Source organism: Hypanus sabinus, chromosome 7 (genome assembly GCF_030144855.1).
Source record: "Hypanus sabinus isolate sHypSab1 chromosome 7, sHypSab1.hap1, whole genome shotgun sequence".
Classification (NCBI taxonomy): Eukaryota; Metazoa; Chordata; class Chondrichthyes; order Myliobatiformes; family Dasyatidae; genus Hypanus; species Hypanus sabinus.
The window spans coordinates 181,783,088-181,855,176 of record NC_082712.1 but is presented as its reverse complement, the minus strand read 5'-3'; the positions used below and the strand labels follow the sequence as shown (position 1 = coordinate 181,855,176).

Genomic DNA, 72,089 nt, shown 5'->3' with positions numbered 1-72,089 from the left:
CAGTGAGACAGGGAAGTTATGGTAGGGTATGGGAACCATGGTGTAGAAAGGCTGTAATAAATCTAGTCAAGAAGAAAAGAAAAGCTTACAAAAGGTTCAGAGAGCTAGGTAATATTAGAGATCTAGAAGATTATAAGGCTACCAGGAAGAAGCTTAAGAAGGAAATTAGGAGAGCCAGAAGGGGCCATGAGAAGGCCTTGGTGGGCAGAATTGAGGAAAACCCCAAGGCATTCTACAAGTATGTGAAGAGCAAGAGGATAAGACGTGAAAGAATAGGACCTATCAAATGTAACAGTGGGAAAGTGTGTATGAAACCAGAGTAAATAGCAGAGGTATTTAATGAACATTTTACTTAAGTATTCACTATGGAAAAGGATCTTAGTGATTGTAGGGATGACTTGCAGCAGACTGAAAAGCTTGAGAATGTAGATATTAAGAAGAAAGATATGCTGGAAAGCATCAAGTTGGATAAGTCGCTGGGACCAGACGAAATTTACCCCATGCTACTGTGAGAGGTGAGGGAGGAAACTGCTGAGCCTCTGGCGATGATCTTTGCAACATAAATGGGGGCGGGAGAGGTTCCCAAGGATTGGAGGGTTGCAGATGTTGTTTCTTTATTCAAGAAAGGGAGCAGAGATAGCCCAGGAAATTATAGACCAGTGAGTCTTACCTCCTTGGTTGGTAAGTTGATGGGGAAGATCCTGAGAGGCAGGATTTATGAACATTTGGAGAAGTATAATATGATTAGGAGTACCCAGCATGGCTTTGTAAAGGGCAGGCCGTGCCTTAGGAAAAATCCTATCCACGTCAACTCTATCTATCCCCCTCATAATTGTAAATACCTCTATCAAGTCCCCCCTCAATCTTCTACACTCCAAAGAATAAAGACCTAACTTGTTCAACCTTTCCTTGTAACTTAGGTGCTGAAACCCAGGTAACATTCTAGTATATCTTCTCTGTACTCTCTCTATTTTGTTGACATCTTTCCTATAATTCGGTGACCAGAACTGTACACAATACTCCAAATTCAGCCTTACCAATGCCTTGTACAATTTTAACATTACATCTCAACTCCTATACTCAATGCTCTGATTTATAAAGGTCAGCATATCAAAAGCTTTCTTCACTACCCTATCCACGTGAGATTCCACCTTCAGGGAACTATGCATCATTATTCCTAGATCACTCTGTTCTACCACATTCTTCAATGCCCTACCATTTACCATGGTTGTCCTATTTGGATTAATCCTACCAAAATGTAGCACCTCACACTCATCAGCATTAAACTCCATCTGCCATTATTCAGCCCACTCTTCTAACTGGCTTAAATCTCTCTGCAAGCTTTGAAAACCTACTTCATTATCCACAACGCCACTTACCATAGTATCGTCTTCATACTTACTAATCCAATTTACCACCCCATCATCCAGATCATTAATGTATATGACAAACAACATTGGACCCAGTACAGATCCCAGAGGCACACCACTAGTCACCGGCCTCCAAACTGACAAACTGTTATCCACCACTACTCTCTGGCATCTCCCATCCAGCCACTATTGAATCCATTTCACTACTTTGATATTAATACCTAACAATTGAAACTTCCTCACTAACCTTCCACATGGAAACTTGTCAAAGGCCTTACTGAAGTGCATACAGACAACATTCACTGCTTTACCCTTGCCAACTTTCCTCGTAGCCTCTTCAAAAAATTCAATAAGGTATATCAAACATGACCTTCCAAGCACAAATCCATGCTGACTGTTCCTAATCAGACCCTGTCTATCCAGATAATTATATAGACCATCTCTAAGAATACTTTCCATTAACTTACCCACCACTGACTTCAAACTGCTATAATTGCTATAATTGCAAGGTTTACTCTTAGAACCCTTTTTAAACAATGGAACCACATGAGCAATACGCCAATCCTTGGGCACCATCCCTGTTTCTAATGACGTTTGAAATATTTCTGTCAGAGCTCCTGCTATTTCTACACTAACTTCCCTCAAGGTTCTAGGGAATATCCTGTCAGGACCTGGAGATTTATCCACTTTTATATTCCTTAAAAGCGCCAGTACTTCCTCCTCTTTAATCGTCCTAGTTTCCATAACTTTCCTACTTGTTTCCCTTACCTTACACAATTCAATATCCTTCTCCTTAGTGAATACCGAAGAAAAGAAATTGATGAAAACCTCCCCCATCTCTTTCAGCTCCATACATAGCTGTCCACTCTGATTCTCTAAGGGACCAATTTCATCCCTAGCTATCCTTTTGCTATTAATATAACTGTAGAAACCCTTCGGATTTATTTTCACCTCACTTGCCAAAGCAACCTTGTATCTTCTTTTAGCTTTTCTAATTTCTTCCTTAAGATTCTTCTCACATTCTTTATATTCCTCAAGCACCCCATTTACTCCATGCTGCCTATATTTATTGTTGATATCTCTCTTTTTCATAACCAAGTTTCCAATATCCCTTGAAAACCATGGCTCCCTCAAACTTTAAACCTTTCCTTTCAAGCTAATAGGAACATAAAGATTCTGTACCCTCAAAATTTCACCTTTAAATGACTTCCATTTCTCTATTACATAATTCCCATAAAATAAATTGTCTCAATCCACTCCTTCTAAATTCTTTTACGTCTCCTCAAAGTTAGCCTTTCTCCAATCAAAAGTCTCTACCGTGGGTCCAGTCCTATCCTTCTCCATAATTTTATTAAAACTAATGGCATTGTGATTACTGGACCCAAATTGCTCCCCAACACATACCTCCATCACCTGACCTATTTCATTCCCTAACAGAAGATCCAACACTGCCCCTTCTCTAGTTGGTGCCTCTATGTATTGCTGCAAAAAGCTATCCTGCACACATTTTACAAACTCCAAACCATCCATCCCTTTTACAGTATAGGCTTCCCAGTCTGTGTGGAAAATTAAAATCTCCCACAATCACAACCCTGTGCTTACTACAAATATTGGCTATCTCCTTGCAAATTTGCTCCTCCAATTCTCACTCCCCATTATGTGGTCTATAATACACCCCTATATGTGTTACTACACCTTTCCCATTCCTCAATTCCACCCAAATAGTCTCCCTAGACAAGCCCTCTTATCTATCCTGCCAGAGCACTGCTGTAATATTTTTTCTGACAAGCAACACAACACCTCCCCCTCTTGTCCCTCCGATTCTATCACACCTGAAGCAATGAAATCCAGGAATATTTAGTTGCCAATCACATCCCTCCTGCAACCATGTTTCACTAATAGCTACAACATTATATTTCCAGGTATCAATCCATGCTCTAAGCTCCTCCACCTTTCTTACAATGCTCCTAGCATTAAAATAAATGCATTTAAAGAAATTCTCCGTCTCTTCCTTTCTGTTTATCTCTAACAGTACAAAGAACTTTACTGTCTTCTTTTTCTTCCTTCTCCCATACATCTGTTACTACACTCTGGTTCCCCTCCCCTCTCATATCTAGTTTAAATCCACTGGAGCCTCTCTAGCAAATCTACTTGCAAGAATATTTGTCCCCCTCCAGTTCAGATGCAAACCGTCCCACCGGAATAGGTCCCACCTTCCCTGGAAAACTGCCCAATTATCTATGAAGCCCCCTCTCCTGCACCATGACTTCAGCCACGTGTTGATCTGCACTATCTTACTATGTCTAAACCCACCTGCACGTGGCACTGGTAGCAATCCTGGGTTTGCTATCCTGGAGGTCCTGTCCTTCAACTTGGCACCTAGCTCCCTCAACTCACCTTTCAGGACCTCCTCACTCTTCCTACCCATGTCATTGGTCCCTACATTGGACCACGACATCCGGCTGCTCACCCTCCCTCTTGAGAATACTGAAAACTCGATCCGAGATATCATGGACCCTGGCACCAGGGAGGCAACAGACCATCCAGGATTCTTGATCTCTTCCACAGAACCTCCTATCTGTCCCCCTAACTATCGAATCCCCTATCACTACTGCTCTCCTCTTTTCCCTCCTTCTCTTCTGAGCTGAGGGTCCAGTCTTGGTGCCAGAAATGCAACCACTGCAACTTGTCCCTGGTAGGTCGTCCCCACTAACAGTATCCAAAATGGTATACTTATCATTGATGGGAACGGTCACAGGGGTGCTCTGCTCTTCCTGTCTATTCCCCTTCCCTCTCCTGACAGTCACCAAGCTACTTGTCTCCTGACTCGTAGGGGTGACTATCTCCCTGAAACTCCTGTCTATTTCTGTCTCTGCCTCCCGAATGATCTGAAATTCATCCAGCTCCACTTCCCTAACATGGTTTGTCAGGAGCTGCAACTGGATGCACCTTTTGCAGGTGTAGTCATCAGGGACAGCTGTGCTCGCCCTGAGTTTCCACATACTGCAAACAGAGCACTCAACTGCCCTTTCTGCTGCCTCCATTACCTACTCCTAAGCTAATTAGATTAATTAAAGGAGCTTACCTGGCCTTACCTCACCTGGAGTGAAGCTCGTCCTCAGCCTCTGCTCACTTTTAAAATTCCCCCGCTTATCTCAGAGGCCGATTTTCACGTGCTTGCGCAGTCGTGCCCCGTTCAACCTCACCTCTGCCTGTTCTCGCCGAAGCCTGATTGAGCCAAAGCTGTCCCACTCTGTCTCAGTCGACTCCTACGATGGCCAGTGTATATGGCAGTCTTTCTTTTAAACCTTTGGCATGCTATGTCACGCACCTGCGCAGTCTAGCCTATTTGCCCCAATCAGTTAAAAAAAAACAGCTTCTCTCCGAGCTTCTTTTACCTCTTCCCTCTCCAGCTTTTGCTTCGATTTAAGCAAGATTGCTTCTAGGACCCTTACCCTTCATGATTTTTATAAATGACCTGGATGAGGAAGTGGAGGGATGGGTTAGTAAGTTTGCTGATGACACAAAGGTTGGAGGTGTTGTGGATAGTGTGGAGGGCTGTCTGAGGTTGCAGTGGGACATTGATAGGATGCAAAAGTGGGCTCTGAAGTGGCAGATGGAGTTCAAGCCAGACAAGTGTGAAGTGGTTCATTTTGGTAGGTCAAATGTGATGGCAAAATATAGTACTAATGGTAAGACTCTTGACAGTGTGGAGAATCAGAGGGATCTTGGGGTCAGAATCCATAGGACGCTCAAAGCAGCTGCGCAGGTTGACTCTATGGTTAAGAAGGCATATAGTGTATTGGCCTTCATCAATCGTGGAATTGAATTTAGGAGCTGAGAGGAAATGTTGCAGCTATATAGGACCCTGGTCAGTCCCTACTTAGGTGCTCAGTTCTGGTCACCTCACTACAGGAGAGATGTGGAAGCCATAGAAAGGATGCAGAGGAGATTTACAAGGATGTTGCCTAGATTGGGGAGCATGCCTTATGAGAATAGGTTGAGTGAACTCTGCCTTTTCTCCTTGGAACAAAAGAGGATGAGAGGTGACCTGATAGAGATGTATAAGATGAGAGGCATTGATTTTGTGGATTGTCAGAGGCTTTTTCCCAGGGCTGAAATGGTTGCCACAAGAGGACACAGGTTTAAGGTGCTGAGGAGTAGGTACAGAGGAGATGTCAGGGGTAAGTTTTTTACTCAGAGAGTGGTGAGTGCATGGAATGGGCTGCCAGCAATAGTGGTGGAGGCAGCTACGATAGGGTCTTTGAAGAGGCTTTTAGATAGGTACATGGAGTTTAGTAAAATAGAGGGCTATAGGTAAGCCTAGTAATATCTAAGGTAGAGACATGTTCAGCACAACTTTGTGGGCCGAAGGGCCTGAATTGTGCTGTAGGTTTTCTATGTTTCTATATTCATCCTGACTGCCCACCTTGTCCTACTTGACTGTCCAACTCATCCATCCCAATCACCTACCTCATCCAACCTGACTGCCCCACCTTATCTATCTCAACTGTCCATTTCATCTATTTTGACTGCCCACCTTATCACTCCTGTCTGTCCACATCATCTATCCTGAATGTCCACCTCATCCAACCTGACTGCCCACTTGTCCATCCCAACCATCCACCTCATCCATCCCGGCATCCCACTTCCTCCAATCTGACCATCCACCTTATCAATTCCAACTAGCCACATTGTCCAACTCAACTGTCCACCTCGTCAATCCCAACTGTCCACCTTGCCAATGCCAATTGCCCACTTCCTCCATACTAACCGTCCACCTCATCCATTCCAGCTGTCCAATGTGTCCACCCCAACTACCCACCTCATCCACCCTGACCAGCCACAACTTCCAACTCAATTGTCCACCTTATCCATCCCGACTGCCCACCTCATCCATCCCACTCAGCCGTTAACCAGTGCACCAATTGTGAGCTGAAGAGCTACATCAGAGGAGGCATTGCACAGATCTGGGAGTGAAGTTTAAAAGAGAGAGCTTTGCGGGAACTCTGTTATAACCGATCATGAATTGGAGAGCTACAACTGAGGAAGGGGGCATTGGATTGGAGAGCTACAACTGAGGAAGGGGGCATTGGTCCAGGAGCCCACTAGGTGATCGGCTGTGCTGGACTGGGCATTGTGCAATGATCTGGAGGTGGTAAGAGAGCTTCAGGTTAAGGAACCCTTAGGGAACAGTGATCACAATATTATCAAGTTCACTTTGAAATTTGAGGAGGAGTAACTAAAATCCAATATGTCGGTACTTCAGTGGAGTAAAGAAATTTACAATGGCATGAGAGGGAAGCTGGCCAAAGTTGACTGGGAAGGGACCCTGGCAGAAAGGACAGCAGAGCAACAATGGCTGGAATTTCTACAAAAAATGAGGGAAGTGCAAATCAGGTATATTCCAAATAAGAAGACATTTTCAAGTGGAAGAAAGACACTACCGTGGCTGACAAGTGAAGTCAGAGCAAAAGCAAAAGAGAGGGCATACAACGAAGCTAAAGCTAGTGGGAAGATAGAAGATTGGGAAGCTTTTAAAAACTTGTAGAAGGAAATAAGAAAGTCATTAGGAAGGAAAAGATGAATTATGAAATGAAACTGTTGACTGATATCAAAGAAGGTACTAAAAGCTTCTTTAAGTATATAAAGGGTAAAAGTGTTGAAGGTAGATATAGGACTAATAGAAAATGACACTGGAGATAATGAGAGACGCAGAGATGGCAGAGAAACTGAATGCGTATTTTGCATTAGTCTTCACAGTGGAAAATGTCTCCAATATACCGACATTCAAGAGAGTCAGGGAAGTGAGTATGTGCAGTGAAAATTATGACTGAGAAGGTGCTCAGGAAGCTTAATGGTCTGAGGGTGGATAAATCTCCTGGACCTGATGAAATGCACCCTCTGGTTCTGAAGGAAATAGCTTGAGAGATTGTGGAGGCATTAACGATGATCTTTCAAGAATTGATAGACACTGGAATTGGACCGGATGACTGGAAAATTACAAATGTTACACCACTATTTAAGACGGGTGGGAGGCAGCAGAAGGGAACTATAGACCTGTTAGCCTGATATCAGTGGTTGGGAAGTTGTTGGAATCGATTGTTAGGGATGAGATTATGGAGCGCCTGGAGGCATATGACAAGATAGGCTAAAGCCAGCATGGTTTCCTGAAAGAAAAATCCTATCTGACAAATCTACTGCAATTTTTTGAGAAAATTACAAGCAGGGCAGACCAAAGAGGTGCAGTAGATGTGGTGTACTTGAATTTTCAGAAGGCCTTTGACAAGGTGCTGCACATGAGGCCACTTACAAGATAAGAGCCCGTGGAATTACAGGGATGTTAGTAGCATGGATAGAACATTGGCTGATCAGCAGAAAACAGAGAGTGGGAATAAAGGGATCCTATTCCGGCTGGCTGCTCGTTACCAATGGAGTTCTACAGGGGTCAGTGTTGGGACCACTGCTTTTTATGATGCACGTCATTGAGTTAGACTATGGGATTAATGGATTTGTGGCTAAATTTGCCGATGATACAAAGAAAGGTGGAGGAGCGGGTAGTGATGAGGAAACAGAAAGCCTGCAGAGAGACTTAGATAGTTTAGGGAATGGGCAAAGAAGTGGCAAATGAAATACAACGTTGGAAAGTGTATGGTGGAAGAAATTAACTGGCAGACTATTATTTAGATGGGGAGAGAATTCAAAATGCAGAGATGCAAAGGGACTTGGGAGTCCTTGTGCAAGATATCCTAAAGGTTAACCTCTTTGTTGAGTCAGTGGTGAAGAAGGCGAATGCAAAGTTGGCATTCATTTCTAGAGGTACAGAATATAAGAACAGGAATGTGATGTTGAGGCTCTATAAGGCAGTCGTGAGACCACACTTGGGAGTATTGTGTGCAGATTTGGGCTCCTTGTTTTAGAAAGGATATACTGACATTGGAGGGGGTTCAGAGAAGATTCACGAGAATGATTGCAGGAATGAAAGGGTTACTGTATGAGGAACGTCTGGCAGCTCCTGGGCTGTATTTCCTGGAGTTCAGGAGTATGAGGGAGGATCTCATAGAAAAATTATGAATGTTAAAAGGACTGAACAGATTAGATATGGCAATGTTATTTCCCATGGTAGGGGAGTCTTGGACAAGAGGGCATGACTTCAGGTTTGAAGGATGTCCATTTAGAACTGAGATGTGGAGAAATTACTTTAGTCAGAGGGTGGTAAGTCTGTGGAATTTGTTGCCACAAGCAGCTGTGGTGGCCAACTCACTGGATGTATTTAAGGCACAGATGGATAGGTTCTTGATTAGCCAGGGCATCAAAAGGTATGGGGAGAAGGCAGGGGAGTTGGGATGACTGGAAGAATTGGATCAGCCCATGATTGAATGACAGATAAGACTCGATAGGCTGAATGGCCTACTTATGTGAATGACCATGTCTTATGGTCTTATGGCCTTAAGTCATCCAGCTCGAGTATCTACCTCATCCATCCCGACTGCCCACTTTCTCCATTCTGACTGTACAACTCATCCATTCCATCTGTCCAATTTGTCCACCCCTAATGCTCACCTCATCCATCACAACTGGCCACGTCGTCCAACTCTACTGTCCACTTCATCCACCCGACCGCCTACCTCATCCCTCTCAACCACCTACACTGTGGACCTTGTCTATCCTGACCAGCCACATCATCCAACTTGACAGCCCACCTCGTCCATCCTGACTGTCCAACACATCCATCCCAACTGCTTACCTCATCCCTCCCAACCATCTATGTCGTACATCCCTACTACCGTCATCCATCCAGACTGCCCACCTCATCCCTCACCACTGTACATCTTGTCAATCCCCACTGCCCATCTCTTCTTTCCTGACTGTCCTCCTCGTCCATCCAGACTCTCCACTTCATCCAACCCGACCACCTACCTTATCAATCTCAGCCATCTAAGCCATGCATCCCAATTGCTTATTTCGTCTATTTTGACTATCTACTTCATCCATCCCAAATGACCACCTTGTCTATCCCGAAAACCTTGTCCATCCTCACCACCCATCTTCTCCATCTAAACCACCTACCTCATCCATCGTAAATGTCTACTTTGTCTCTTCCAACTACCCACATCATCCATCCCAAACGTCTACGTTGTCTATCCTGATCACCCACTTCCTCCGTACTGATTGTCCACCTCAACCATTCCAGTTGTACAACTTATAACCATATATAACCATATAACAATCACAGCACGGAAACAGGCCATCTTGGCCCTCCTAGTCCGTGCCGAACCCTTAATCTTGCCTAGTCCCACCTACCCGCACTCAGCCCATAACCCTCCACTCCTTTCCTGTCCATATACCTATCCAATTTTACCTTAAATGACACAACTGAACTGAACTGGCCTCTACTACTTCTACAGGAAGCTCATTCCACACAGCTATCACTCTTTGAGTAAAGAAATACCCCCTCATGTTTCCCTTAAACTTCTGCCCCCTAACTCTCAAATCATGTCCTCTAGTTTGAATCTCCCCTACTCTCAATGGAAACAGCCTGTTCACGTCAACTCTATCTATCCCTCTCAAAATTTTAAATACCTCGATCAAATCCCCCCTCAACCTTCTACGCTCCAATGAATAGAGACCTAACTTGTTCAACGTTTCTCTGTAACTTAATTGCTGAAACCCAGGTAACATCCTAGTAAATCGTCTCTGCACTCTCTCTAATTTATTGATATCTTTCCTATAATTCGGTGACCAGAACTGCACACAATATTCCAAATTTGGCCTTACCAATGCCTTGTACAACTTTAGCATTACATCCCAACTTCTGTACTCAATGCTTTGATTTATAAAGGCCAGCGTTCCAAAAGCCCTCTTCACCACCCTATCTACATGAGACTCCACTTTCAGGGAACTATGCACAGTTATTCCTAGATCTCTCTGTTCCTCTGCATTCCTCAATGCCCTACCATTTACTCTGTATGTTCTATTTGGATTATTCCTGCCAAAATGTAGAACCTCACACTTCTCAGCATTAAACTCCATCTGCCAACGTTCAGCCCATTCTTCTAACCGGCATAAATCTCCCTGCAAGCTTTGAAAATCCACCTCATTATCCACAACACCTCCTACCTTAGTATCATCGGCATACTTACTAATCCAATTTACCACCCCATCATCCAGATCATTTATGTATATTACAAACAACATTGGGCCCAAAACAGATCCCTGAGGCACCCCGCTAGTCACCGGCCTCCATCCCGATAAACAATTATCCACCACTACTCTCTGGCATCTCCCATCTAGCCACTGTTGAATCCATTTTATTACTCCAGCATTAATACCTAACGACTGAACCTTCTTAACTAACCTTCCATGTGGAACTTTGTCAAAGGCTTTGCTGAAGTCCATATAGACTACATCCACTGCCTTACTCTCGTCAACATTCCTCGTAACTTCTTCAAAAAATTCAATAAGGTTTGTCAAACATGACCTTCCACGCACAAATCCGTGCTGGCTACTCCTAATCAGATCCTGTCTATCCAGATAATTATAAATACTATCTCTAAGAATACTTTCCATTAATTTACCCACCACTGATGTCAAACTGACAGGTCTATAATTGCTAGGCTTCCTTCTAGAACCCTTTTTAAACAATGGAACCACATGAGCAATACGCCAATCCTACGGCACAATCCCCGTTTCTAATGACATATTAAAGATCTCTGTCAGAGCTCCTGCTATTTCTACACAAACTTCCCTCAAGGTCCTGGGGAATATCCTGACCAACCCAACTGCCCAACTCATCCATCACAACCAACTACATCATCCAGCTTGAGTGTCCACCTCATCCATCTCAATTGCCTACCTATTCCCTCCCCACTGGCCTCCTCGTCCAACCCAACTGTCAACCTTGTCCATCCTGACTGGCCACCTCGTCCACTCCATCTGTCCAACTCAACTAACCAAATTGCCCACCTTGTCCATCCTGACTGGCCACATCATCCAGCTCCACTGTCCACCTATTTCATCCATAAGACCATAAGACAAAGGAGCAAAAGTTGGCCATTCGGCCTATCGAGTCTGCTCCACCATTTTATCATGAGCTGATCCATTCTCCCATTTAGTCCCACTCCCCCGCCTTCTCACCATAACCTTTGATGCCCTGGCCACTCAGATACCTATCAATCTCTGACTTAAATACACCCAATGACTTGGCCTCCACTGCTGCCCATAGCAACAAATTCCACAGATTCACCACCCTCTGGCTAAAAAAAATTCTTCACATCTCTGTTCTGAATGGGCGCTGTTCAATCCTTAAGTCATGCCCTCTCATACTAGACTCCCCCATCATGGCAAACGACTTTGCTACATCCACTCTGTCCATGCCTTTAAACATATGAAATGTTTCTTTGAGGACCCCCTCATTCTTCCAAACTCCAAGGAGTATAGTCCAAGAGTGGTCAAACGTTCCTCATATGTTAACCTTCTCATTCCCGGAATCATTCTACTGAACCTTCTCTGAATCTTCTCCAATGTCAGCACATCCTTTCTTAAATAAGGAGCCCAAAACTGCACACAGTATTCCAAGTGAGGTCTTACCAGTGCCTTATAGAGCCTCAACATCACATCCCTGCTCCTATACTCTATTCCTCTAGAAATGAATGCCAACATTGCATTCACCTTCTTCACCACCAACTCAACCTGGAGGTTAACCTTAAGGGTATCCTGCATGAGGACTCCCAAGTCCCGATGCATCTCAGAACTTTGAATTCTCTCCCCATTTAAGTAATAGTCTGCCCATTTATTTCTTCTACCAAAGTGCATGACCATACACTTTCCAACATTGTATTTCATTTGCCACTTCTTTGCCCATTCTCCCAATCTATCCAAGTCTCTCTGCAGACTCTGTTTCCTCAGCACTACCAGCCCCTTCACCTACCTTTGTATCATCAACAAACTTAGCCACAAAGCCATCTATTCCATAATCCAAATCGTGATTATACAATGTAAAAAGAAACAGCCCTAACACGGACCCCTATGGAACACCACTGGTAACCGGCAGCCAACCAGAATGGGATCCTTTATTCCCACTCTCTGTTTCCTGCCAATCAGCCAACGCTCTGTCCAGGTATGTAACTTTCCCGTAATTCCATGAGCTCTTATCTTGTTTAGCAGCCTCATGTGCAGCACCTTGTCAAAGGCCTTCTGAAAATCCAAATACACAACATCCACTGCATCTCCCCTGTCTAGCCTACTTGTAATTACCACAAAAAATTGCAATAGGTTTGTCAGGCAGGATTTTCCTTTAAGGAAACCATGCTAAGTTCTGCCTATCTTGTCATATGCCTCCAGGTACTCCGTAACTTCATCTTTGACAATCGATTCCAACAACTTCCCAGCCACCGATGTCAAGCTGACAGGTCTATAATTTCCTTTTTGCTTCCCTGCCCCCTTCTTAAATAGCAGAGTGACATTTGCAATCTTCCAGTCCTCTGGAACCATGCCAGAATCTATTGACTTTTGAAAGATCATTGCTAATGCCTCCACAATCTCTACAGCTACTTCCTTCAGAACACAAGGGTGCATTCCATCTGGTCCAGGAGATTTATCTACCCTTAGACTATTCAGTTTCCTGAGTACTTACTCTGTCATAATTGTGACTGTGCACACTTCTCTTCCTTGACACCCTTGAGGGTCTGGTATACTGCTGATGTCTTCCTCAGTGAAGACTGATGAAAAATACTCATTCAGTTCCTCTGCCAACTCCTTATCTCCCATTACAATTTCTTCTCATCGTACATCCCGACTGCACACATCAGCCATCATGAGTATCCAACTTGTCCCTCCTGAATGTCGACTTCATCCTGCTTGACTGTCCATCTTGTTGATCCCAACTGCCCACTTCGTCTATCCTGACAGTTCAGCTCCATCCTGACCATCTACCTTAGCCATCCCAACCATCCACATCATATATTTCAACTGCTGACCTCGTCCATCCCAACTGCCCACCTCATCCTTCCTGACTGCCCACCTCATCCAACCTAATTGCCCATCTTGTCTATCCCAACCATCTACCTCGTCCATTCCAACTGCCCATCTCATTCATCCCAACCACCCACCTCATCCATCCTGACTGCCCACCTTGTTGATCCCAACTGCCCAGCTGACCACCGCATCCATCCTGACTGCCCAAATCGTCTATCCCACCCACCCACTTCCTCCATTCCGAGTGTTCACCTCTTCCATTCTAGTTGTCCAATTTGTGCACCTCAACTGCCCACCTTATCCATCTAGCTGTCTAACTCAACCAACCCAACTTGTCCATCCTGACTGGCCACATCATCCAACTCAACTGTCCACCTCGTCAATCCCGCTTCTCCAACATATCCATCCTGAGTGTCCAACTTGTCCCTCTCAACTGCCCACCTCATTCCATACAACTGTCCACCTTGTTGATCTCAATTGCCCACTTCATCCATCCTAATCGTCCACCTCATCCACCCAGGTTGCTCACCTGGTCCATCCCGACCACCCATTTCGTCAAACCCGACTGCCTACCTCATCCTCCCAACCATCCACGTCGTACATCCCGCCTGCCCACATCATCCATCCTGACTGCCCAACTTGTCCATCCCACCTGTCCACCTCGTCGATCCTGACTGTCAACTTGTTGATCCTGACTATCCACCTCGTCTTTCCCGACAGCCCACCCTGTCCATCCTGACTGCCTAAATCATCTATCACTTCACCCATCCCAAAAGACCACTTCATCTATCCCAATTGTCTGCCTTGACCATTCCAGCTATCCAGCTCATACAACCCAACTGCCCACCTGTTCATCCTGACCTGCCACCTCGTACCTACCAACCACCCACCTCATCCCTGCCGACCGACCACTTCATCCCTGCTGACCGCCCACCTTGTCTCTGCTGACTGCCACCTTATCCATAGCAAGCAACCAACTTTCCAATCTGCATCCCTTAGACCAGGAGTGTCAAACTCAAATACGCAGTGGGCCAAAATTAAAAAATCGGTACAAGTCGAGGGCCGGACTGGTTCAGCGTTTATTGCAAAACTTATTGGAATGAATTTATTACACATATTAACCTGGAACTAACAAAGCTTAGGTTATTGCCTACAAAAACAACATTGAACATTAAATAAATAAAAAATCCAGTTGCATTTATTTCTTATGGCTTTATCTGCAGCTTTTCCGGAGTAATTTCTAATGAAAACATTTTTCCACAGGCCAACACTCTGTGATTCACACTAGTCTAAGCCAGATACTTGGATGCAAGTTCATCAATGTTTGGAGTCAGGCTCTGAGCTGAGGAAATCCTCAGATTTGAGTGAAGGTGTTCATCAGAAAGACGACTCCTGTGTGATGTTTTGTTTATCTTCATCAAAGAGAACAGTTGTTCACACAGATATGTGTTGCCCAACATAGAGAGCATTTGAGTAGCTTGGGTACGCAGCTGGGGCATTGTGTCGGGAATGAAACGTAGAAACTGTGCAGTGCCCACCGAGTCATACTTTGCCTTGAGTGTGTCACTACATTGGAGTTCAAACAGCTCCATTTGTATGTTGGTTGGTGCGCTTTCCACGTCAGCTGCAAATGGATTACTGAGCAGTTCAAACCTGCTTTTTTGGGCTTCAAAGTCGGCAAATCGCCGTGTGAAGTCGGCACCAAGTATGCTAAGTTTTTCAGCAAACTTTGCACGTGGGAACACTGCGGTAGAAACCTGCTCTTTCATAGTTTGGCAACACGGAAAATGGCTCAAGTTTTCTTGCTGCATCTGCGTCTCCCACAGGCGCAGCTTGGTTTTAAAAGCCCTCACTGCAGCGTACATGTCTGTGATCACAGAACCCCACCCCTGAAGCTGCAGGTTGAGCGCATTGAGATGGCTCGTGATGTCACACAGAAACGCCATTTCACAAAGCAACTTTTTATCCCGGAGCTCTGTTGTGTCTTTCCCTTTGCTTTCCATGAACTGACAGATCTCCTCACGCAACTCGAAACATCTTTTCAGCTCTTTTCCTTGGCTTAACCATCGCACCTCTGTGTGATAGGGCAAATCATTATATTCTGAACCCAACCCCTCCAGAAACGACTTGAACTCGCGGTGATTTAAACCTTTGGCTCTTATGAAGTTAACTGCTCGTGTTGTGGTGCTCATTATATGTTCCATTTTCAAGGCTTTGCCACACAACAATTCCTGGTGTATGATGCAGTGATAAGCTGTCAGCTCACCTGCGCCGTTTTCCTCCCGCATCTTCTCCCGGATCCTGCCCACCAATCCACTCTTTTGACCGCACATCGCGGGCTTCTGTTTCTTGTCCAAATGCTTGTATTTGTCGTGGTGTTTCGTTTCATAGTGTCGTCTTACATTATATTCTTTAATTACAGCCACACTGTCTCCGCACACAAGACAAACAGGTTTGCCCTTTATATCTGCGAACATATACTCTGCCTCCTACCTGCCTTGAAAACCCCTGTTTTCAAAGTCCACCTTTCGTTCAGCCATTTTTGGGGTGAGGGATAGCTGAAAGTTGACCACACGTGACTAGCGCCATAAGGATGCTGATGAGAGAGTAAGGCAAGCGCGAGCAATGCACTGGCAGTGCATTGTGGGATTTGTAGTATTAGTGGTGCATGCAATATACCGGCTGGCCAGCTCTAATAGAAAAAAAGTTTATTCATTAATGATATTCAGGAAATAAACCAGGGAAACCGAATAAACACTAAAAACCCTGAAAACCTGGTACCTGAATAAACTCAGCATTAGCCATATCATACGCCATAGGCGCTTCGATTACTGGGGCCAGCTTTAATAGTAATTAGATATTATCTCGCGGGCCAAAGATAATTCCACCGCGGGCCTTGAGTTTGACATATATGCCTTAGACTCTGTAACTGGACTTGCCTTGATCACTTCTTCGGGCAGTTCATTCAGGTAGCCACCACCCTCTGTGTGGAAAGCAGCAACTCTGATCTCCTATAAACTTCTACCTTCTCACCTAATTGTGACTTCTAGCCTTGGAAGAATTCTCTGAGTATTTACTCAGATGAATTTTGTCTGCACCCTCTACAGTGCATTCACATCCTTGCTATTGTCAAGACTTCATCAATGTGAGAATCACTGTCTCCACCACATTAGACACTGAGATTTAGAGTGTTATGCAGCAGTGATACAGGCACTTTTGTCCAACTCTTCAATGCCATCTCATACCATTTGCCTATATCTGCCAAAACCTTTCCTATCCATGTATTTGTCTAAGCGTCTTTACCTGTAATTGTACCTACCTCTTCCACTTCCTTTAGCAGCTTGTTCCATGAACACTCCACCTTCAGTGTGCCTCAGGTCCCTTTTAAATGTTTCCCCTCACCTTCAATTTACACCTTCTTGATTTAGACTCCCCTATCCTGTGCAAAGGATTATAACAATCTGCCTTACCTATACCACTTATGATTTTATAAAGTCACCTTTCAGACTCCTATGCTCCAAGGAAAACAATCCCAGTCTGTTCAGTTTCCACAAATACTCCAGCCCCCTAGTCCCGGTATAATCATTGTAAAAAGACCCTGATGGGAATAGGGTACAAGTCTCAGATTTGTTGTCAAAATGTGAGATAGAAAAGGCAATGTAACAGTGATCATAGGGAACTTCAATATTCAGGTAAACTGGGAAAACACAGGTTTGTGAGTGTCGGTGTCAGAGCCCTCTTGAAGTTGGGAGTGAGTACAAAAGGAACACATTGGGAGTGAGATAGGTCTTTTTCAGCTGCACAGGCACAGTAAGTGTCAGCATCAGATGCCTAAAATCAGCTGCAAATAAAAGGAGAGTAGGCTCAAGAGGGGCGGCCATTTTTTGAGAGTGTCATTGATAGAGTGGAAAGGCTTTGGCTTAACAGACTTTGGAGTGAACAGGCAGAGGCACTGTTTAGAAGAGGCAAGCCTTTATTTAAAGGATGGAATGTTCCTCCTATCAGATGTGGGAATTGAGGATACCTGATGGTTTCCCTGATGACTACATCTGTAGGAAGTGCACCAAACCTCAGCTCCTGGCTGACCAGGTCAAGGAGCTGGAGCTGGAGTTGAATGTACTGAGAATCATTCAGGAGGCTGAAAATGGGGCAGAATTTGGTATGTGTATCCAGGAAGGTTTCTAAAGTCACTATGTGGGTGGTCAAACAAGAGGAGCCGTCGTACTGGACCTGGTGTTTGGTAAAGAGCCTGGCCAGGTGACTGACCTTTCAGTGGATGTACAGATAGGGAACAGTGATCACAACTCCTTATCTTTGGGGATAGTTTAGATAAAGATAGGTATGGTCCTTGTGAAAGAGCTTTAAATTGGAGTAGGGCAAATACTGAGTTCATGAGGCAGGAACTAAGTAGAGTTAATCGGTAAGACTTTTTATTGGGCAAGTCCACATCAGGTATGTGGACCATGTTTAAAAGTCAATTGCACAGAAAACAGGAAAGTTAGAAGGAAGGATGGGATGGATAGATAAGAGAACCTTGGATGTCCAGAGAAGTGATGAATTTAGTCAAGAAAAAGAAGGAAAAGTATGTGAAGCTTCACACACAAAATGCTAGTGGAATGCAACAGACCAGGCAGCATCTACAGGGAGAAGTACAGTCGATGTTTCAGGCCGAGACGCTTCGTCAGGACTAACTGAAAGAAAAGATAATAAGAGATTTGGAAGTGGGAGGGGGAGGGGGAAATCCGAAATGATAGGAGAAGACAGGAGGGGAGGGATCAAGCTAAGAGCTGGAAAGTTGATTGGCAAAAGGGATACACAGCTGGAGAAGGGAAAGGATCATGGGACAGGAGGCCTAGGGAGAAAGAAAGGGGGAGGGGAGCACCAGAGGGAGATAGAGAACAGGCAAGGAGTGATTGTGAGAGGGGCAGAGAGAGAAAAGAGAGGAAAAAAATGGGGAGGAATAATAAATAAATAAATAAATAGATAAATAAATAGATAGATAAATAGATAAATAAATGAGTAGATAAATAAATAAATAAGGGATGGGGTAAGAAGGGGAAGAGGAGCATTAACAGAAGTCATAGAAATTAATGCTTGTAAAGATTCAGAAAGGATCAAGTGAAACACATGAGAAGTATAAAGAAGCCAGAAAAGAAATAAAGAAGGGAATTAGCAAAGATAGGAGGGGCCATGAAGAGTCCTTGGCAAGAAGGATTAAAGCGAATCTCAAAACATTCTATTAATACATCAAGAGCAAGAGGATAACCAGTGAGACAGTGGGACCACTCAAAGATAAAGGGGGAAATATTTGCTTGGATGTGAAGAATGTGAGTGAGGTACTTAATGAGTACTTGCTTCAGTATTTAACAAAGAAAAGGATATGGAGGACCACAAAATCAGTTCTGAGTGTATAGACATGTTAGGGCATTTAGAGGTCAAGGAGGAGGAAGTATTGGGCCTTCTAATGAGTATTAAGGTGGGTGTCCACAGTCCTGATAGGATTTACCCCAGGTTATTGATGGAAGCAGGAGATGAGATTGCTGGAACTTTGACCAGTATCTTTGTGTCCTCTCTAGCCACCAGGGTCCTAGAGGATTGGTGAGTGGCTAATTTTGTACCTCCATTTAAGAAGGGAACAAGGGAAAATGCTGAGAACTATAGACCGATGAATCTCATGTCAGGTGTAGGAAATTGTTGGAGAATATTCTTAAGGATAGAGTATCTGAGCATTTGGAAACCCATGGCCTAATTAGGGAGAGCCAGTATGGCTTTTTGAGATTGAGTTGGCAGTGAGAAAGGCAAATGTAATGTTAGCATTCATTTTACATGGTCTAGAATATGTGATGCTGAGGCTTTATAAGGTACTGGTTTTGTGCTCCTCATCTAAGAAAAGATGTGCTGGCATTAGAGAGGGTTCAGAGGAGGTTCACAAGGTTGATTTCTGGAATGAAACAGTTCTAATACGAGGAATGTTTGACAGCTTTGGGTCTGTACCTGCTGGAATTTAGAAGAATGGGGGAGGGGGATCTCACTGAAACCTTTCAAGTGTTGAAAGGTCGAGACAGAGTAGATGTGAAAAGGATATTTACCATGGTGAGAGAGTCTAGGACAAGAGTGTATATTTAAAACAGATTTCCTTAGTCAGAGAGTGGTGAATTTGTGGAATTTATTACCACAGACAGCTGTGGATGCCAGGCCATTGGGTGTATTTAAGGCAGAGCTGGATAGGTTCTTGATTGGACATGGCATCAAAAGTTATGGGGAGAGGGTTGGGGAGTGTGGCTGAGGAAGTGAAGAAAGAATCAGCCATGAATGAATGGAAGTGTCATGGTCCAGTCCGTTGACTCCTCATTTCTGTTAATTTCCTTTTCCCCATGTTTTACCTGGCTCCTTGATTAAGGCACCCAATCTTCATCCGATCCGGCAGCATAAAAAATTCGGCTTACATCTACTCAGGGCTGGACCATCACCTCGGCCAGCACAGTAATGTACGTTCTGGGCCACCGAGAAGGGTGGACTCTGAGGTGCTTTGGTGTCCAGCTGAGTATTACTGGCTGTTTGCTGCTACTCTGAGCCAAGATACGCATTGCCTGTCCTTGTTTGGTTTTGTCGTCTCGTGTCCAGCTGAGTATTGCCAGCTGTTTTCCGCTCCTCTGAATCAAGATACGAATTATTTGTTGTTGGTTGGTTTTGTCATGCCATGTCCAAGTGGAAATTCAGGCTTCATGTTCAAGACCAAGTCCCAGCTCCATGTCCAAGTCCAAGTCCAGGCTCCGCATCCGAGTCCAAGACCAGGTTTCGTGTCTGAGTCCAAGTCCAAGACCAGGCCCCGTGTCTGAGTCCAAGTCCAGGCCCCGTGTCCCAGTCCAAGTCCAGGCTCCGTGTCCAAGCTCCTCCTGTTTATTGTCCAACAGTCACATCTGCGTAAGCATCTAACCCTCGCTCCCCGGCTTTTTTTGCAACTATTAATAAACACACTTCTGTTAATGCTACCTACGTGTTGGTGTCCTGCACTTGGGTCCACTTCCAGTCGCCGCATGCAACAGACAGAGCAGACTCAATGGGCCAAATGGCCTAATTCTGTTCCTACATTTTATGATGTTGATTTGATTCGAAATTCTGGTCTTCTGAAAGAACAGGTGCAGTTAGTTCTGTAATTTTTAACGAGATTAGCAAGAGTATAATTTATTTTAATTTAAGTTTGTTAGCTTGCATTTGTCCTGTGCTGCTGCTGATGTTCATGGCATTATACTCTGTGTATATGTGTCGGTGACAACTATAAACTTGAACTTGAACTGGATGACAATTGAAGACAGGCAGGCAAGTAATGGCCTGTTAGAGCTCCACAATGTTTCAAAACAAACAAAAAATGTATTCATTGTCATTTTTATTGCACATTTTGTGCTCTATGATTAGTCCTGCATTACAATATTCTTTAGAACTAGCTTAGCATTAACACAAGACAGAACAGCAGTCCAAGATTTAAAATGCTGAAGCAGTCTATGTTATACGATGACCTCTCCCCACACTGCCCCACAGGCTGTTTCTACCCATAATAACGTCTCACAGAAAAAGCTCCAAGAAATGCTAATATAATCATAAGAAGACACAGAAGGAGGGTGAGAACAGTTGCTGCGATGTTGAGGTATTTAGCTGTGTTACCATAGTGTTTGACTCCATCCAGATCACCAAAAAGTCTACGGTCTCTGGCCTAGAAGGCAAAGAAAAATGAACTGAGATCATTGAAGAGACAGACACAAGACCATAAAACATGGGAGTAGAATTAGGCCATTCATGGAGAGCAAATTTAGAAATCCAGAAAATATAGAAAGAAACATAGAAAACATACAGCACAATACAGGCCCTTTGCTCCACAAAGCTGTGTCGAACATGTACTTACCTTACAAATTACCTAGGGTTACCCATAGCCCTCTATTTTTCTAAGCTCCATGTACCTATCCAGGAGTCTCTTAAAAGACACTATTGTATCTGCCTCCACCACCATTGCTGGCAGCCCGTTCCACATACACATTGCATAGAAAAACTTACCCCTGTCATCTCCTCTGTACCTACTTCCAAGCAACTTAAAACTGTGCCCTCTTTTGTTAGCCATATCAGCCCTGGGAAAAAGCCTCTGACTATCCACATGATCATTGACTCTCGTAATCTTATACACCTCTATCAGGTTACCTCTCATCTTCCATTGCTCCAAGGAGGAAAGGCCAAGTTCACTCAACCTATTCTTATAAGGCATGCTCCCCAATCCAGGTAACATCCTTGTAAATCTCCTCTGCACCCTTTCTATAGTTTTCACATCCTTCCTGTAGTGAGGTGACCAGAACTGAGCACAATACTCCAAGTGGGGTCTGACCAGGGTCCTATATAGCTGAAACATTACCTCTCAGCTCCTCAACTCAATCTCACAATTGAAGGCCAATGTATGCCTTCTTAACCTCAGAGTCAACCTGCACAGCAGCTTTGAGTGTTCTATGGACAGACCCCAAGATCCCTCTAATCCTCCACACTGCCATGAGTCTTTTCCATTAATACTATACTTGCCATCATATTTGACCTAAGAAAATGAACCACCTCACACTTATCTGGGTTGAACTCCCATTTGCCACTTCTCATCCCAGTTTTGCATCCTATCAATGTCCCACTGTAACCTCTGACAGCCCTTCACAATATCCACAACATCCCCAAACTTTGTGTCATCCTAGAGTAAAGAGACTTGGGAGTGCTCGTGCAGGATTCCCTAAAGGTTGCAAGTTGAATCAGTCATAAGGAAGGCAAATGCAATGTTAGCATTCATTATCAGAGGACTAGAATATAAAAACAAGGATGTAATGTTGAGGTTTTACAAGGTATTGGTCAGACTACACTTGGAGTATTATGTACTGGATCATAGTGGCCCTACCCATCCCTTCGAATTCTGAATTCGCTCCCCGCTTAGAAAATAGTCCACACTTTTATTCTTCGTACTAAAGTGCATGACCATACATATAAACATATAACAATTACAGCATGGAAACAGGACATCTCAGCCCTTCTAGTCCATGTGGAACGCTTACTCTCACCTAGTCCCACTGACCCACACTCAATCCATAAACCTCCATTCCTTTCCTGTCCATATACCTATCGGATTTTACTTTAAATGACAATACCGAACCTGCCTCTACCACTTCTACTGGAAGCTCATTCCACACAGCTACCACTCTCTGAGTAAAGAAGTTCCCCCTCATGTTACCCTTAAACTTTTGCCCCCTAACTCTCAACTCATGTCCTCTTGTTTGAATCTCCCCTACTCTCAGTGGAAAGACATCCACATCAACTCTATCTATCCCCCTCATAATTTTAAATACCTCTATCGTCCCCCCTCAACCTTCTACGCTCCAAAGAATATATACCATCTCTAAGAATACTTTCCATTAATTTACCCACCACTGACAGGCCTATAATTGCTAGGTCTACTCTTAGAACCCTATTTAAACAATGGAACCACATGAGCGATACACAAATCCTCAGGCACCATCCCCGTTTCTAATGACATTTGAAATATTTCTGTCAGAGCCCCTGCTATTTCTACACTAACCTCCCTCAAGGTCCTAGGGAATATCCTGTCAGTACCTGGAGATTCATCCACTTTTATATTCCTTAAAAGCGCCAGTACTTCCTCCTCTTTAATTGTCATAGTTTCCATAACTTCCCTACTTGTTTCCCTTACCTTACACAATTCAATATCCTTCTCCTTAGTGAATACCGAAGAAAAGAAATTGTTCAAAATCTCCCCCCTCTCTTTCGGCTCCACACATAGCTGTCCACTCTGATTCTCTAAGGGACCAATTTTATCCCTCACTATCCCTTTGCTATTAATATAACTGCAGAAACCCTTCAGATTTATTTTCACCTTACTTGCCAAAGCAACCTTGTATCTTCTTTTAGCTTTTCTAATTTCTTTCTTAAGATTCTTCTTACATTCTTTATATTCCTTGAGCACCTCAATTACTCCATGCTGCCTATATTTATTGTAGATATCTCTCTTTTTCCTAACCCAAGTTTCCAATATCCCTTGAAAACCATGGCTCTCTCGAACTTTTAACCTTTCCTTTCAACCTAACAGGAACATAAAGATTCTGTACCCTCAAAAGTTCACCTTTAAAAAACTGCCATTTTCTCTATTACATCCTTCCCATAAAACAAATTGTCCCAATCCACTCCTTCTAAATCCTTTCACATCTCCTCAAAGTTAGCCTTTCTCCAATCAAAAATCTCAACCCTGGGTCCAGTCCTATCCTCCTCCATAATTATATTGAAACTAATGGCATTGTGATCACTGGACCCAAAGTGTTCCCCAACACATACCTCCGTTACCTGATCTATTTCATTGCCAAACAGAAGATCCTATATATATATATATCAATATATAGAGGTACCTACGAGAGAGGATGCAATACTTGATCTCCTATTAGAGAACCAGACAGGTCAGATAACAGAAGTATATGTAGGTGAACATTTTGGGTCCAGTGACCATAATGTCATTAGTTTCAAGTTAATTATGGATAAGGTTTGGTCTGGTCTTTGAGTTGAGGTTCTAAATTGGAGAAGGACCAATTTTGTGAAAATGAGAAAGGATCTAGGAAGAGTGGATTGGGATAAGTTGTTTTCTGACAAGGATGTATTCATGGAAGGCCTTCAAAGGTGAAATCTTGACAGTGCAGAGTTAGCATGTTCCTGCCAGGATTAAAGGCAAATCTACCCGCAAGGATGTTAGTAACCGTCCAGTTCAGGTGCAAACCGTCCTGTCGGAACAGGTCCCACCTTCCCTGGAACAAAGCCCAATTGTCCAGAAACATGAAGTCCTCCTGTATCATCTCCTTAGTCACGTATTTAGCTACATTATCTTCCTATTTCTAGCCTCACTAGCAAGTGGTACGGGTAGCAATCCTGAGATTGCAGCCCTGGAGATTCCTTCCTTCAACTTTGCACTTAACTCCCTAAACTCTCTTTGTAGGATCTCCTCCTCCTTCCTATCCACATCATTGCTCCCTACATGGACCACAACATCTGGCTGCTCACCTTCCCTCCTGAGAATACTGAGAACTCTATCCAAGATATCGTGGACCCTGGCACCAGGGAGGCAACAGAACATCCGGGATTCTCGATCTCTCCCACAGAACCTCTTATCTATCCCCCTAACTATCGAATCCCCTATCACTAGTGCTCTCCTCTTTTCCCTCCTTGCTTTCTGAGCTGAGGGTCCAGTCTCGGTACCAGAGACGTGACCACTACAACTGAATTTATACACTCAATGCTATTCCCTGGTCCTCTATATCCTTTTCCTTGGTAAATACTGAAGCAAAGTACTCATAGAAGTACTTACTCACTCTCTGCATCCAAGCAAATGTTCCCCCCTTTATCCCTGAGTGGTCCCACCCTCTTCCTAGTTATCCTTTTACTCTTGGTGGATGTACAGAATGCCTTGGGATTCACCCTAATCCTATTTGCCAAGGAATTTTCATGGTGTCTCCTGGATTTCCTAATTCCCTTCTTTAGTTCTTTACTGGTTTCTTCATACTCCTCATGCACTTTAGTTCAATCTTAACGTCCAAAGCTTAACATACTTTTGTTTTTTCTTGACTAAATTCATCACCTCTCTGGACATCCAAGGTTCTCATCTTTCTATCCCTGTCCTTCCTTCTACCTGGAACATACATTTTCTGTACTCTGTGCAATTGATTTTTAAACACCTTCCACATATGGACTTGCCAGAGAAAAGGTGTTCTCAATTAAGGTTTCTTAGTTACTGCCTTATGCCCTCGTAATTTGCTCTACTCCAATTTAAAACACTCTCACAGGACCATCCCTATCCTTATCTATAACTATGCTGAAAGATAAGGAGTTGTGGTCACTTTTCCCTAACTGTTTCCCCACTGAAAGGTCAGTCTCCTAGCTAGGCTTATTAATCGACCCCTCCTCCTATTGGACCATGCACATATTGATTCTAGAAACTTTACTGGATACACTTAACAAATTCAGTCCCATCTAAACCCTTTACACTAAGAAAGCCCCAGTTTATGTTAGGGAAGTTGAAATCCCCCATGACAACAACCCTATTATATTTACACATTTCCTTAACTGGTCACATATCTGTCCCTCAACATTCCAGTGGTTATTATTATTGTCCAACCTCTCCTTGTAGCTCATGCTCCAGGATTTTATACATTTTGAAGAGGTCACCCCTCAACTCCTACACAATAAAGTCCAAGCCTGCACTAGCAGTCCCTTTGAGATGTTGACTATTTTTTCAGATGTTTAGAGGACATCTTCCTGCTGCCAGCTGGTTGGGGATCAGGTGTCAGTATGTGAGAAGCAGCAGTGTTGAGGATTAAATAGAGAGTGGGATTAGACTAAATGAATTATTGAAATGGCAGAGTGAAAAATTATAGAAACAGGAACATCAGCCCAATTTGTACATGCTCAGCTAAATTCCCATCTTTTAGAACCATTTGCCCATGTATGGCTGAGGAACTGGTGCAGGAGACAAGGCTTCAGATTTCTGGATCATTGGGATCTCTTCTGGAGAAGCAATGACCAGTACAGAAAGGACAGATTACACCTGAACCCGAGGGGGACCAATATCCTTGCAGACATGTTTAGTGGAGCTGTTGACGATGGTTTAAACTAATTTGGTAGGGGCATGGGAATCAGAGTGATAGGGTTCAGGATGGGACAGTTGGGAAACAAGTGAAATCTGTCAGGAAGGACAAGCAGATGATAGGGTAAAATTGCAGTCACTAGGGTGAGTTGCAGTGTAATGAATACAGGACTGAAGATGCCATTCTGTATTCAAATGCAAGCAGTATATGGAATAAGGTAAATGATCCTGTCGAGCTACAGATTGGTAGGTATGACTTTGTGTACATCACTGAGTCATGGCTGAATGAAGATCATAGTTGGGAGCTTAATATCCAAGGATACACATTATATTAAAAGGACAGGCAGAGGGGGCGGGGTGGCTCTGTTGGCAAAATATGAAGTCAAATCCTTGGAAAGAGATGACATAAGATCAGAAGATGTAAGATCCTTGCAGAAAGAGCTAAGAAACTGCAAGGGTAAAAAGATCCTGATGGAAGTTGTATGCAGGCCTCTGAACAGTAGCCAGGATGTGAGGTGCAAATTACAGTGGGAAATGGAAAACACATGCCAAAAGGGCAATGATAACACAGTAGTGGGGGATTTCAATATGCAGGTAGATTGGGATAACCAGGTTGGTGTTGGATCCTCAAGAGAATTTGAAGAACGCTTAAGAGATGGTTTTCTAGAGCAGATTGTAGTTGAGCCCAATGGGGGAAAAGCTATTCTGTATTGGGTGCTGTGCAGTAAACCAGATTTGATTAGGGAGTTTAGAGTAAGGGGACACTCAGGAGCCAGTGATCAGAATAGAATAGAATTCACTTGGCAATTTGAGAAAGAAAAGCTGAAGTCAGATGTATCACGCTTACAGTGGAATAAAAGGAATTATAGAGCCATGAGAGAAGAGCTGGCCAAACTTGATTGGAACAGAACCTTAGTAGGGATGATTGCAGAACAGCAACGGCTGGAGTTTCTGGGAACAATTCAGAAGGCACAAGATTTATAAATCTCAAAGAAATAGTATTCTTGCTATATCCACAGCGATAGAGGGTCCTCCTTTATGAGTGAGGAGCTGCGCCAGTACTTGCTAGCTAGGGGCATTGCTACCAGTTGGACCACGAGTTATAATCCCCGGGGTAATGGCCAGGTGGAGCGGGAGAATGCCACAGTGTGGAAGGCCACACTTTTAGCCCTTAAGTCAAAAGGGTTGCTGGTCTCTCGATGGCAGGAGGTCCTCCCTGAGGCACTGCACTCTATCCGCTCTCTGTTATGTACGTCCACCAATGCCACCCCTCACGAACGCCTATTCTCTTTTCCCAGGAAGTCTGTCACTGGGACCACCCTACCAGTTTGGCTGACGTCCCCGGGGCCAGTGCTGCTCCGGAAACATGTGAGGAGCAATAAATACTCCCCGCTGGTAGAGAGGGTTCACCTCCTACATGCGAACCCCCAGTATGCTTACGTGGTCTTACCTGATGGGCGGGAGGACACGGTCTCCATCCGCGACCTGACGCCCGCAGGTGCAGCAGACCACTACCCTGAAGACTCTCCGGTAGCTATGAACCCTGCACCAGAGGTGACACCGTGCTCACCAGGCCCTACACAGACTCCTCACGACACATATACCGGGCGTTTCGTACGCATTTATACCAGGCGCCTCGCACATGCGTGAGGGATCACCGGCGCCTAGTGGGCAGGAACAAGCGCAACCTCCGTCCCCTGTGCAATCACCAATGTCATCGGCATCCATGCGATCACAGCCCGTGCTACGTAGATTGCAGTGACAGATTCGACCACCTGATAGACTTGACTTGTAAGAAACTTCGCCACATGGGGACTCTTTCAAACAAAGGGGGGGGGGTGAAGAACCCGCAGGTGCAGCAGATGGAGCAGGTCGCTTCTCGCGCTGGACAGCGTTGTCGAGGGTGTTTTTTATGGCCACAGAAAGAACAAAGCACAGGCATCTGACGGGCTGCCGCTGTGGTTGGGTTCGGGGAGCTCGTGGAATCGCGACTGGCAGCGGTGATTTCGCTCGCGGGAGCCAGCGGTGGCGGGGTCTGAGGCGTCCACGGAACCGGTGGGGAATCGCGTGACCGGACAGCGTCGGCGTAGTGCAGCGCAGCTTCCAGAGCGTTGGCCGTCTCCATTGCCGAGCTTAAGGTCAGATCAGCGTTTTCCAGCAGCCGCTGGCGCATGTACGCTGACCTCAGTCCCGTCACAAAGGCGTCTCGCACTAGCAGCTCCGCATGCTGTTCTGCCGTGAGCATCTTGCAGTCACAAGCTCGGACGAGCGTCTGTAGTGCTCGGAGAAACTCAGCGCACGATTCGCCAGGCCGCTGTTGCCGGGTAGCTAAATGATGTCTTGCGTAGATGGTGTTCACCGGCCGCAGGTACTGTCTTTTGAGGGCGTCCAGTGCCCCTTCGTAGGTTGGCAGGTCCCGGATAATGGAGTAAACTTTGGGGGTGACCCTCGAGAGTAGGATTCTGTGCATAACGGCGGGTTCAGTTGCACAAACCTCCTCCAAGTACGATTGGAAGCATGCAAGCCAGTGTTCAAAAGCGAGAGCTGCGTCAGGGTCTTGAGGGTCCAAATCCAACCGGTCCGGACGCAAAACGGGTCAATTTTATTGACTGGAAGAAGGAACCAGGAGTGAGTGTTCATCATACTATGTCCTGGAGACTGAGGCCGAGCGTCAAGCCTCAGATCGCCTTTATACAGGGGCCTGTGGGAGGAGCCACAGGAGCATTCAGCAGGGGGCGTGTCCAGACAGGCACATAGTTCACCACAATTCTAAAGGCAGGATGACATTACCGTGGGGGAGAAGTAAAAAAAAACATTAAAGCAAAAGAGAGGGCATATAATACAACAAAAATTAATGGGAAATTGTTATATTGGAAAGCTTTAAAAAAAACAGAAGGCAATAAACAAAGCCATAAGGAGCAAAAAGATGAATTACAAAGATAACTAGCCAATAATATAAAAGAGAATACCAAAAGTTTTTTTTTTCAGATGTATAATGACTAAAATAGAGATGAGAGTAGATATTGGACTACCAGAAAATGGTGCTGTTGAGTAAGTAATGGTGGTCAGAAATGGCGGATAAACTGAATAAGCATTTTGTCAGTCTTCACTGTGGAAGACACATAAACACAAGAAAATAAGACCATAAGATATAGGAACAGAGTTTAGCCATTAGGCCCATCAAGTCTGGTCTGCCATTTCATCATGGCTGATCATTTTTCCTCTCAGCCCCAACCTCCTGTGTGCCCCCCCCCCCCATATCCCTTGCTTGGCTTCCACAGCAGCCTGTGGCAACAAATTCCAGTGATTCACCACTTTCTGGCTAAAGAAATTCCCCCTCATCTCCATTCTAAAAGAATACTGCTCGATTCTAAGGCTGAGTTCTCTGGTCTTAGCCTCCCCCACCATAGCAAACATCCACTCAATCAAAGCCTTTCACCATTTGATAGGTTTCAATGAGGTCACCTCTCATTCTACTGAACTCTAGTGAATACAGGCCCAGAGCCATCAAACCCTATTCATATGACAAGCCATTCAATGCTGGAATTAATTTTGTGAACCTTCTCTGAACCCTCTCAAATGTCAGCACATCCTTTCTTCAATAAGGGGCTCAAGACAGCTCATAATACACAAAGTAGGGACTCACCAGTGCCATATAAAATCTCAAAACCTCAACACTACATCCTTGCTTTTATATTCTAGTTCTCTTGAAATGAATGTTTACATTACATTTGCCTTCCTGCAAGTTAACTTTGAGGGAATCTTGCACGAGGACTTCAAGTCCTTTTCTACTTTGGATTTTTGAATTTTCTACCCACTTAAAGATAAATAGTCCACGCTTTTATTCCTTCTCCAAAGGTGCATGACCTTTAGAAGGGCTAAAAGGTGGCATGAGGTTGCCCTAGCAGACAAGGTAAAGATTAATCCTAATGGCTTCTTCAGAAATATCAAAAGCAAAAGGATTGCAAGGAATTAGTCCGCTGAATGATCAGAATGGTGATCTTTGGTGATATAGGACAAAATAGGACAAAGTCAGCATGGTTTCCTTAAGGGAAAATCTTGCCTGATGAAACTGTTGGAATTCATTGAGGAGATTACATGTAGGATAGATAAAGGGGATGTAGTGGATGTTGTATATTTGGACTTTCAGATGGCCTTTAACAAAGTGCCACACATGAGGCTGCTTACCAAGTCAAGAGTCCATGGTATTACTGGAAAGTTACTGGCATGGTTACAGTATTGACTAATTGGTAGAAGGCAGCATGTGAGAGTAAAAGAATCCTTTTCTGGTTGTTTGCCAGTGACGAATCATGTTCCGCAAGGGTTGGTATTGGAACTGCTTCTTTTTATGTTGTATATCAATGACTTAGATGATGGAATGCATGGCTTTATTCCCAAGGTTGCAGATGATACTAAGATTAGTACAGGGGCAAGTAGTGTTGAAGAATAGATAGACTGCAGAAGGACTTAGACAGATTAGGAGAATGTGCAAGTAGCAAATGAAATACAATGTTGGAAAATGCATGGAGAAAATCCAAAAATCTGAGAGGCAGGGTGACTTAGGAGTCTTTGTGCAGAACACCCTAAAGGTCAACTTGCAGGATGAGTCAGTGGTGAGGAAGGCAAATGCCATGTTAAAGTTCATTTCAAGAGGTCTAGAATACAAAAGCAGGGATGTGATGCTGAGGCTTTATAAGGCACTGGTGAGGCCTCACCTTGAGTGAATAGTTTTAGACTCCTCATTTTGAAAGAGATGTGCTAGCAATGGAGAGGGTTTAGAGGAGGTTCACAAGGATGATTCCGGGAATGAAATATCATACAAGGAACGTTTGATAGTTTTGGGTGTGTACATGCTGGAATTTAGAAGGATGTGGTGGGTGGGGTGGGGGGGGGGAATCTCATTGAAACCTTTCAAATGTTGAAAGGCCTAGACAGTAGATTTGGAAAGAATGTTTGCCATGATGGGGGAGTCTAGGACAAAAGGGCACAGCCTCAGGATGGAGGGGCACCCAGTTAAAACAGAGATGCAGAGAAATTTCTTTAGCCAGAGGGTGGTGACTTTGTGGAATTTATTACCACAGACAGCTGTAAAGGCCAGGTTATTGAATGTATTTAAGGCAGATCTTGATAGGTTCTTGATTGGACATGGCATCAAAGGCTACTGGGAGAAGGTTGGGGAGCGGGCTGAGGAGGGGAAAAAAAGATTGGCCATGATTGAATGGCAGAGCAGACTTGATGGATCAAATGTCCAAATCCTGTTCCTATGTTTTATGGTCTTTGCATGGAGCCAAGAGAGATGGGGGATAGCTTAAATGTTTTTTTTGTGCTGCATTTACTTGGGAGACAGATAGAATTCTTAGAAGAGAGACAAAGCAGCAGTGAGGTCATGGACCCTATATAGATTGCAGGGGAGGATGTGTTTGGCATCTTGAGGTAAATAGCTGTGGATAAATTCCCAGGGCCTGACAAGGTGTTTCCTCAGACCCTATGAGAGGCAAATGTGGAATTTGCAGTGGTGCTAGCAGAGATATTTAGCAGCAGGTGAGGTACTGGAGGATTGGAGAATAGCTAATTATAAAAAGGCTCCTTTTTTAAAAAAGAAATTGTAGCTCAGTGAGCTTGGCATCAGTAGTGGGAAAGTTATTAGAAGGTATATTGAGGGACTAGATATACAAGTATTTGGATAGCTATGGACTGATTAAGAATTGTCAGCATGTCTAACCAATCTTATACTTTTCTTTGAGGAAGTTACAAGGAAAATTGGTGAAGATAAGGCAATGAAGATTGTCTGTCTCGACTTTGGAAAGGTATTTTACAAGGTTTACCCAGCTTGTTATTTCAGGATTCAAGATTCAAAAAACTTTATTGTCATTCCAACCATACATCAGCTCTGCAAGGCAGAATGAGACAGTGTTTCCCAGGGGCAAGTGCAATCATAACATAACAAACGCAACAATAAATAATAAAACACAACAGCCAAGCAGATCTTCAAAGCATTCTAACAGATTTGTCAGGCAAGATTTCCCCTTAGGAAAACCATACTAACTTTGGCTTATTTTACCATCTGCTTCCAATACTCTGAAACCTCATCCTTAACAATCGACTCCAACATCCTCCCAACCATTACAGTCAGGCTAACTGACCTATCATTTCCTTTCTTCTGCCTCCCTTCCTTCTTGAATCTGGAATGATATATGCAATTTTTCAGCCCTCTGGAACCATGCCAGAATATAGTTAGTCTGGAAAGATCATTACTAATGCCTCCATAATCTCTTCAGGTACATCTTTCAGAACCTGGGGTGTAGTCCATTTGGTCCAGATGACTTGTCTACAAAGTTTCCCAAGCACTTTCTCCCTAGTAATGGCAACTGCACCAGCTAAGCCAGCATTTATTGCCTATCCTTAGTTGCCCTTGAGGAGGTGGTGACGAGCTGCCTTCTTGAACTGCTGCAGTCCCTGAGGTGTAGGTATGCCCACAGTGCTGTTAGGGAGGGAGCGACAATGGAGGAATGGCAATATGTTTCCAAGTCAGGATGGTGAGTGACTTGGAGGGGGAATTCCAAGTGCTGGTGTTCCCAGGTATCTGCTGCTCTTGTCCTAGATGGTAGTGGTCTTGGGTCTGGAAGGTACTGCCTTAGGAACTTCTTGTGTTGTTGTAGAGCATGTTGTAGATAGTACACCCTGCTGAAACTGTTCGTTGATGGTGGAGGAATTGGATGCTTGTGGAAGGGGTACCAATCAAGTGGCTGCCTTGTACGGGATGGTGTCAGGCTTCTTGTGTGGTGATGGAGCCCTGTGGACAGTGGAAAGGCTATGGGGAGTCAGGAGGTGAGTTACACGCCACAGGACTCCTAGCCTTTGACCTGGTCTAGTAGCTGTACTGGAACAGCTTGGCTAGTGGCACGGCAAGTTCTGGAGCACAAGTCTTCAGGACTATTGCCAGGATTTTGTCTGGGCCCACAGCCTTTGCAGTATCCGATGCTTTCAGCCACTTCTTGATATTACCTGGAGTGAATCAGATTGGCTGCATACTGACATCTGGGATGCTGGGGACTTCTGGAGGAGGTGTAGCTGGATCATCTACTCAGCACTTCTGACTGAAGATTTTTATGTGTAAAGCCCTAATGTAATGGTTTTTCTGCAGCATCAGTGTTTGGGTTATGACTAGAAATAACAGGGGCTTTGGAATGTGCATCGTCCAGTGAAGGGAGTGTTCACCTAAGAGTGAGGTGATTGGTCTCTTGGTTTGGCGAGAGATGAAGAAAGAAGTCACAAGAAAGGGGAGGTCATAGACAGCAAACGGAGCTGACTTGGAGTGGGCCAGGAGTCGATGAAGCCCAGGTGAAATCGATGTTGGACCAACGAAAGGGAAACTGTGAGCTCCAATGCACACATTAGACTGTTTCATTAAAATGGGCCCTTTTCTTTTTATTTTTCTTTACTAACCCTTTAGTCAAATTAAGAATTATAAAGCTAAATCACTTAACTGCATATGGTGTACTGTCTGTTATTTTGTACTACTGATTTGTAGTGGGAGAACAGATCGCACAGCATCCACACAAACAAGAGGTTTTGCACCTCAGATTCCACATGTTTGATGGGCCAGAGACAGTCTTCCCTAGAATAACACCACCGGCCAAACCGGACTGTTACAACTGTGGGTGTATCGTTCTGGGATTGATTTTGTTGGATGTTGTGTGATCGCCCCGAGTATTGAACCAGTGGGTTGTGTGTTTAAGTCTGTGTTGGTATGGATGCTGCCAGGGTGGAGCAGTGGTGCGCATCTACAGGGTTATCGGTAACTAACGTGTGCATGTTGAGTGGGGTAGATATTCGTACACTGGATGAATTGTTAATTCAACTTTTAAGTACTGTTAAAGCTTTCGGCAAAGTTACGATTGTGGGGCGGAGATTTGATAAAATGGCAGGCACAGACTTTGTTTTAGTTCAGACTATTGCTGGCGTAAGGGTGATGGGGGAGTGGGCTGTCTATACTTTCCGGGAGGAGGAGAGTTCTGGCAGAGCGGGCCGAATTGCAAGTAGAGTCTCCTATAGGTGGAAGCGGGGACTTCAAAGACAGTGTTCTCTCATTTCTGAGGAGTGTGGGGAAGGACCGGTTAGATTTGAAATATCTAATTAGTCTCTGTCACCCAGTGAAGAGTGAGAGTTCTGAGTTGGTATCAGCCCTTACCTCTCTGGTGAATAAGTGGCCCAGTGCACAGGCAGAGGGTCCTAATTATTGGAAGCTAAGAATATTCTCTGGAATAACGCCCACCCACAAGGCGGTAGAGGAGTATGAGACTTGGGTGGAGCAGACCTCTGAGTTGTTAGATGAGTGGTTGTGCTCTGTTGATATAAAGATACAGAGATTGGCTGAAAGTTTGGGAGGGCAGGTATGCTGACGTTGTGAGAACTGTAAAGTCCCAGTACCCCCTTGCCTCTGCTGCGGCTAACATGCGGGCACTGGAAAATGCATTTGGCACAACAGGAAGCCTAATGGAGCACGTCAGGGTTTCAGAACATGCGTTAGGAGAGGGAGGAGAAGCTTTCTGCCTACATCTTTCGGCTAGAGAAGCAACTAAATTGCTTGTGGTGCAGAGGGGCCATTCAGGTGGCTGAGGTGGATCAGTTAAGAATGGACCAGACAGCAAAGGGCACCCAGTCCCAGCACCTGATCCTTTGGTGTTTCTGACTGTCTCGTAAGACGTGCCCTCCTCCCTTGTTTGTTGAGCTGATCAGAGAAGTACAGGAGGAGGAGAATGCATCGGAGATGCAGGAGGGATCTGTCAGCAGGGTACAGTTCTCAATATTGGCCCCTTATATTGAAGTGACCACAGATAGCCCAACTCGGGGAGTGGTAAAGGAGATCATGGCAGAGCTGAGAACTGATGTCCCAGTTGTTATCAGTGGGTGTGCCCTCCCCTGCCATACAATGGAACTGATAGAGAGGCAGACCCCCTAAGGGGACTTGCTATGCAGAGGGCTGCTGGTGGCTGGGTTCCATGAGAAGGGGAGCGACTGGTATTGTCTGTTATAACTGTGGTGAAGAGGGACACTTCAGGTGGGAGTGTGGATGACAGGAAACCCCTTTGAGAGTGAGCCCTATGCATCTATGCAGAGAGAGACATCAGGAAACTTAAAGGAGACCCAGTGAGGGAATAGCCTGATGTCCATGGGGAAACATATTCCCAGCAATAAACCAGGGAACCCTCGAAAGTGAAAGACCCTATTCCTGAAGGCTCAGTGGGGCCAAGCTCCAGTGTATCGCTACGGATAGAGTACTTATGCTAAAGCCATAGGGTCTTAGTGCTGGTGATTATCTATATGTTGGTTATTTGTCACTGAAGCTGGAGTTTTCGGAGGCCGACGTGGGAGTGGCTGAGGCCCTGGATACATCAGTGCTGATTTGTCTGGACCCCCTTGAGAAGGGCAGTGTTTTAATTCTGGTGGAGACCAACACTCCTGTTGTGAGGAGGCTAATGGGAGCATACAAGGAGAAGACTAGCGAGAGCTTTCTGAGAACATTGTCTGTTCACCCGGTGTTCTGAGCTGTTTTTGAGGAAGTGCATGGCTGCATTGGGCCAGATACTGAGTTTAGATGAGGGACTGTGTGGTTCGCCCAGTAAAAGCCAATCGTGTTACAGCCCGTGGAAGTAGTGAGAGTAATGGGGACCCCCAAATTTCCTGAAAAACCTGAGGCCGAGGCCTTCTTAGTGGACGCTCCAGAAGACCACAAGAAGGAGTCGGCATTACCTGCTGGGGAACTGGTGAGGCCCAAACTGCAGAAGCCTTCAGTTGTATAGGCGAACAGGATGGCAGGGATTGCCAGGAATACTGTGAAGAGAGAGGTCAGCTTCAAGCGGGGGATGACCCTGGTGCATCTTTTCCCAGTGATGGTAATGTCTGGCGACCCGGTGAGACAAGCTGGGGAGAAAACCTCTGCAAAGGGGGAAAGTTTACTGCTGAGTCACTCAACTTCAGGGACTCTTTGGTACCAGTGGGTTGGAAGAGGAGGTTGATAGAGAAGATTTTGAAGCTGGAAGGTATCTTTTCCACTGATGAGTTTGATGTGGGTTGTTCCAAGAGCACTCGTCACACTATCCAGGTGACCTAGGACACCTTGTTCAGAGAGAGGTCGTAGCGACTGGCTACTGAAGAGGTGGAAGACCTTCGGCAGTATTTGTGTAAGTTGAAGGAAGCTGGGATCATCACTGTCCAGAAGCCCCTATGCGTCCCCAGTAGTAGCGGCCCGGAAGAAAAGTAGGAAAGTACGGATGTGTGTGGACTAGAGTACACGGTCCCAAGGAGCGAAGGTGCGCTGGCCTGTCTCAGCGGTGTGAAGTGGTTTAGTGTGCTGGACGTGAGGAGTGGATATTACCAGATCCCCCTCAGTGAGGCTGATAAAGAGAAGACAGTATTTATATGTCCATTGGGATTCTTCTGGTCCAAAATGTGAATAAATGTGAAGTTATCCACTTTGGAAGCAAGAACAAGAGGGCAGAGTATTGTCTGAACGGTGTCGAGTTGGGTAAGGGAGAAATGCAAAGAGACCTAGGAGTCCTAGTTCACCAGTCAATGAAGGTGAATGAGCAAGTGCAACAGGCAGTAAAGAGGGCAAATGGAATGTTGGCCTTTGTTACAAGGGGAATTGAATACAAGAGCAAGGATGTCCTTTTGCATTTGTACAGGGCCCTGGTGAGACCACACCTGGAATATTGTGTACAGTTTTGGTCCCCAGGTTTAAGGAAGGACATTCTGGCAATTGAGGAAGTGCAGCATAGATTCACTAGGTTGATTCCTGGGATGGCAGGGCTGTCTTACGCAGAGAGATTGGAGAGATTGGGCTTGTACACGCTGGAATTGAGGAGACTGAGAGGGGATCTGATTGAAACGTTTAAGATAATTAAAGGATTTGATAGGATTGAGGCAGGAAATATGTTCCAGATGTTGGGATAGTCCAGTACCAGAGGGCATGGATTGAGAATAAGAGGTCAGTTATTTAAAACAGAGTTGAGGAAGAGCTTCTTCTCCCAGAGAGTTGTGGAGGTGTGGAATGCACTGCCTCGGAAGACGGTGGAGGCCAATTCTCTGGATGCTTTCAAGAAGGAGCTGGATAGATATCTGATGGATAGGGGAATCAAGGGATATGGGGACAAGGCAGGGACTGGTTATTGATAGTGAATGATCAGCCATGATCTCAGAATGGCGGTGCAGACTCGAGGGGCCGAATGGTCTACTTCTGCACCTATTGTCTATTGTCTAAAAGGATGCCCCAGGGCATATCAGGAGCCCCTGCAACCTTCCAGCAGGTCATGGAGAAACTGGTGGGGAATATGAACTTGCTTAAGGTATTGGTAAATCTGGATGACCTCATAGTGCTTGGGTCCACCTTGGAGGAACATGAAGCAAGGCTGATGAAGGTGCTGGGCTGCCTGAAAGCTGAAGGGTTAAAACCTTCCCTGGACAATTGCCAGTTCTGAAAGATGTCTATCAGCTATGTTGGGTACATAGTCTCATGGGTTGGAGTACCTATCATCCATCTAAGATAGATGAGCACATGGCCAAGGCCCTGGACTGTGAGCGCTCTGTGTTCATTCCTCGGGTTCTGTGGTTACTATTGGAAGTTCGTGAAGGACTATGTGAAAGTGAGTCACCCTGTAAATCAGCTTCTGTGTGGTTACCATCCACTGGGGAAGAAAGGGAGGAGGACAAAAGGAGAGGAGGATAAAGAGTTTCTGAGCCCTTTGGATCCTTTTGGACCGATGTGGGATGCGAAATGTGAAGAGGCCTTTCAGTCGCTGAAGGAGATGCTGATCCAGGTGCCTGTGCTGGCTTTCGCAGACCCCTGATTGCCGTATGTACTGCATACAGATGCCAACAAAGAGGGCTTAAGGGGTGTCCTGTATCAGGATCAGGGCACCAGGTTGAGACCTGTTGTGTTTGTCAGCTGGAGTCTGTTGCTCTCTGAGAAAAACTATGCGTTGCAATGGGCTGTGGTGGAAAAGCTGAGTGACTACCTCTACAGTGCCAAGTTTGAGGTGAGGATGGACAACAATCCCCTAAGTTATATCCTGACCTCGGCAAAACTGGATACCACAGGCCGTCGGTGGTTGGCAGTGTTGTCTGCCTATGATTTCAGCCTTAAGTACCAGCCGAGAAGTAAGAACATTGATGCTGATGCTTTGTCCCAACATGTGCATGAAGGGCTGGGCAGGGACGAAGAGTGGGAGACTGCTTCTGACCCGGGGGCGAAAGCCATGTTCCAGTTTACCAACATGGTGAAGACAGATGGAAGGCAAGGGCAGGATCGAGTGGTGGATCAATTGGGAGGTTCTGATGATGCCATTCCACAAGTTTACTGTAAACTGACTGCTCTGAAGACAAACCAGTTACCAAATTGAGTCCTGGGGAAATGTCAGCTACTCAGCGAGATGACCAGAGCATCAGTACCATTTGGTCAGCAGTCAAAAAGGGAGACATGGCTCAGGCAGAGAAGACAAAATACGCTGCTGAGAGAATAGCCCAGATTGGAGTTGAGGAACCAGATCCTACACCGGGTCATGTCATCTCTGGACCGACCTCAGCGTTCCCAGCTGGTTCTGCCTGAGAAGTATCGGAGGATTGTGTTGGAAGTCACTTCATGATGATTCTGGACATATAGGGGTTGAAAAGACTTATGGATTGCTCAGAGATTGGTTTTACTTGCCCTGAATGAAGCCAGAGGTAGAAGAATACTGCAAGTCGTGCATTTGATGTACACGTAGGAGGACGCTGCCTACAAGGGCCGCTCAGTTGTTCCACTTGCAGAGTGCAGGGCCCCTGGACCTGGTGTGTATAGATTTCCTCTCAATAGATCCAGATGCCAGCACCAGGGTGAATGTCTTAATCTTCATGGTTCACTACACCAGATATGCACAAGCTTTCCCTGCCAAGGATCAGATGGCATCCACGGTGGCAAAAGTGTTATGGGAAAAGACAGGGAGAGCATATAATAGAGCAAAAATTTGTGGAAATTTAGAGGATTCAGAAGTTTTCAAAAATCAACAAAAGCCAACCAAAAAGTCATGAAGAAAGTAAAGATGGAATATGAAAGTGAGCTACCCAATAAGATTGGAGGATAACAAAAGTTTTTTCAAATACGTACATAAAGTGTAAAAGACCAGGCTAGTGAGCTGAAAGCATGACCCACTCTCACTAGTATCAGCTCATGAAGACGAAGAAGGACACCATTCAACTGGATGCCAGTCAGAGTCTCGACTCAAGCAAGAACAAGAAAAGAACAAGAATTTCTCAAAGTGTGGTTCTCTACAAAAGAATCTTCCAACAAACACATTGACGTAGATCTGGTATCTGAACCCTTCTGGAAAAAAGAAACAACAACGTCAACAATCAATGAATCACCAGTAATCTCGGGATCTGGACAGTGAAGCAAACATTTCCAACGTACCTCTCCTGAAGCTAGCTAATCAGAATCTTCTACTGCTAAACTCTTCAGTGTTTTGAACCATCCAACTAGATCATGACACCTAATCCACATCTATTCAGACCCGGAAGGGATATATAAGCTATCATCCTGAGGAGACAACACCCTCAACTGCGCACTGAAGATGGCTTCTCAATTGGAGGCAAAACATCTGCAAATATTTTGCCAAGTTCAGCAATCAACTAAACTTCCAAATAGCCAACCAAAGCTACCAATATTACACTATTTCAAACAATAATAAATAAATATCAAGAACATGAGATGAAGAGCTCTTGAAAGTGAGTCCATTGGTTGTGGGACTATTTCAATAACAGGACAAGTGAAGTTGAGTGTATTTATCCCCTTTAGTCCAAGTAACTGTTCCTGAACCTGGTGATAAGAGTCCTGGGGCTCTTGTATCACCTTCCTGATGGCAGCAGCAAGAAGAGAACATGTCCTGGGTGATGGGGGGTCCCTGATGATGGATGCTAATTTCCTGCAACAATGTTCTGTGTAGATGTGTGCAATGGTAGGAAAGGCTTTACCTGTGATGGAGTGGGCCATATCCACCACTTTTTGTAAGGTTTTTCGTTCAAGAGCATTGGTGCTTCCATACCAGGCAGTGATGTAGCAAGTCAGTATACTTTTACTACACATCTATAGAAGTCTGTCAAAATTTTAAATGTCATGCTGAATTTCCACAAACTCCTAGGGAAGTGGAGGTGCTGCTGTGCTTTCTTCATAATTGCCCTTGCGTGCTAGACCCAGGACAGATCCTCCAAAACAATAACAGCGAGGAATTTAAAGTTGCTGACCCTCTTCACCTCAAATCATCTGAGGACTGGTTCATAGACCTCTGGTGTCCTTCTCCTGAAGTCCATGATCAGCTTCTTGATCTTGCTGACATTGAATAAGTTGTAACAACACTAACATAAGAACATCAGAAACAGGAGCAGGAGGAGGCCATGCAACCTGTTGAGCCTGCTCCATAATTCAATAAGATCATGGCTGATCTGGCCATGGACTCATCTCCACTTACCTGCCTTTTCCCCATAACCCTTAATTCCTCTACTATGCAAAAATCTATCCAACCTTGCTTTAAATATATTTACTGAGTACTGAGGTAGTCTCCACTGCTTCATTGGGCAGAGAATTCCACAGATTCACCACTCTCTGGGAAAAGCATTTCCTCCCCATTTCCATCTTAAATCTACTCTCCCGAATCTTGAAGCTATGTCCCCTTATGCTAGTCTCACCTACCAGTGGAAGCAACTTTCCTGTCTCAATCTTATCTATCCCTTTCATAATTTTATATGTTTCTATAAGATCTCAATTCTTCTGAATTCCAGTGAGTATAGTCCCAGGCAACTCAATCTCTCCTCATAGTCTAACCCCTTACCTCTGGAATCAACCTAGTGAACCTCCTCTGCCCTACCTCCAAAGCCAGTATACCCTTCCTCAAGTAAGAAGACCAAAACTAGACACAGGACTCCAGATGCGGCCTCACCAGTACCCTGTACAGTTGCAGCATGACCTCCCTGCTTTCAAGCTCATCCCTCAGCCAGATTTTCAATCTCCCCCAAATATGCTAACTCATCACTACCTTTGATTCGGCCTACGACAGTGGTGTCACTAGCAATATTGAATGTGGAATTGGAGCTGTGCTTAGCCACAGAGTCATAAATGTAAAACAAGTAGAGCAGGGGATAAGCACACAGCTTTGTGGTGCACCTGTGCTGATGGCGATGGAGAAGATGTTCTTGCCAATCCATACTGACTGGGGTCTGCATGTAGGAAATCCAGGATCTATTTGCATAAGGAAGTATTGAGGCCAATGTCCTTAAGATTATTGATTAGTTTTGAGGGGATGATCATATTAAATGCCAAGCTGTGGTTGATAGAGTATCCTGATGTATGTGTAGGATAATGTAATGGGAGGAAATCGGTGCATAATTCACAATCACCGACATTGATTCAAGGTTCACTTTAAGTTGCTGGTCTGATGTGATAACATTATTATGTGAATTTTTTTAAAAAATTGTGCTTTATGTTCCCCAAACAGAGAACAAGGTGGTTGTTACAGTTTTCCCCTAAACTTAAAACATCTCCACCGTTTTATTTACAAAAACCTATATTGGTGATCCCAATGTTCTGGGACAATTCCAGGGTTATTCAAAATGCTGGCCAACTGAGTTGCTTTTGAACTGCTGGAGTTTTGGGAGCAAAATGCTTTCACTTAGTTTGTACAAGCCGAGGCCCAATTTGCACTGTGAGAAATCTCCGTAGTTAGCACCAGATATTACTATATAGTGATGTGGCTTAGTAGTTTGACAGCAGCGAGAGTGTGAGTTTGGTTGACCACCCACCTGAACACGATAAATATTTATTGCTGAATACTCACCTTTTGCAGACTTTTGGATTTTCTGAGTCTGAGCACATCAGAATGTTACTGTTTTGCCCAGCCTAGGGGATGTGAGGCCTATGGAGTTGAAGGACGACATACTGTCTCTCCTGGGAAATCACCACCCTTGTTTTATTTTTAAACAACTCTTCATACAGCAAATGCCTGATTCTGTTTGCTTAGCCCTTACTATTACACCCATGATGGACTATAGTGAGCTTACTAAAATGGCTGATATTTTACACTCAGCCAATCAGAGGTGCATAATTCCTCCTCCTTTCCCTGCCTCAATCAGCCCAGTAAGCAAGGCCTCCAGCAGACGTATGCCCGCAGCTGCAAAACAGACAACACTAGGTCTGTAGTTTTACCACATTCACTTCGGTACAAACATCAGGAAGTGCTGACCACCTCGCAGCTCGGACAGTGCCAACACATTAGGATGTTGGAGGTCCGTGAACATCATGGGTCCCAGCTACCAGGGTCCCTACTGTTCAATACAGACTTCCTGACAGGGCGACGCTTCTTGTGTGACATGAGTGCTCAAGTAAGTGTGCTGCCCGCATTGCTTATTGATCAGAAGGCAAAGAGCAATGAAACCTTGCTATAGGCCACCTACAAGGATCCATACTTGTGGGACAAGACAGATGATGCTCTGCTTCAGTAGGTGTCATTATGCACGGGATTTCATCCTGGCTAAAGTGCCTAGACCTCTGCTCAGTGCAGATTTCTTGTGTGCCCAAAGGACTGTTGGTTGATTTTAAGAACTGATGGCTTGTGAATGTCAAGGACTTTGAGTTACCCTGGTCCTCCAGTAAATTCCCCACAACAACTCTGTCAAGCACATGCACCACTGCATCTGAATTCACTCAATTGCTGGGCAAATTCCCCAAAATCACCAAACCCACATTCTCCACTACAGTCACAAAACATGGGGCCAAGCATCACATTACTACAACTGGCCTGCCGATCCATGCCTGTGCACATAGACTGAACCTAGAAAAGCTGGCAGCCGCAAAGGCTGAGTTTGCCAACATGGAAATGCTTGGCATTGTATGCAAATCAAATGGCCCCTTGACTTCTCCTTCCCATTTCTTCCCCAAGTCATGTTGCCGCACATGTGGCAATTACTGACACCTTAATGAGGCCACCATCCCTGATCATTACCCAGTCCCACACATCCAAGGCTTTTCAGCACATTTTTTTCTAAAGCTGACTTAGTTAGGTGCCTGTGTACTCGGACAACATTCCTAAAACGGCTCTGATAACCCCATTTGGCCTCTGAGTTTCTGCACATGCCAATTGGGCTGAAAAATGCAGCACAGACTTTCCAACAGCTGACGGTCTCTGTAGTAAAAGACGTAAAGATTTTCTTTGTGGTCACCTGGATGACATACTTGTCAGCAGTGCATCCAAAAATGAACATGTAGCTCATTTTCGCACACTTTGAGCACTTAAGGCAACACAGGTTGATTATTAACCCTGCTAAATGCCAGTTTAGGTTGTCAGCCATTGACTTTCTCGGCAATTGCATCTGTGCATAAGGTGCAAAAATACTTCCCATCAATAGTAACTACCATTATGGATATCCCACCATCTGTGCTACAGAAAATAACAAGAGTTTTAGGTTTGGTGAATTTCTATCACTGCTTTATTTCACCACTTGCTATTACTCCACCCATTGAAAATGGGATCCAGACAAGCTCACAATGCTGATTTTAGTGAATTCCGGGGGTGACTGTGTAGACTAATGTAATGGGTGGAAACAAGCATAATTCACAACCACTGACATTGAGCTGGGGTTCACTTGAAGGGCTGGTCTGATGACGTAATTACATGAGGTTTTTTTTAAATCCACACTTCATGTTTTGTGCTTGGAGGACAATGAAAGAATTGCTAAGGTTTAAAACACCTCTGTCATCTTATTCACGAAAACCTGCATATGCATCTTTGCTGTCCAGAGTGAGGAGCCAATGAAATAGCACATGCTCTGGACTTTTTGCTCCAGTAGGCAAATCGCAGTGTATCTATGTTGCTTCTCAGGCAGGGGTTGTTATGTTTCATCACCAACATCTCAAAACACTTCATCACTGGATATAAGTGCTATTGGGCGATAATCATTGAGGCAGGTCATCACACTCATCTTGGGTATCAATATAATTGAAGCCTGCTTGAAGCAGGTGGGTACCACATACTGCTGAAGTGAGAGGTTAATGACCTCAGTGATCTTATCCAAATATTTATTAAGTATCCCAGTAGTTACTACGGAAAGAAATTGCTGCACCTTTGGTATAGACTTAAAATGTCACAGAACAGTACAGCACAGAAACCGGCCCTTTGACCCATTTAGTTTACACTTACCATTATTCTGCCTAGTCTCATCAACCTGCACCTAGACCATAGCCTCCCTACCCCTCCCATCTATGTACTTACCCAAATTTCTCTTAAATGCAGAAATCAAACCCACATCCACCACTGTCATCACCCTCTGAGTGAAGGAGCTCCCCCTCATATTGTGTGTGTGTGCCCTTAACTCCTGGTGGAGTTGCTGGGGTGCCATCATGACAAGCTTTTTGCACCGATCTTTTTGGTGATTGCTCATCATACAGCGTGTCCTGGGCATCTGAAACCTGGTGGAGCCCATCCTTCTCCAGGTTTTTTGGAGCCGGCTGGATTCGAACTCGAGAGACTTTGCTCCAAAGTTCGGCAATGATGCCACCAGCCAGCCTACACATGTACACACACTATGACCTCTGGTTCTAGTCTCACCCACCACCTTAATGGAAAAAGCCTGTTTGCATTGACCCTATCATGATTCTCTGCAAATTTGTTGATCTGGTTTACTACGTTATCATCTAGATCATTGATATAGATGACAAACAACAAACGACCCAGCACAGATCCCTGTAGCACTCCACTAGTCACAACTTCCAGTCATCTGCCACTCTCTGACTTCTCCCATTAAGCCAATATCAAATCCAATTTACAATGTCAAAAAAATTGAATCACAGTACACCCCAAGAAATTTGTCAGTGAGGAGGAGATGTTACTATTGATCCATACGGACTATGGGCTCCTGATGAGGAAATCAAAGATCCAATTGGAGAGGGAGGTACTTGGGCCCAAGATTTGAAGCTTATTGTTTAGTATTGAGGGTTTGATGCTGTTGAACACTGAGCTGTAATCATTAAATTAATCTTTAAGAACCACACACACAAAATGCTGGTGGAACACAGCAGGCCAGGCAACATCTATAGGGAGAAGCACTGTCGACGTTTCGGGCCGAGACCCAGTCCTGACCCAGTCCCTATAGCTGCTGCCTGGCCTGCTGTGTTCCACCAGCATTTTGTGTGTGTTGTTTGAATTTCCAGCATCTGCAGATTTCCTCATGTTTAATCTTTAAGAGCCAGTGTGATTGTGTCTGCTGTACACCTGTAGTAGATACAGGCAAGTTGCAGTGGGCCCAGGTCCTTGATTAGGCAGAAACTGATTCTGGCCATGACCAGTTACTCAAAGCACTTCATCACAGTAGATATGAGTGCCCCTACATGATAGTTATTGAGGTAGCTCACCCTGACACTGCAGTAATGAGAGATTGAAGATGTCCTTGATCTCTCCTGCCAGTTTGTTGGCATTGCTATTCAGTGTCCTGCATGCACCTTCAGGGTCTGATATCTTGCAAGAGTTTACCCTCTTGAAGGATATTCTGATCTCCAAGACAGTGATCAGAGTCACCAGATACTGTACTGTGAGGATTCACACTGTATACTTTTATTTTCCCTTTCAAAGCCAGCATAAAAAGCATTGAGCTCATCAGGGAGTGATGCACCACTTCCATTTATGCTGTTAGGTTTTGTTTGATAGAAAGTAATGTCATGCAAACCCTGCTATAACTGTTGTGCATCCAATTGTGTCTCTGACTTCACACAGAATTGCCTTTCACTCTCACAATGGTCTTCCATGATCCTTCAGGTTAGGCTCATGGCTAACAACCCTGACTGGTAAAACAAAATTGTTATGGAAATAGCAAAGAAGAACCCTTCTACATATGTGTGGGGCAGTATTCCTTGTAATGGAAACAGCAATGAAGAATCCTTCTGCATCTGACTGTGACAGTATTCCTGAGTCTCCACCCAAGGCTTGCATGATTGACTGTAGCTAAAACCGAGAGGAAACTACTGACATGATGAAGGAAGCCCTGAACACCACCAGAGATGGAGGCCTTCATTGCTGCCCTAAATGGCAGTTGTGTTATAGGCAGTAAGTAACGACCTTCCATAAGTCATACCTGGATATGTATTGTTCTGGATCGCCAGTCATGAACATTACAGACCTAGCCCTCGGCAGACTGAAAATTTTCTGGTTCATCCAGGGCTTCTGCTTTCTTAAGACTCAGAATGTTCTCAAGGGCACACATACATCCACACAGGTCTTGATGAAGTTCGTGACAACGGTGGCATATTCATTCAGATCTTAAGATGAATCCCCGAATATGTTCCAGTCTACTGATTCTAAACTTGCTAATCAAGCCACGTACAATATATTCACATCTAAATTCTGTGGCTAACAATGAAGCAAATATTTCTACAATTCACCTGATTCCTTTCCTGGCCTGGTAGTGCACTTGTTCAGGTGGTCAGGCCTGGGGATGTGCCAACATTTAAGTGTTTTAAGGCTGAAAATACCTCATATAATCCAAAACTTTGTTACTTTTTGGATGTGAAAAGGATCTTTCACATCAATTAAATTTCCCTTAGTAGACGCGAAGAAGAATTAGACATTAAAAAATCTCAGCCATTTCCTGTGGCTCTACAGATAGGCAATCCTCATTATCTTTAAGAGGATCTAATTTCTCCCTAGTCACCCTTTTACTGTAAATAAAATTGAAGAATCTGTTGAGATTATCTTTACCTCTGACTCCCAATCCATCTCATACTCTCTTTTAGTTCTCCTGATTTCCCTCTTAAGCCTGCTCTTAAACTTTTTATATTCATTGAGCAAGCAAGTTTATTTGTATAGCACTATTAAAACACAAGGCAATTCAAAGTGTTCTACATAGAACAAGATATAAAAATCAAATTTCAGATAATAAATAAGAGAATAAAATCACAAAAAAATATGATAAATAGAAGTTACAGTGCAGGAGATTCTAATTAAAAACTACAGCAAAAAGTTTTAAGCCTCGATTTAAAAAGCTTAAAGTTGGGGCAGATTCCAGAAGGTTATTCCAGATATGTGGAGCATGGTAACTAAAAACTGCTTCACCATGTTTAGTTTTGCCCCTGGAGATGGTAAACAGACCTAAGAGCTTGGGAAGGTTCATAATGCAGCAAGAGATCGGAGATGTATTTTGGCCCTAGACCATTCAGTGCTTTATAAACCAGTAGAGATATTTTAAAGTCAATCCTCTGATGGACAGGAAGCCAGTGTAATGCTCTGAGAACTGGTCTACTGGTCTACTTTTTGGTCTAGGTGAAGACTCTAGCAGTAACGTTCTGAAAGAGTTGCAGCTGCCTGAGGGATCTTTGAAAGGGACCTGTGGAAACGCCATTTCAGTAGCCAAGCCTACTAAAATAAATGCACGGATGAGTTTTTCTAGATCTTGCTAAGATATAAGCTCTTTAACTCGCACTATATTTTTAAGATGGTTGTAGGCTGATTTTGTAATTGTCTTAACGTGGCAGTTAAATTTTAAGTCAGAGTTCATCACAACACCAAGTTTTCTGGCTTGGTTTGTGATCTGTAATGACAGGGATTCTAAGTGAGCATTGACTTTTGATTGTTCTTTTTGGCACCAAAAACAATTATTTCAATTTTCTCCCTGATCAGAAGGATTCATTCATACCCAACTGCCTAAAAGCAATGTACATTTCCTTCCTTTTCCTGACCAGAAGCCTCAAAGTCACCTGGACCACCAGATGGATTATATCCCAAGGTGGCTAAAAAGATTATGGAGGCATTAGTAATGATCTTCCAAGAATCACTAGATTTTGGAATGGATCTGGAAGACTGGAAAATTACAAATGTGACTCCACTCTTTAAGAAGGGAGGAAGGCAGAAGAAAGGAAATTATAGGCCAGTTAGTCTGACCTCAGTGGTTGGGAAGATGTTGGAATCAATTATTAAGGATGTGCTTTTTGGTACTTGGAGGCACATGATAAAATAGGATATAGTCAGCACAGTTTCCTTAAGGGAAAATCTTGCCTGACAAATCAGTTGAAATTCTTTGAGGAAATAACAGGCAGGATAGACAAGGGAGAATCAATGGATGTTGTTTACTTTGATTTTCAGAATGGGGTTGAGTGGGATAATAAATCAGCTATTCTACTCCTAAATTGAAATCACTGACAATTATCACCCTATTATTCTTACAGCAATCTATGAATCTCTACATATTCACTCCTCAAATTCCCCGAGTGTTGGAGGGTCTTTAGGACAATCTCATTAATTTAATCAGCCCCTTCAACCCTCACTGACCATCCCCCAGAAATATCCTCTCTCGTGATAGAGCCAGAGGGATGAAGGGTGGGGGGTGGTATTGATAGTCAGGGAAAATGTTACAGCAGTGCTCAGGCAGGAGAGATTAGAGAACTTGTCTACCGAGGCCATATGGGTGGAGCTGAGAAACAGGAAAGGTATGACCACATTAATCGGGTTGTATTATAGACCACCCAATAGTCAGCGAGAATTGGAGGAGCAAATCTGCAGAGAGATAGCAGACAACTGCAGGAAAAATAAAGCTGTGATAGTAGGGGATTTTAATTTTCCACATATTGATTGGGACTCCCATACTGTTAAAGGTCTAGTCAGGTTAGAGTTTGTAAAATGTGTTCAGGAAAGTTTTCTAAATCAATATATAGAGGTACCAAGTAGAGAGGATGCAATATTAGATCTCTTATTAGGAAACGAGTTAGGACAAGTAACAGAAGTGTGTGTAGGGGAACACTTTGGGTCTAGAGATCATAACGCCATTAGTTTCAACTTGTTCATGGATAAAGATGGATCTGGTCCTCGGGTTGAAGTTCTAAGCTGGAAAAAGGTCAAATTTGAAGAAATGAGAAAGGATCTAAAAAGCATGGATTGGGACAGGTTGTTCTCTGGCAAGGATGTGATTGGTAAGTAGGAGGCCTTCAAAGGAGAAATTTTGAGAGTGCAGAGTTTGTACGTTCCTGTCAGGATTAAAGGCAAAGTGAATATAAATAAGGAACCTTGGTTTTCGAGGGATATTGGAAATCTGATAAAGAAGAAGAGAGAGATGTATGACAGGTATAGGCAACAAGGAGCAGATAAGGTGCTTGAGGAGTACAAAAAAGTGCAAGAAAATACTTAAGAAAGAAGTCAGGAGGGCTAAAAGAAGACATGAGGTTGCTTAGGCAGTCAGGGTGAAGGATAATCCTAAGAACTTCTACAGGTATATTAAGAGCAAAAGGATAGTAAGGGATAAAATTGGTCCTCTTGAAGATCAGAGTGGTCGGCTATGTATGGAACCAAAAGAAATGGGGGGATCTTAAATGGGTTTTTTGCATCTGCAATTACTAAGGAAACTGGCATGGAGTCTATGGAAATAAGGCAATCAAGTAGTGAGGTCATGGAACCTATACAGATTGAAGAGGAGGAGGTGCTTGCTGTCTTGAGGCAAATCAGAGTTGATAAATCCCCAGGACCTGACAGTGCATTCCCTCGGACCTTGAAGGAGACTAGTATTGAAATTGCAGGGGCCCTGGTAGATATATTTAAAATGTCGGTATCTACGGGTGAGGAGCTGGAGGATTGGAGGATAGCACATGTTGTTCTGTTGTTTCAAAAAGGCTCTAAAAGTAATCCAGGAAATTATAGGCCGGTAAGTTTGACATCGGTTGTAGGTAAATTATTGGAAGGAGTGCTAAGAGATAGGAACTACAAGTATTTAGATAGACAGGGACTTATTAGGGACAGTCAACATTGCTTTGTGCGAGGTAGGTCATGTTTAACCAATCTATTTGAGTTTTTCGAGGAGCTTACCAGGAAAGTGGATGAAGGGAAGGCAGTGGATGTTGTCTACATGGACTTTAGTAAGGCCTTTGACAAGGTCCTGCAAGGGAGGTTAGTTAGGAAGATTCAGTCACTAGGTATACATGGTGAGGTAGTAAATTGGATTAGACATTGGCTCAATGGGAGAAGTCAGAGAGTGGTAGTGGAGGATTGCTTCTCAGAGTGGAGGCCTGTGACTAGTGGTGTGCCACAGGGATCAGTGCTGGGTCCATTGTTATTTGTCATCTGTATCAATGATCTAGATGATAATGTGGTAAATTTGATCAGCAAATTGCTGATGATACAAAGATTGGAGGTGTAGTGGACAGTGAGGAAGGTTTTCAAAGCTTGCAGAGGGATTTGGAACAGCTGGAAAAATGGGCTGAAAAATGGCAGATGGAGTTTAATGCAGACAAGTGTGAGGTATTGCACTTTGGAAGGACAAACCAAGGTAGAACATACAAGGTAAATGGTAGGACACTGAGGAGTGCAGTAGAACAGAGGGATCTGGGAATACAGATACATAATTCCCTAAAAGTGGCACCACAGGTAGGCAGGGTTGTAAAGAGAGCTCTTGGCACATTGGCCTTTATAAATCAAAGTACTGAGTATAGGAGTTGGAATGTTATGGTGAGGTTGTACAAGACATTAGTGAGACTGAATTTTGAGTATTGTGTGCAGTTTTGGTCACCAAATTACAGGAAGGATATTAATAAGGTTGAAAGAGTGCAGAGAAGGTTTACAAGGATGTTACCGGGACTTGAGAAACTGAGTTACAGGGAAGGGTTGAATAGGTTAGAACTTTATTCCTTGGAGCATAGAAGAATGAGGGGAGATTTGATAGAGGTATATAAAATTATGATGGATATAGATAGAATGAAAGTAAGCAGGCTTTTTCCACTGAGGCTAGGGGAGAAAAAAAAACAGAGGACATGGGTTAAGGATGAAAAAGGAAAAGTTTAAAGGAAACATTAGGGGGAGCTTCTTCATACAGAGAGTAGTTGGAGTGTTGAATGAGCTGCCAGATGAAGTGGTGAATGCAGGCTCACTTTTAACATTTAAAAAAAATTTGGACATATACGTGGATGAGAGGGGTATGGAGGGATATGGTCTAGGTGCAGGTCAGTGGGACTAGGCAGAAAAATGGTTTGGCACAGCCAAGAAGGGCTGAAGGGCTTGTTTCTGTGCTGTAATGTTCTATGGTTCTCTGGTACATCCCTGATCAAAAATTTAACTCCCCCTTCTCTCTTTCACCGCCTCTATCTTGCATGTAGCATCTGTACCCTGGAACATTGAGCTTCCAGTCTGGCCCATCCCATAATCATGTTTCTGTAATGTCCTGGTCCCGTGGGTCATGTTCTATTTGTTTTCAATGTGTTATTTTAGGTAGAAGGCACATCAATTGTTTACCACAGTAACTTGCAGATAGAATCAAATAATAATCAGTAAGTCAACACTGATAGGCAAATATGATTTACCTTGTTTTCCAGAGCTGAAGCAGGTGTAGATTTATTGAACCATGCATGTGCCTCTCTAAGAGTTGCTTACATGTCTCTCCCACCAGTGCTGGCAGCACATTCCACTGTGTGAAAAAACTACCTCTGAATCCACCCTACCCCCTTCCATGCTTTCCTTTAATCACCTTAAAATTATGTCCTCTACTATTAGCCATCTCTACTCATCCCATTTTCTAGCACTTGATCTGTAACCTTCTATCCCTTGGTAATTCGAGACCTTGTCCAGTTACTTGTTAAAATTGCACAACCTTCTCAGGCAGATGATTTCAATTCCCACCCCTCTCTGGGTGGAAAATCTCATCCCTAAATCCCAAAACATCATACTGCTTACCTCAAACAATCAGCTGGTGGGAATATTTCCCATTTTCTACACCACTTAAGCCTCCTGATGCTCCCTGTAAGAACCCATAGTATTAGAAAGATACTAGCATAGACAGAAGATTGGCTGGCTGGCAGGAGGTGAAGAGTAGGAATAAACAGGGCTTTTTCTGTTTGGCTGCTGGTGCCAGTGACTAGTGGTTTTCTGATTCTTTTCATGTTATATGTCAATGATTTGGGCGACACAATTGATGGCTTTGTGACCAAGTTTGCTGACAATACAAAGATAGGTGCAAAGGCAGGTAGTGTTGAGGAAGCATAGATTCTTTTGAAGACTTAGACAGATTAGGAAATTGAGCAAAGTAGTGGCAGATAGAATACAGTGCAGGGATGTATATGGTCATGCACTTTAGTAGAAGGAATAAGTGTATAAACTATTTACTAAATGGACAGAAATTTGAAAATCAGAGGTGCAAAGGGACTTGGGAGTCCTTGTACAGGATTCCCCAAAGGTTAATTTTCAAATTGAGCCAGTGGTAAGTAAGGAAAATGCAGTGTTAACATTAATTTTGAGAGGACTAGAATAAAAAAAAGCAAGGATAAAATGCTGATGCTGTGTTTATAAGGCATTGGTCAGACTGCACCTAGGGTATTGTCAGCAGTCCCTTATCTGAGAAAAGATGTGTTGAAAGAGTTAATATATGAGGAACATTTTACAGGCTCTGGGTCTGTACTTGCTGGAGTCTAGAAGAATGAGGGACGATCTCATTGAAACCTATCAAATATTGAAAGGCCTGGATAGAGCAGATGTTGTGATACAGGTGAGATGTTTCCTGTATTGGTGAGTCTCGGACTAGAGGGCAAAGCCTCAGATTAGAGAGATGTCTCTTTAGAACAGAAATGAGGAGGAATTTCTTTAGTCAGGGGGTGTTGAATCTGTGAAATTCTTTGCCATGGACGGCTGTGGCAACCAAGTCATTGAGTATATTTAAAATGGAGGTTGATGGGTTTTTGATTCATAAGGGTGTCAAAGATTATGAACAGAAGGTAAAAGAATGGGATTGAGAGGAATAATAAATCAGCCATGGGTAAATTTGATGGGCCAAGTGGCTTAATTCTGCTCCTATGCCTTATGGTAAGAAGTTTGTCCGTTCTCCCTGTGGCAGACTGCTTTTCTTCTGGATGCTCTGGTTTCCTCTCATATTCCAAAAATGTGCGAGTTAAATTGTGGGCCAGAAGTATGGTCATTTGCGGGCACAATTCTCACTGATTTAGTTGATGCAGATGAAGCATTTCAGTGTCATCTGTGGTCTCCATGCAAACTAACTCAACTCTCCAGATACATTAACTACCTCCAAGAGGTGAGGTTAAGTTAGTCAGACCTGACTTTCTACACGTATCCCTGCTGCTGTACCTCTCACATATTTTTCCAGGACTTGCCCATCAGTGGCCTGAGCTGTGTTTTCAGTCTGTCCTTCCCCCTTTCGACCTTGACTTCAACATTAACAGTCTCCTAACTGACTGGCACCAGAGAGAATGAGGAAACACATAATCGACTAGTCCATACCTGAAGCCTGCTCTTCACTGAGATGAATCTCAGGGTAACTGTATTCCCATCTACCCATGGTCACGTTTCAGCCTCATGTACTTCTAAACATATTCAAAGGCTTTGCTCCTACCTCATGAGGAAGAATGTTGGCTGGATTGGATCATGTACTGAAACAGAGTGAAAAGTTTTTGTTCTGTATGTTATCTGGACAGATCATGCTTCCAGGCAATCAAAAGACAAGTGTATTGTGATGTTACAGTTACAGGGAAAGTGCAGTGCAGGTGGACAATAATATACAGGGCCATCCCAGATGGGCTATCACTTATTTCTATAGTTGAATCATAAGATATAGGAGCAGATGGGCCATTCAGCCCGGCGAGTCTGCTCCACCATTCCACAGCTGATGTATTATCCCTTTCAACCCCATTCTCCCACCTTCGCCCCATAACCTTTGATGTTCTGACTAATCAAGAACCTATCAACCTCTGCTTTAAATGTACTCAATGCCTCCAGGTTCACTACCCTCGGGTTAAAGAAATTCCTCCACATCCCTGGTCTATATCAATTTTCCTCTATTCTGAGAGTGTGCCCTCTGGTCCTAGACTCCCCAACTATAAGAAACATCCTCTCCATGTCCACTCTGTCTTGGTCTTTCAATATTCAATAGGTTTCACTGAGATTCACCCCTCCCCTATTCTTCTAAACTCCAGTGAGTACAGCCCAGAGCCATCAGCTCAACATAGTTAATCTGTCATTCCTGGAATCATTCTGGTGAAACTCCTCTGGAGAAGCTATCTCCTGTCAGCCAGTCTAAAACACTCCTGAAGTTCAAGCCATCTCCTCAAGAGCAATAGGTAAAGTACCAACCCTGGCTTCACAATCGTTAGCTACACCCTGGGAAGTGGAGAGAGCAGGTGAGGGGCTCTCAAACTACCACCTCATTCACTCCCCAACCTCCCTTCCATGTGCTCTCTTCTGCCCGCCCACCCCGAACAGAGAGAGGCTGCTTAGGGTTTACCTTCACAGAGAATGCCACCGCGATGACGCCCAAACAGAGTATGTTCATATAAAACATGTTGAAGATGGACCAGACCAAAAAGTCACGGCTCTGTGTCCGCTGCACACAAATATTGAGGGCCGGAGTCGTGTTCATCCCGGGAGCGGGAGCCATGGGTATCCCGGGAGCTGGAGCCATGGGTATCCCGGGAGCTGGAGCCATGGGTATCCCGGGAGCTGGAGCCATGGGTATCCCGGGAGCTGGAGCCATGGGTATCCCGGGAGCCAGGGACACCTGAGTGGGCAGGTTGGTTTTCGCATCCTGCGTGTATTCAGGCGGCTTCCCAGAGGTCGGCTGTGCTGGGTAACTCATGACCGAACTCCACACTTGAAAAAGACAGTCCTCAGCATCGCGTCGCAACCCGCACTTTATCCAGGAACGGGGTGGGCGGGGCAAAGGCGGTGCAGGTGTGAGTCAAGAAACAAAGGATTCTGGCATGGTTCCAGAGAACTGGAAAATTGTAAATCTCTCTCCGCTCTTCAAGAAGGGAGAGAGGCAGAAGAGGTTCTGCAAAGGGAGTTCGAGGAGTTAGATACTACGTTACAGTGCAGGCTTCCAGGGTTGTGATCTCAGGATTGATTCCCTTGCTACGTGCTTGTAAGGCCAAAAATGGAAAGATTATAAGGTTTAATACGCGGCTAAGGAGTTGGTGTAATATTTTTGGATCATTGGGCTCTCTTGCAGGGAAGGTGGGACCTGTACTGAAGAGTCGGTTTACACCTGAACTAATGACACAGCGGGTGGTGTACAGTAGGATTTAAACTAGAGCTGCAGGGGAGTGGGAACCAGAGTACCAGAACAGTTAGTGGAGAGGTTGCAGAGACAGATGTTGGTAAAACCTCAGGCAAAGTCAGAAATCAAAAGGTTGAGCTGCGTATATTTCAATGCAAGAATTATAGTAGGAAAGCTGAATGAGCTCAGGGCATGGATCGACACCTGGAGTTATATTGTGGTCATTAGTGAGACTTGCAGGAGGGGCAGGACTGACAGTTCAGTATTCCAGTGTTCAGTTGTTCAGACACGACAGACTGGGAGAGATTAAAGGAGAACGGGTGGCGTTACTAGTCAGAGAAAATGTCACAGCAGTGCTCAGGACAGACTGGAGAACTCATCTAGTGAGGCATTATGGGTGGAACTGAGAAGTAAGAAAGGTATATTCACGTCAATGGGGCTATATTACAGACCACCCAACAATCCTAGGGATACAAGACTATAAAACATAGGAGCAGAATTAAGACATTCAGCCCATCGAGTCTGCTCCACCATTCCATCAAAGCTGATTCAGGATCCACTCAACCCCACACACCTGCCATCTCACCATACCCTTTGATGCCCTAACCTATCAGGAAACTATCAAATTTTGCTTTAAATATTCACATGGTCTTGGCCTCCAAGGCAGACTGTGGCAGAGAGTTCCACAGATTCACTGCTCTCTGGCTATAAAAATTCCTCCTTACCTCTGTTCCCAGAAACATCCTTGTGAACCTCTTCTAGACTCTCTCTAATGACAACACATCCTTTCTGAGATATGGGGCCCAAAACTGTTGACAATACATCAAGTGCAGCCTGACTAGAGACTTATAAAGCCTCAGCATTATTTCCTTGGTTTTATATTCTATTCCCTTGAAATGAATGCCAACATTGTATTTGCCTTTTTTTAAAATCACAGACTCAAACTGGAAATTAATCTTTTCGAAGTCTTATACAAGGACTCTTAAGTCCCTTTGCACCTCTGATGTTTGAATTTTCTCCCCAATTAGAATAGTCTGCGCTTTTGTTCCTTTTATCAAAAGGCATGATCATACATTACCCAAAACTGTATTCCGTCTGCTACTTTATTGCCTACTTTGCCAATCTATTGAAGTCCTTCTGCAATCGCACTGCTTCCTCAGCACTATCTACCCTGCCATCGATCTTTGTATCAATAGCAAACTGCCACAAAGCCATCAATTCCATTATCTAAATCATTGACAAGCAATGTGAAAAGTAGCAATCCCAAAATTGACCCCTGAGGAACACCACTATTCTCTGGCAGCCAACCAGAAAAGGCTCCTTTTATTCTCACTTGCTGCTTCCCGCCTGCCAGCAACTCCTCTATCCATGTCAGTATCCATGCAATGCTGTGGGATTTTATCTTGTTAGCAGCTTCAGATTCAGATTCAGATTCGGTTTATTGTCATTTAGAAACCACAAATGCAATGCAGTTAAAAAATGAGACAGCGTTCCCCCAGAATGATATCACAAAAGCATATGACAAAACAGACTACACCAGAAAATCCACATAACGTTTGGCAATCCCCAATCCGGAGTCCAGAGAGGCTGCTGCGTATTAATATCGCGCTACTGTCTAGCGCATTCCTAGGAAAGGAGCTCCAAATCCACCAGACAAAAACAAGACCAAAAACTAAAGCTACAAGACCTGCACAAAACCACATAATTACAACATATAGTTACAACAGTGCAAACAATAGCATAATTGGTTAAAAAAAAAACAGACTATGGGCACAGTAAAAACAGTCCAAGATGTTAAAGGACTGTAAGTTCGAAAGAAATCACCACAGTTTCCACAAGTCCCCAGGGTCCCGACAGACTCGCCATCCCACACCGGCGGCAGAAGGGAATACCACCGCTTCCATGGCTTCCATGGTGCCGCCCGACTCAGCCTCGCAGACACAGCATACACTGAACGCGACCTGAGTCCATTGAAAGGACTCTGAGTCCGTCAAACCTCCGAGCCAACGACCATCCCCTCTGGCAAAGCTTCTCCGAGCACCATCCTCTGCCGAGCGTATTAAGACGACCCCGCCACTGGACAACGGCAACGCGACCCCGAGGACTGGAGGCCTGTTCTTCCCAGCAGAGTCCCGGACCTCACAGCAGCAGCAGCAACGAAGAAGGTTTTCCTGGAATTTCCGGATGTTTCTCCGTGCTTCCACATCCATTTTCAATCGATTATGATTGCGCACGGCAGCACCCCACGTGCCACATGTGACACCTTATCAAATGTTTTCCGAAAATTCAAGTAAAAGACATCCACTGCCTCTCCTTTGTCCAGCCTGCTTGTTACTTCCTCAAAGAACTCGAACAGATCATTTGCCAGATCATTTCAAATACCATCAAAATTGGCCTTTCTCCTATTTAGAACCTCAACCTGTGGACCAGACCTATGTTTTGGCATATTTACTTTGAAACTAATAGAATTATGCTTACTAGATGCAAAGTATTCCCCATACACAAAACTTTGGTCACCTAGTCTGCCTCATTCCCTAATAGCAGAACAAGTATCACACAGTCTCTCTTTTGGACTTCTACGCATGGCACTGATTAAAGAAACTTCCCTGAACACATTTGATAAGCTCTACCTGACCTGGTCCTTTTACAGTATGGGAGTTACGGTCAATATGGAGAAAGTTAAAATCACCAACTATAACAACCATAAGATATAGGAGCTATATATGTAGGCCATTCGGCCTATCAAGTCTGCTTCGCCATTCAGTCATGGGCAGATCCAATTTTTGCAGTCATCCCAACTCCCTTCCCTTCTCCCCATACCCTTTGATGCCCTGGCTAATCAAGAACCTATCTATCTCTGCCTTAAAAACATCCAATGACATGGCCTCCACAGCCATTAGTGGCAACAAATTCCATAGATTTACTACACTCTGAAACCTTATGTTTAGAACTATAGAACCATAGAACGTTACAGGACAGAAACAGCCCTTCTTGGCTGTGCCGAACCATTTTTCTGCCTAGTCCCACTGACCTGCACCTGGACCATATCCTTCCATAGCCCTCTCATCCATGTACCTGTTCAAGTTTTTCTTAAAAGTTAAAAGTGAGCCCGCATTTACCACTTCATCTGGCACCTCATTCCACACTCCCACCACTCTCTGTGTGAAGAAGCCCCCCCCCATGTTCCCTTTAAACTTTTCCCCCTTCACCTTTAACCCATGTCCGCTGGTTTTTTTTCCTCCCCTAGCCTCAGTGGAAAAAGCCTGCTTGCATTCACTCTATCTATACCCATTGTAATTTTATACACCTCTATCAAATCTCCCATCATTCTTCTACGCTCCAGGGAATAAAGTCCTAACCTATTCAACTTTTCTCTGTAACTCAGTTTCTCAAGTCCCAGCAACATCCTTGTAAACCTTCTCTGCACTCTTTCAACCTTATTAATATCCTTCCTGTAATTCAGTGACCAAAATTGCACACAATACTCCAAATTCGGCCTCACCAATGTCTTCTACAACTTCACCATAACATTCCAACTCTTATACTCAATACTTTGATTTACAAAGGTATATAATTACATGAATTACAGGAAAGATATAAATACCTTTGTACCAAAAGCTCTCTTTACGACCCTATCTACTTGTGACACCACTTTTAGGGAATTATGAATCTGTATTCACAGATCTCTCTGTTCTACTGCACTCCTCAGTATCCTACCATTTACCTCCATGTTCTACCTTGGTTTGTCCTTCCAAAGTGCAATACAATAGACAATAGACAGTAGGTGCAGGAGTAGGCCATTCAGCCCTTCTAGCCAGCACCGCCATTCACTGTGATCATGGCTGATCATACACAATCAGTACCCTGTTCCTGCTCTCTCCCCATATCCCTTGACCCTGCTATCTATAAGAGCTCTATCTAACTCTCTCTTGAATGCATCGAGAGACTTGGCCTCCACTGCCTTCTGGGGCAGAGCATTCCACATATCCTCCACTCTCTGGATGAAGAAGTTTTTCCGCATCTCTGTTCTAGATGGCCTACCCCTTATTCTTCAACTGTGGCCTCTAGTTCTGGACTCACCCATCAGCGGGAACATGCTTCCTGCCTCCAGCATGTCCAATCCCTTAATAATCTTATATGTTTCAATCAGATCCCCTCTCATCCTTCTAAATTCCAGTCTATACAAGCCCAGTCGCTCCAATCTTTCAACATATGACAGTCCCGCCATTCTGGGAATTAACCTTGTGAAACTACGCTGCACTCCCTCAATAGCAAGAATGTCCTTCCTCAAATTTGGAGACCAAAACTGCACACAATACTCCAGGTGGGGTCTCACCAGGGCCCTGTACAGCTGCAGAAGGACCTCTTTACTCCTATACTCAATTCCTCTTGTTATAAAAGCCAGCATGCCATTAGCTTTCTTCACTGCCTGCTGTACCTGCATGCTGCTTTCATTGACTGATGTACAAGAACACCTAGATCTCATTGTACTTCCCCTTTTCCTAACTGGACTCCATTTAGATAGTAATCTGCCTTCCTATTCTTGCCACCAAAGTGGATAACCTCACATTTATCCACATTAAACTGCATCTGCCATGCACTTGCCCACTCACCCAACCTGTCCAAGTCACCCTGCATTTTCATAACATCCTCCTGACATTTCACACTGCCACCCAGCTTTGTGTCATCAGCAAATTTGCTAATGTTACTTTTAATCCCTTCATCTAAATCATTAATGTATATTGTAAACAGCTGCAGTCCCAGCACCAAACTTTGCAGTACCCCACTGGTCACTGCCTGCCATTCTGAAAGGGACCCATTAATCACCACTCTTTGTTTCCTGTCAGCTAGACAATTTTCAATCCATGTCAGTACTCTGCCCCCAATACTATGTGCCCTAATTTTGCCCACTAATCCCCTATGTGGGACTTTATCAAAAGCTTTCTGGAAGTCCAGGTACACTACATCCACTGGCTCTCCCTTGTCCATTTTCATAGTTACATCCTCAAAAAACTCCAGAAGATTAGTCAAACATGATTTTCCCTTCATAAATCCATGCTGACTCGGACTGATCCTTCTACCGCTATCCAAATGTGTCATAATTTCCTCTTTTATAATTGACTCCAGCATCTTTCCCACCACCGACGTCAGGCTAACTGGTCTATAATTTCCTGTTTTCTCTCTCCCTCCTTTCTTGAAAAGTGAGACAACATTAGCCACCTTCCAATCAGCAGGAACTGTTCCTGAATTTATAGAACATTGTAAATGATTACCAATGCTCCACGATTTCTAGAGCCACCTCTTTAAGTACCCTGGGATGCAGACCATTAGGTCCCGGGGACTTATCAGCCTTCAGACTCAACAGTCTATCCAACACCGTTTCTTGCCCAATATAAATTTCCTTCAGTTCATCCTTTACCTCAGTTCTTTTGGCCAGTATTACATCTGGGAGATTGTTTGCGTCTTCCCTAGTGAAGACAGATCCAAAGTACCTGTTCAACTCATCTGCCATTTCCTTGTTCCCCATAATAAATTCACCCGTTTCTGTCTTCAATGGCCCAATTTTGGTCTTAACTATTTTTTTGCTATTCACATACCTAAAGAAGCTTTTACTATTCTCCTTTATATTCTTGAATAGTTTACCTTCGTACCTCATTTTTTCTTGGCATGTTGCCTTTTTTGTTATCTTCTGTTGCTCTTTAAAAGCTTCCGAGTCCTCCAGTTTCCCGCTCATCTTTGCTATGTTATACTTCTTCTCTTTTATTTTTACACTGCCCTTTACTTCCCTCATCAGCCACAGCACCCCTTACTCCCCTTAGGATCTTTCTTCCTCTTTGGAATGAACCGATCCTGCACCTTCTGCATTATTCCCAGAAATACCTGCCATTTTTGTTCCACTGTCTTCCCTGCTAGGGTATTGTTCCATGGAACTTTGGCCAGCTCCTCCCTCATAGCTCCATAGTTCCCTTTGTTCAACTGTAATACTGACACATCCGATTTTTCCTTCTCCTTCTCAAATTTTGGGTTAAAACATATCATATTATGGTCACTACCTCCTACTGGTTCCTTTACCTTGAGGTCCCTGATCAAATCCGGTTCATTGCACAACACTAAATCTAGAATTGCCTTCTCCCTGGTAGGCTCCAGTACAAGCTGTTCTAAGAATCCATCTCGGAGGCACTCCACAAACTCCCTTTCTTGGGATCCAGTACCATTCTGATTCTTCCAGTCTACCTGCATGTTGAAATCCCCCATGACAACTGTATCATTACCTTTGCGACATGCCAATTTTAACTCTTCATTCAACTTACACCCTACATCCAGACTGCTGTTTGGGGGCCTGTAGATAACTCCCATTAGGGTCTTTCTACCCTTAGAATTTCACAGTTCTATCCTTACTGACTCTACAGATTCTATGTCCCCCCTTGCAAGGGACTGAATATCATTCCTCACCAACAGAGCCACCACACCCCCTCTGCCAGTCAGTCTGTCCTTTCAATAAGATGTATATCCTTGAATATTCATTTCCCAGGCCCTGTCCGCTTGAAGCCATGTCTCAGTTATTCCCACAACATCGTACTTGCCAATTTCCAACTGAGCCTCAAGCTCATCTACTTTATTCCTTTTACTTGGTGCATTAATATATAATACTTTTAATTTGGTACTCCCCTCTCCTTTCATATCAATTCCTATTTCACTTGGCCATATTGTATGATCTCTTCTTGAGCTTTCTACTCCATTGATTCTGTTGTCCTTTTTAACTTTTCTTATTTTCACTTTCCCTTTAACTCCATCCTTATATTTCCAGTTCATCCCTCACTCTTGTCTGCATTAAACTCCATCTGCCATTTTTCAGCCCATTTTTTCAGCTGTTCCAAATCCCTCTGCAAGCTTTGAAAACCTTCCTCACTGTCCACTACACCTCCAATCTTTGTATCATCAGCAAATTTGCTGATCCAATTTGCCACATTATCATCCAGATCATTGATATAGATGACAAATAACAATGGACCCAGCACTGATCCCTGTGGCACACCACTAGTCACAGGCCTCCACTCGGAGAAGCAATCCTCCACTACCACTCTCTGACTTCTCCCATTGAGCCAATGTCTAGTCCAATTTACTATCTCACCATGTGTACCTAGTGACTGAATCTTCCTAACTAACCACCCATGCGGGACCTTGTCAAAAGCCTTACTGAAGTCCATGTAGACAGCATCCACTGCCTTCCCTTCATCCACTTTCCTGGTAACCTGCTCGAAAAATTCTAATAGATTGGTTAAACATGACCTACCATGCACAAAGCCATGTTGACTCTCCCTAATAAGCCCCTGTCTATCCTAATACTTGTAGATCCTATCCCTTAGTACTCCTTCCAATAACTTACATACTACTAACGTCAAACTTACTGGTCTATAATTTCCCGGATTACTTTTAGAGCCTTTTTTAAACAACGGAACAACATGAGCTACCCTCAAATCCTCAAGCACCTCACCCGTAGATACTGACATTTTAAATATACCTGCTAGGACACCTGCAATTTCAACACTAGCCTCCTTCAAGGTCTGAGGGAATACCCTGTCAGCTCCTGGGGATTTATCTACTCTGATTTGCCTCAAGACAGCAAGCACCTATTCCTCTTCAATCTGTTTAGGTTCCATGACCTCACTACTTGTTTACCTTACTTCCATAGACTCCATGCCAGTTTCCTTAGTAAATACAGGTGCAAAAAAACCATTTAAGATCTCTCCCATTTCTTTTGGTCCCATACATAATCGACCACTCTGATCTTCAAGAGGACCAATTTTATTCCTTACTATCCTTTTGCTCTTAATATATCTGTAGAAGTTCTTAGGATTATCTTTCACCTTGTCTGCCAAAGCAACCTCATGTCTTCTTTTCGCCCTCCTGATTTCTTTCTTAAGTATTTTCTTGCACTATTTATACTCCTCAAGCACCTTATTTGCTCCCTGTTGTCTATACATGTTATACATCTCTCTCTTCTTCTTTATCAGAGTTCCAATATCCCTTGAGAACCAAGCTTCCTTATTCTCATTCACTTTGCCTTTAATTTGGACGGGAACATACAAACTCTGCACTCTCCGAAGTTTCTCCTTTGGAAGCCTCCCACTTACCAATCACATCCTTGCCAGAGAACAACCTGTCCCAATCCACGCTTTTTAGATCCTTTCTCATTTCTTCAAATTTGGCCTTTTTCCAGTTTAGAACCTCAACCCAAGGACCAGATCCATCTTTATCCATGACCAAGTTGAAACTTATGATCACTGAAACAAAAGTATTCCCTTACACACGCTTCCATCACCAGTCCTAACTCGTTTCCTAATAGGAGATCTAATATTGCATCCTCTCTAGTCAGTACCTCTAGAAATTGATTTTTAAAAATCAATACATTTTCTTGCAGCATACTGCAATCTCTCTACAAACTTGTTCCTCTAAAGCTTAGAAGGAGTTATTGATTGGACAATGGCACAGAGCCAGTAGATGTGTTCCCGTGCAAGTCCAGCGTGGGGCTTGAAAAGCCCAGTCTCCATAAAAGAGAGGAACCATCTAGCAGAGTCAGTAGTCTGAGTCAGAGTGGTAAGGTTTTGGCTCACCAGGCTTTGTTGAGAACAGGCAAAGACGAGGTAGGTAGGTAAGATTATTTCTTATTTCTTTTTCTTATTTAACACTTGAAAGAATAAGGGGTATGTCTGCAGGGCCAGTGTTCTAGTTTGGGTGTCAGATGTGGGATTCGCAGGAGACTTCCAGCCTCCCCGATGGTCATATCTGCATCAGCTGCATTGAGATGCAGTTTCTTCAAGACCATGTTAGGGAACTGGAGCTGCAGCTCGATGACCTTTAGCTTGTTAGGGTAAGCGAGGAGGTAACAGAGAGGAGCTATAGGGAGGTAGTTACCGAAAGTCTACAGGAGACAGATAAATAAGTGACTATCAGGAGAGGGAACGGAGAACATCAGATAATAGTGAGCACTCAGAAATGCATGGCAGAAAAGTGGCAAATGTTCAGGGAAGTAGATGACAGGGGACTCTCTTAGCATTCGACTTTCACATTTCCTGACGTCGGGCAGTGAAGCACGGAAGCTTTAAAAGGTCAGAAAACCTGATTCAGGTTTAATCTGAAGAAGAAAGACTGAGAATCAGAGCGGGAGTGCAGCGGGAGACATTTTGATTTTTATTCTTCTCATTGGAGTTAAGAGAGGCAGGACTGCGCAGGCGTGTGACATCGGGCAGTGAAGCGCAGAAGATTTAAAAGGGACACAGCCTTCTTCAGCGGGCAGCATCATTTTGCGGGCAGTGGAGTGAGCCGGGAGTAGAGTGAAGGCTTAAGGGCTTGGGCTCAACGGGCTTAGGCGGAAGCGGGCAAGGCAACGTAGGTTCAGTTTTCAATTTTATCTATTATTTGAGGAAAGGGGGAAGTATGAGTGAGGGCAGCTTGTTGTTCTTGGTATCAGATGTGGGAGGTCCTGGAGTCTCCTAGCCTCCCGAACGTCCATATCTGCGCCAGGTGCGCCGAGCTGCAGCTCCTGAGGGTCTGTGTTAGGGAACTGGAGCTGCAGCTCAATGACTTCCGTCTGGTCAGGGAGAGTGAGGAGTTGATAGAAAGGACTTACGGGCAGGTGGTCAGACCAGAGCCACGGGAGGCAGACAGGTGGGTCACGGTTAGGAAGGGGAAGAGTCAGGTACTAGAGAGTACTCCAGTGACTGTACCCCTTGAAAATAAGTACGCCTGTTTGAGTACTGTTGTGGGGGGACGGACTACCTGGGGGAAGCAACAGTAGCCGTGTCTCCAGCACAGAGTCTGGCCCTGTAGCTCAGAAGGGTAGGGAAAGGAAGAGCAAGACAGTAATAATAGGGGACTTGATAGTTAGAGCATCACATAGGTGATTCTGTGGACGCAGTCAGGAGACCCGGATGGTAGTTTCCCTTGCTAGTGCCAGGGTCCAGGATGTTTCTGAGCATGTCCAAGATACAGCCTAGGGGCTGCCACCCCTGGTAGCAGCAGAAATACCGATGAGAAGATTGGGAGGCAGATTTTGGAAAGGTGCAAAAATAACAGCGTTGTTGTTATGGGTGATTTTAACTTCACTAATATTAATTGGCACATGATTAGTTCCAAGAGTTTAGATGGGGCAAAGTTTGTTAAGTGTGTCCAGGATGGATTCCTGTCACAGTATGTTGACTAGGGCGAATGCCATACTAGACTAGGGCGAATGCCATACTAGATGAGTATTAGGTAACGAACCGGGTCAAGTCACAGATCTGTCAGTAGGTGAACATCTGGGGGACAGTGATCACCATTCCCTAACCTTCAGCATTATCATGGAAAATGAAAGAACCAGAAAGGACAGGAAAATTTTTAATTAGGGAAGGGCAAATTATGAGGCTATAAGGCTAGAACTTGTGGGTGTGAATTGGAATGATGTTTTTGCAGGGAAATGTACTATGGACATGTGGTCGATGTTTAAGGATCTCTTGCAGGACGTTAGGGATAAATTTGTCCCGGTGAGGAAGATAAAGAATGGTAGGGTGAAGGAACCATAGGTGACAAGTGAGGTGGAAAATCTAGTCAGGTGGAAGAAGGCAGCATACATGAGGTTTAGGAAGCAAGGATCAGATGGGTCTATTGAGGAACATAGGGTAGCAAGAAAGAAGCTTAAGAAGGGGCTGAGAAGAGCAAGAAGGGGGCATGAGAAGGCCTTAGCGAGTAGGGTAAAGGAGAACCCCAAGGCATTCTTCAATTATGTGAAGAACAAAAGGATGACAGGAGTGAAGGTAGGACAGATTAGAGATAAAAGTGGGAAGATGTGCCTGGAGGCTGTGGAAGTGAGCGAGGTCCTAAATGAATACTTCTTTTCAGCATTCACCAATGAGAGGGAACTTGATGATGGTGAGGACAATATGAGTGATGCTGATGTTCTGGAGCATGTTGATATTAAGGGTGAGGAGGTGTTGGAGTTGTTAAAATACATGAGGACGGATAAGTCCCCAGGGCCTGACGGAATATTCCCCAGCCTGCTCCACGAGGCGAGGGAAGAGATTGCTGAGCCTCTGGCTAGGATCTTTATGTCCTCGTTGTCCACGGGAACGGTACCGGAGGATTGGAGGGTGGCGAATGTTGTCCCCTTGTTCAAAAAAGGTAGTAGGGATAGTCTGGGTAATTATAGACCAGTGAGCCTTACATCTGTGGTGGGAAAGCTGTTGGAAAAGATTCTTAGAGATAGGATCGATGGGCATTTGGAGAATCAAGGTCTGATCAGGGACAGTCAGCATGGCTTTGTGAAGGGCAGATCGTGCCTAACAAGCCTGATAGAGTTCTTTGAGGAGGTGACCAGGCATATAGATGAGGGTAGCGCAGTGGATGTGATCTACATGGATTTTAGTAAGGCATTTGACAAGGTTCCACACGGGAGGCTTATTCAGAAAGTCAGAAGGCATGGGATCCAAGGACATTTGGCCCGGTGGATTCAAAATTGGCTTGCCTGCAGAAGGCAGAGGGTCGTGGTGGAGGGAGTACATTCAGACTGGAGGGTTGTGACTAGTGGTGTCCCACAAGGATCTGTTCTGGGACCTCTACTTTTTGTGAATTTTATTAACGACCTGGATGTGGGGGTAGAAGGGTGGGTTGGCTAGTTTGCAGATGATACAAAGGTTGGAGGTGTTGTAGATAGTGTAGAGGATTGTCAAAGATTGCAGAGTGACATTGATAGGATGCAGAAGAGGGCTGAGAAGTGGCAGATGGAGTTCAACCCAGAGAAGTGTGAGGTGGTACACTTCGGGAGGGCAAATTCCAAGGCAGAGTACGAAGTAAATTGCAGGACACTTAGTAGTGTGGAGGAGCAGAGGGATCTGGGGGTACATGTCCACAGATCCCTGAAAGTTGCCTCACAGGTAGATAGGGTAGTTAAGAAAGTTTATGGGATGTTAGCTTTCATAAGTCGAGGGATAGAGTTTAAGGGATGCGATGTAATGATGCAGCTCTATAAAACTTTAGTTAGGCCACACTTGGAGTACTGTGTCCAGTTCTGGTCGCCTCACTATAGGAAGGATGTGGAAGCATTGGAAAGGGTATAGAGGAGATTTACCAGGATGCTGCCTGGTTTAGAGAGTATGGATTATGATCAGAGATTAAGGGAGCTAGGGCTTTACTCTTTGGAGAGCAGGAGGATGAGAGGAGATATGATAGAGGTGTACAAGATAGTAAGAGGAATAGACAGAGTGGACAGCCAGCGCCTCTTCCCCAGGGCACCACTGCTCAGTACAAGAAGACATGGCTTTAAGGTAAAGGGAGGGAAGTTCAAGGGGGATATTAGAGGAAGGTTTTTCACTCAGAGAGTGGTTGGTGCGTGGAATGCACTGCCTGAGTGAGTGGTGGAGGCAGATACACTAGTGAAGTTTAAGAGACTACTAGACAGGTATATGGAGGAATTTAAGGTGGGGGGTTACATGGGAGGCAGGGTTTGAGGGTTGGCACAACATTGTGGGCTGAAGGGCCTGTAATATGCTGTACTATTCTATGTTCTATATCCTGAAGTGGGAGTGTGAGAAGCCAGAGGTCGTGGTACATATTGGTACCAGTGACATATCACCATATATAACCATATAACAATTACAGGATGGAAAAAGGCTATCTCGGCCCATCTAGTCCGTGCCGAACACTTACTCTCACCTAGTCCCACTGACCCGCACTCAGCCCATAACCTTCCATTCCTTTCCTGTCCATATACCTATCCAATTTTACTTTAAATGACAATACAAAACCTGCCTCTACCACTTCTACTGGAAGCTCGTTCCACACACCTACCACTCTGAGTAAAGAAGTTCCCCCTCGTGTTACCCTTAAACTTTTTCCCCCTAACTCTCAACTCATGTCCTCTTGTTTGAATCTCCCCTACTCTCAATGGAAAAAGCCTATCCATGTCAACTCTATCTATCCCCATCATAATTTTAAATACCTCTATCAAGTCCCCCCTCAACCTTCTACGCTCCAAAGAATAAAGACCTAACTTGTTCAATCTTTCCCCGTAACTTAAATGCTGAAACCCAGGTAACATTTTAGTAAATCTTCTCTGTACTGTCTCTATTTTGTTGATATCTTTCCTATAATTCGGTGACCAGATCTGTACACAATACTCCATTTCAGCCTTACCAATGCCTTGTACAATTTTAACACCACATCCCAACTCCTATACTCAATGCTCTGATTTATAAGGGCCAACATACCAAAAACTTTCTTCACCACCCTATCCACATGAGATTCCACCTTCAGGGAACTATGCACCATTATTCCTAGATCACTCTGTTCTACTGCATTCTTCAAAGCCCTACCATTTATCATGTATGTCCTATTTGGATTATTCCTACCAACATTTAACACCTCACACTTATCAGCATTAAACTCCATCTGCCATTGTTCAGCCCACTCTACTAACTAGCCTAAATCTGTCTGCAAACTTTGAAAACCTACTTCATTATCCACAACGCCAACTATCTTTGTATCATCTGCATACTTACTAATGCAATTTACCACCCCATCATCCAGATCATTAATGTATATGACAAACAACATTCAACCCAGTACAGATGTAGAGGCACACCACTGGTCACCGGCCTCCAACCTGACAAACAGTTATCCACCACTACTCTCTGGCATCTCCCTTCCAGCCACTGTTGAATCCATTTTACTACTTCAATATTAATACCTAACGATCGATCCTTTCTAACTAACCTTCCGTGCAGAATCTTGTCAAAGGCCTTACTGAAGTCCATATAGACAACATCCACTGCTTTACCCTCGTCAACTTTCCTCGTAACCCCTTCAAAAAATTCAATAAGATTTGTCAAACATGACCTTCCACGCACAAATCCATGTTGACTGTTCCTAATCAGACCCTGTCTATCCAGATAATTATATATACCATCTCTATGAATACTTTCCATTAATTTACCCACCACTGACATCAAACTGACAGGCCTATAATTGCTAGGTTTACTCTTAGAACCCTTTTTAAATAATGGAACCACATGAGCAATACGCCAATCCTCCAGCACCATTCCCATTTCTAATGACATTTGAAATATTTCTGTCAGAGCCCCTGCTATTTCTACACTAACCTCCCTCAAGTTCCTAGGGAACAACCTGTCAGGATCCAGAGATTTATCCACTTTTATATTCCTTAAAAGTACAAGTACTTCCTCCACTTTAATCGTCATAGTTTCCATAACTTCCCTACTTATTTCTATTACCTTAGTCAATTCAATATCCTTCTCCTTAGTGAGTACTGAAGAAAAGAAATTGTTCAAAATCTCCCCCATATCTTCCGCCTCCACACATAGCTGTCCACTCTCATTCTCTAAGGGACCAATTTTATCCCTCAGTATCCTTTTGCTATTAATATAAATGTAGAAACCCTTCGGATTTATTTTCACCTTACTTGCCAAAGGAACCTCGTATCTTCTTTTAGCTTTTCTAATTTCTTTCTTAAGATTCTTCTTACATTCTTTGTATTCCTCGAGCACCTCATTTACTCCATGCTGTCTATATTTATTGTAGATATCTCTCTTTTTCCTAACCAAGTTTCCAATATCCCTTGAAAACCATGGCTCTCTCAAACTTTTAACCTTTCCTTTCAACCTAACAGGAACATAAAGTTTCTGTACCCTCAAAATTTCTCATTTAAGTGACTGCCATTTCTCTATTACATCCTTCCCATGAAACAAATTGTTCCAATCCACTCCTTCTAAATCCTTTCGCATCTCCTTAAAGTTAACCTTTCTCCAATCAAAAATCTCAACCCTGGCTCCAGTCCTATCCTTTTCAATAATTATATAAAAACTAATGGCATTGTGATCACTGGACCCGAAGTGCTCCCCAACACATACCTCTGTCACCTGACCTATTTCATTCCCTAACAGAAGATCCAACACTGCCTCTTCTCTAGTTGGTTCCTCTATGTATTGCTGCAAAAAACTATCCTGCACACATTTTACAAACTCCAAACCATCCATCCCTTTTACAGTATGGGGTTCCCAGTCTTTGTGTGGAAAATTAAAATCTCTCACAATCACAACCCTGTGCGTACTACAAATATCTGTTATCTCCTTGCAAATTTGCTCCTCCAATTCTTGCTCCTCATTAGGTGGTCTATAATACACCCCTGTAAGTGTTACTACACCTTTGCCATTCCTCAATTCCACCCAAATAGTCTCCCTAGACAAGCCCTCTTATCTATCCTGCCGTAATATTTTTTCTGACAAGCAACGCAACACCTCCCCCTCTTGTCCCTCCAATTCTATCACACCTGAAGCAACGAAATCCAGGAATATTTAGTTACCAATCACACCCCTCCTGCAACCATATTTCACTAATAGCTACAACATCATATTTCCAGGTATCAATCCATGGTCTAAGCTCATCCACCTTTCTTACAATGCTCCTAGCATTAAAATAAATGCACTTAAGAAATTCTCCACCTCTTTCTCTCTGTTTATCTCTAACAGTACAAAGAACTTTACTGTCTTCTTTTTCTTCCTTCTCCCATACATCTGTTCCTACACTCTGGTTCCCCTCCCCCCTCATATCTAGTTTAAATCCACTGGAGCCTCTCTAGCAAACCTACCTGCAAGAATAATTGTCCCCCTCCAGTTCAGATGTAAATTGTCCAGCCGGAACAGGTCCCACGTTCCCTGGAAAATTGTCCAATTATCTATAAATCTGAAGCCCTCCCTCTTGCATCATATCTTTAGCCACGTGTTGATCTGCACTATCTTACTATGTCTAAACCCACCTGCACGTGGCACTGGTAGCAATCCTGGGTTTGCTATCCTGGAGGTCCTGTCCTTTAACTTGGCACCTAGCTCCCTCAACTCACCTTTCAGGACCTCCTCACTCTTCCTACCCACATCATTGGTCCCTACATGGACCACGACATTCAGCTGTTCACCCTCCTTGAGAATACTGAGAACTCGATCCGAGATATCGCGGACCCTGGCACCAGGGAGGCAACAGACCATCCTGGATTCTCAATCTCTTCCATGGAACCTCCTATCTGTCCCCCTAACTATCGAATCCCTACTGCTCTTCTCTTTTCCCTCCTTCCCTTCTGAGCTGAGGTTCCAGTCTCTGTGCCAGAGATGCTTCAGATTTATAGTTAATTTGGCAGGTTTCCAGGGAAGGTGGGACCTATTCCGGTGGGACGGTTTGCATCTGAACTGGAGGGGGACAAATATTCTTGCAAGTAGATTTGCTGGAGAGGCTCCAGTGGATTTAAACTAGATATGAGGGGGGAGAGGAACCAGAGTGTAGGAACAAATGTATGGGAGAAGGAAGAAAAAAAGACAGTAAAGTTCTTTGTACTGTTAAAGATAAACAGAGAGGAAGAGGTGGAGAATTCCTTAAATGCATTTATTTTAATGCTAGGAGCATTGTAAAAAAGGTGGATGAGCTTAGAGCATGGATTAATACCTGGAAATATAATGTTGTAGCTATTAGTGAAACATGGTTGCAGGAGGGGTGTGATTGACAACTAAATATTCCTGGATTTCATTGCTGCAGGTGTGATAGAATCAGAGGGACAAGAGGTGGAGGTGTTGCTTTGCTTGTCAGAGAAAATATTACAGCAGTGCTCTGGCAGGATAGATTAGAGGGGTCATCTAGGGAGGTTATTTAGGTGTAATTGAGGAATGGGAAAGGTGTAGTAACACTTATAGGGGTGTATTATAGACCACATAATGGGGAGCGAGAATTGGAGGAGCAAATTTGTAAGGAGATAGCAGATATTTGTAGCAAGCACAAGGTTGTGATTGTGGGAGATTTTAATTTTCCACACAAAGACTGGGAACCCCATACTGTAAAAGGGATGGATGGTTTGGAATTTGTAAAATGTGTGCAGGATAATTTTTTGCAACAATATATACAGGTACAAACTAGAGAAGGGGCAGTGTTGGATCTCCTGTTAGGGAGTGAGATAGGTCAGGTGACAGAGGTATGTGTTCGGGAGTACTTCAGGTCCAGTGATCATAATGGCA

General features: G+C 44.1%; 1 protein-coding gene across 1 annotated transcript; it reads right to left on the bottom strand.

Annotated features, from left to right (window-relative positions):
• Positions 1 to 20,734: 20,734 nt before the first annotated feature.
• LOC132396462 (dispanin subfamily A member 2b-like) lies at positions 20,735 to 54,624 on the bottom strand. The gene is made up of 2 exons (XM_059974006.1): positions 54,274 to 54,624; positions 20,735 to 21,057 (listed from the first exon to the last, which is right to left on the bottom strand). Exons 1-2 carry the CDS (start codon positions 54,622 to 54,624, stop codon positions 20,893 to 20,895), a joined length of 516 nt encoding a protein of 171 aa, XP_059829989.1. The 3' UTR covers positions 20,735 to 20,892.
• Between the last annotated feature and the right edge of the window lie 17,465 nt (positions 54,625 to 72,089).

What these genes read in the sequence shown, in the direction of transcription:
- LOC132396462 (XM_059974006.1), bottom strand. Translation starts at nt 54,624, where the DNA reads ATGAGTTACCCAGCACAGCCGACCTCTGGGAAGCCGCCTGAATACACG. An exon ending in CGGTGGCATTCTCTGTGAAG is followed by an intron (nt 21,058 to 54,273) that starts GTAAACCCTAAG and finishes TTTGCCTTCTAG; the next exon opens with GCCAGAGACCGTAGACTTTT.